Below are 72,089 nucleotides of genomic sequence, written 5' to 3' on the forward strand. Positions count from 1 at the left end.
ACATAGTTGTCCCTTATACTTAGGTGTTTGGGGATGGGGATTAGGATTTGGTTTTGGGTGAGTAGTTGGTTCTCGAAGCTCCTTGGTATTTTAATCAATGGTGCAAATACTAATTGAAATGTTAAATTCAATTCAATGTATACTCAGAAGTAATCCCATATGGATTCGCTTGACTTCTCGAGGCTTTAGGCTGAATTCTGAGGTGAAACTCAAGTTTGTTATATAATTATTTTTATATACTCCTAAAGACAACGACCTCGGTGCATTCCTAATAGGGGAGTGTAGTCTTTAGAGAGTGGCTTAGGATCCGGAAGGTCCCGATGAGTCTAAAGTCTTTGGCTAGAGCATATCCTATTCTTATGAATAGATGCCTACCCTGTTTGGGTAGATGCCTATCCTGGATTGAATAGATGAAATCTCCTGTCCCGTATGGATAGATGCCTAACCCGTATAATTAGATGCCCAGTCTTGTATTTATAGATGCCTAACCTGTATGATTAGATGCCTAACCTGTATGGTTAGATGTCTATCCCGGTTGGATCGATGCCTATCCCATTTGGATAGACGTACCTGAGTATGTGATTGAATCAAACACAATCAAGAATAAGTAAGAAAAAGTAATAAATATTTATTAAGTAAATAAATAAAATAAAAAAATAAAAGTTGAGATTTTTGGATTAAGTTAAGTGGGTTGTTACAATTTGCATGAGATCATCTCTATGATGAATAAAGCTAGATATATTTGATCATCATAATGAATATGATCATGTAGAGATCATGCTTTTCTCCGATTTCATAACACACTTGACAACTAAAAATAAAATACTATTTTGATTCTTATTCAATGTTGCACAATCTACAAATGTATTGATCTCTCAAGATAAAGTGCTCTTACTCTATACAATGTCAATGAGAGCATTACCTACAATTGGCCTAAAGAAAATTTCAAATCAAAAGCAAGCCTAATGTACTTGGGAGGAATAATGTGCCATCTTCTATATGATTATATTGTTTCAAGCAATGTTAATATTTTGTTGACAATAAGCAAGTTGACTTTATGTAGGTTTTAAAGATCACATTCTTAATGTCTTTATGGATATCTTTTTTCGACACAAGCAAGGCATTGGTAAAGAAGATATTAAGAGGAAGACTCATATGAATACCATTTCTTTGCAAGAACCCTACATATTAGGTATGTCAAACATTATTTTTTTTTTCATGGAGAAATCAATAACTCGATGACCACGCAAGACAAACCCACTATACTCTATAATTGATACACATTGCCCCTATGTGCACTATATATAAAATAATTTGAAATCCATGACCATTATCAATATTTTTCAACAACTCAACCATCTCAACTATCCTCCAAGACTAATACCAATCATCCTATATCCCATAATCATACAACTTCATAGATAATTGCTAAGCCTCAAATGTGTACTAAAATAACTTAAAATGTGCAAGCTTATTTTTATTTTTCAACGAGCATATAAAGAATCTAGAAGCCCATAAAGAGGTTCCCACTCCTTTTACCTCATACGTGCAAGTGGTTCGGAAACATTCTATATGCTTAAATAGAAAGGGAAACATAAAGGGTGGAATATTTTTGTAGCATCCGTTCAATTTTCAGAGATAATGTCACCAATTTATTATAATCTGGATTTTAAAAAATGTTGGTCAATCCGTTAATGGCGTTTTTGGTCTTTTAAAAGCAACTGTAAAAGGACAAAAAAACGCTTCGATTACGTACAGATGGTCTAGTTTGCTCCGTAGCAAGCCTACCATTTTCATAGAGGTATCCGTCCTTAAATAACAAATGCTTGGAATAGAGGAATAATGTGAAATGTTGACACCATTAACGAAGCATTCATGGCGGACCTCCTCATGCCTGTCAATTAGGCAGGTATAAATTCCGTTGAAAGAGACGTTGCACTGGTTAAACCAATCAAAAGCATCTATTCATATTCATATGACACTTTGAAAGTTGCTGAGGATTCGGGAGCGCACGCAACTCTCTCTTATTTCAATATATTTGAAATCCGGGCAAAAAAATCATAACTCTGCTTATTAAAGGCTGTCTGGAATGCAGGGCATTTTTGGGTCTATATTTTCCTGGAGTTTCTTGGTGGTTGCGTGTGCAGAGTGCTTGAATGCGTTTGATTATTTAATTAGCAGATCGACGTTGTGGAATTTATGTGATTTTTCGGTAAGACAAGGTTGAATTGGGCATAGAAAACCCTTTTGCATTTGCGTTTGCAGGTGAATTTGATGAAGTTCTTTGGAATTTTTGAGTTTACCTGGTAGCGTAATTTGAAATCTTGGATTCCTATCCTCTGTTATCCACTGGAAACCTTTTTTTTGACAGGTGGGAACTGAATGTTAACTGCCACTTTTCTGCGAGTTTTGACGATTTATTTTTTCGGAGGAAGCCCGCATTTTCTGAACAGAGTGTTTTTCTTTGATATCTTAAGGCATTTTAAAGGTTTTTTTTGGGGAGTTTGAATATATTTTACTGCTAGTCTTCTATTGCTGCATTAGGGTTTTTGTTAAAACACTCTTCACGGTTTTTTCTCTCTTGAGAGAAAACATCCGGTCTAAATCCTTTTTACTTGTAAAATGCCAAATACTGCGAGATTGAAAAGAGGAGCAGTTCAAGGCAAAGGTGGTAATTCTGGGAACTGCCAGTCGTCTTTGTTTCTTTTGAACTGCAATGAGATTGTACGAGAAGAGCTGTGTGAATTTTCATGTTCATATCGCCCGGGTGGACTATTTGTAGACACCCAATGTTTTAGCACTTTGAAATTACAGCCCTCATCAAGTTCTGATAAAAGAGCAGTTTCGCATGCTCCACTCGCATCGATTTCACTGTTCCTTTCCCAGATAGGTTCTCAAGGTGGATCCTCATTATGTAAAGATGACAATCCTTCAATCCAGATTAATGATCAGCAGAGTCTGGCCAAGGGATTGTTCTCATGGGGCAAGTGTGGCCAAATGTTCTGTTTGGGAAGAAGGGCTACTTTATCTTCTAACACTAGTAATAAGAATTTCCTGGGATCTTCACAGACAAAAAGAGGTAGAAGTTCTAATGCAGATGGTCAATTTCTTTCAATGAGCTTGTCAATGAAAGATAAGAGTGACATCTTGCAATCAACTACTTCTTTTCTGGGTGAGAAGAGCCTTGATGAATCAGTCAGTGCTGACAAGGACAAGGAATTCAATGAAACGACAGCCATTGCAGCTAAGGAAATTGTAGATTGGCAAAAGCAACCTGTTATCCAGGATAAAGAAGTTAAATCTAGAGGAGAGGGTGCTTTCAATACCTCTAAGCATTTATGGGCTGGTGCTGTTGCGGCAATGGTTTCCAGGTACTTTTTGTATGGTTTCCATTTTGATGAATGAGTACTTGTATCAGTAATCGCAAGCATATGGTTATTTTTGTATGTCATTGTTATTATTTGCTTTGGTATGCATTACAATATCATTTGCTTGTGTGATGCATGCTACATTTCAGGATTTCAAGTCTTGCTGAGCTTTGGGGAAATTTTTTCTGTGAGTTTGAGTCTGATCTTAAAGTGGTCCTACTGAGTCCATACCAGGTCCAAGCCTTAAAAATATGCTTTTTATGAAATGAAGATTACAATATTCAGATGCATGCATCATCAATATTAGCCTGGATGAAACATAGGTCCAAATAGACAAAACAGAACCCCTTAAACACAAAAGGAAACGTCTATATTAGAGATGCATTTCGAAGAAAAAGCATACTAAATAATAGCAAACTATGTGTTCAAACTCAAAGTGTGTGATGCAGATTTGCAGCCAGCAGTTAGGAAGTTCAAAGGGAATAGTCAAGAATGGTTCTCGTGCACGATTCTTCCATAGTGAGTAGAATTGATCAAGGTGGATGTATATCAAAATTTAGTAGGGTTTCCATTTCTTTCCTGTTATTGGGATGCACTATGGTGTGCTTGTTTTAGAAGTAATTCAAATTCCTTTACGAGGATAAATAATTGGAATAGAAATTTCATATATGTTATGTAAATATGATATATGCTTTAAAACATATTTGTAAAACTCAGAGTCAGCAAAAATTTAGAAAACCCAAATTTTGATTTGGACTCAACAAAAAATTGCTATATTGTAAGTACTTAAATTCATAAAATAAACTTAAATAAAATGCAAATGTTGAATTCAGAAAACTCATAGTTCAAAAAAGCAGGATAATGCGTGCACCGTATCATATATGATATGATGATTGATTGGTTGTTGTCATCATAGGAAATTACAAATCTATTTAGATATTTTACAAATTTCTGCTCTGGCTAAAGCTCCTCAGTGGCTGTGGCCTTGAACTTGAATTGAAGATTTCTTCTTACAAACAGTATCATTCTCAAGCATATTGTGAACCTTATTCAATGAAGCCTCTCCTGATACTTTCATTTATGCTTCTGCTTGTACTTGCACTTCTTCTTTCACTACTCTTTCTTCTCAAAATCATTGATCTCCTCCGTAGAGCCCATGTAGAAACCATTGGCTCCACATCTCCATCAATCCACTTTGAATATGGATTGATGCCATCCAAGTCGATTTCATCATGAGCTTCCTTTTTCTCCACCTTCTGGATGCAAATAAAAATGTTGTATTTCTAGTGCTAAAGATTTTAATGTCAATGAAAGTAAACAAGAATGCTAACTTCCTATTCAAAACCAAAGAAAAACCTCTAGATAAAATTCAACAAAAGAGAATTCAACAAAACATAACATCAAATAAACAACTCAATGTTACCTGAAACCTCCATTGTTGAATGATTTTCTCCAAGATAAGGTGGTATATGGATGCTCCTTTGATCGAAGTTACCTGTTTTGACAGCATGTATTTAGCATAATGATAATGGGTGAAGAATGGATGAGAATGCTTAAATTTATAGATTTTTGGAAGGATAAATGGATGGTCAAGATCTAAAGATGAGAACAATGGTGGAGGATTCTTGAGAGGGTTTCCCTAGGATCAATGAGGGAATCGAGGGATGAGATGGAAGTAGTTAGAATGTGAATTGTTGGGATTGACTTATTACATTTAGTAAGTTGTTTTGACCACGAGAGGAAAAAGGAACTGTTGTGACGTTGTCACACATCGCCCGATTACAAATGGGGACCCCCATTTTTTGCTCAGATTAGGTGCCTTAGTTAGGTGTTTGGTTTGGTTTTAGCTTGGCAATAGTTCCTAGTTGTTAACCCTTGCTTGTGAGAAGAGGTTGGTTTTGTTGGTCCAGGATTGGGGAGAGTTGCAAAATGTTGTCATGTCGTAAAGTTGCCAGGAAAGATGTCAAGGTAAGATAACTTCCTAGTTTCCTCCAGGGGGCCATTTTTTCACCCTTTGGAGAAAGTTTTCTTCTAGGGGTCGTTTTACCACCCTTTGGAGAGTTGATGAAGCCTAGTATTGAGCGATGGAGTTTTGTTTGACAATACAAAATTGGAAATTTCCTTCTACCAATCGAATTTCCACTCTTGGATATTGAGTGCTAAGTGAATGAGAGAAGTTGGAAATCTCCCTTCTAAGGATCCATTTTCCAGTCTAGAGGGAATTTTACAAGGCAAAATTTGGTGGAAATCATAATCTTTTGTAATGTCCCCACTTTGAAATATAATTTAATAATGAATAATGATAATAAAATTAAAATACAAAAGAATAAAAATAAAATATAAAAGAATATAATTAAATATAATTAAAATCTGGTTAAAGTTAATGAATGGTCAAAAGGCATGAAATGATAAGTTGTGAGTCCCCCAAATATGAGGTATAATAGGGAGAGGAGAACTCATTTGAAGGGGGGATAATTTGGGAATAAAAAATGCAGATCTGATTGTTAAAGGTTGTGTCCCTTTCAAAGGGCAGAAATAATGAAGAGTTGCACTTTTTTAAAAGGGTGCTAATGGTGAAAGGCTGTGTCTCTTGCCAAAGGTCATGCATGATGAAGAGGTGTGACCTCTCCCTCACATGGAGAGATATAAAGGAAAGGAATCAAAAGCATCCAATAACATCACCGTCGATCAGATCAGATTAGAATTGTTATCAAGTTACAGAAGTTACAGGCAGTAACATCCTTGTTCTTGGTGGTATTCATGGGGAAGTGCTTAATATATGAAGCCTGATAATGTTCTTATGCAGAATTTAATAGTAATATTAATATAGACTGCAATATGTATGACAGTCATACTTAATTTCATGTACATTCATAGTACATATTTAGAGTCCCAAGCTCTTAACCAGTTCTAATTCCTTTTTCTTGAGGAGTGGTGTGATGCTGGTAGGGAGAGGTGGAGTAAAACCATCTCATGATAGATGAGCCCCAAGGGTGAAAGAACTCATGATCCTGAAATTTGGGCTGCGGGCCCCAAAGGTGAATGGACTGAGGTTCCGGTAATTTGGGCTGCATTAGGGAGATGGTATCATCGCGCCCTAGACAAGCAAGTCCCCCATCCAAGATTAGAAATTAGAAGGGGATTAAGATTAGGCCTGAATAAGGACAATGCCTAACTGTACTATGAGCAACACGAGTCATTAATTCGTAATTACTGTAATATGATAGGTAGTAATGTATGTTTCCCTTTGGGAATTGACAGCCTATAAATAGGGGACATTACAATTGGTATTAGAGCTTTGATCCCGCCATCCTATAGGGTAAAGATGAATCAATAAATCTAACTACATGTGTATTTGTGTGTATGCTTCGTGTTTTCATGTGTATGCTCTGTGTTTGAACTGATGTATTTCTGACATGTCTATCATGTTAGCACAAGTGGAGATAACCAAGATAATGAAAGAAACATCACTTTGTATAGATTCCTAAATTATCTTAGAGTGTATAGAAGAAGCTAATTACGTCACATGAAAGATTACAAATTCCCTAAGGTTGATTTGGGGAATCCTAAAAATTAGTAGATGACTCAGTTTGAGAAAATTAAAATTGACATTGCTTGAGGACAAGCAATCTTAGGTGGTGCAGATTGTAATGTCCCCACTTTGAAATATAATTTAATAATAAATAATAATAATAAAATTAAAATATAAAAGATGAAAAATAAAATTTAAATTAAAATATAAAAGAATATAATAAAATATAATTAAAATTTGATTAAAGTTAATGAATGGTCAAAAGGCATGAAATGATAAGTTGGAGTCCCCCAAATATGAGGTATAAAAGGGAGAGGAGAACTCATTTGAAGGGGGGATAATTTGGGAATAAAAAATGCAGATCTGATTTAAATAAGAAGTGCTGATCTGATTGTGAAAGGTTGTGTCCCTTTCAAAGGGCAGAAATAATGAAGAGTTACACTCTTTCAAAGGGTGCTAATGGTGAAAGGGTGTGTCTCTTGCCAAAGGTCATACACAATGAAGAGGTGTGAACTCTCCCTCACATGGAGATATAAAGGAAAGGAATCAAAAGCATCCAATAACATCACCATCGATCAGATCAGATCAGAACTATTATTAAGTTACAAGCAGTAACATCCTTGTTCTTGGTGGTATGCACGGGGATGTGCTTAATATGTATACTTAATATATGAAACCTGATAATGTTCTTATGCATAATTTAATAGTAATATTAATATAGACTGCAATATGTGTGACAGTCATACTTAATTTCATGTACATTTATAGTACATATTTACAGTCCCAAGCTCTTAACTAGTTCTAATTCCTTTTTCTTGAGGAGTGGTGTGATGTTGTTAGGGAGAGGTGGAGTAAAATCATCTCATGATAGATGAGCCCCAAGGGTGAAAGAACTCTTGATCTTGAAATTTGGGCTGCGAGCCCCAAGGGTGAATGGACTGAGGTTCCGGTAATTTGGGCTGCATTAGGGAGATGGTATCATCGCGCCCTAGACATGCAAGTCTCCCATCTAGGATTAAAAATTAGAAGGGGATTAAGATTAGGCCTGAATAAGGACAATGCCTAATTGTACTATGAGCAACCCTAGTCATTAATTCGTAATTACTGTAATATGGTAGGTAGTAATGTATGTTTCTCTTTGGGAATTGACAGTCTATAAATAGGGGACATTACATATAACACGCTCCAGAGTAATTACTCAACATGCACAACAGTTCTGGTCAGGCAATCCTGAGTGTACATTGTACACACACTGCTCACCTCCTTCTCCAAGACCATAGCCCACCAAGCCTCATTCTTCTTCCTTGAGTGATCTTCATGCCCCCTTCCAAACCTCACATGAATGATTTGTATAACCTTTTAAGGGGTGGTTTCTGAAATGATAATTGGGTATATATTAAACAAAGGAGAGGGATACTCCCTATATAGAATATTACAAGAGGATCTTTCCATAATGGAAACGGTCGAGAATTGAAACACGAAAGACAAAAAGGAAACTTCCTAAAACTAACTAAAGATGAAAGACAAACGAAAGTTTCTAAATACTAACTAAATGATTAAGATGACCATTATAGCAATATTACAATATTACTTTAATACCCTTCTTAAATGGTCTTTCTAAACTACCATACAAAAGACTTGACATAATTTGCAGGTTATTTGGTGACAAATGCATAGAAGACTACTCCCTTCTCCTCAGAATGCTCTGGGACATGAGCCATTTGTTGAGACCCTCCTTGGTTCTTCAAAGATTTTGGATATGATCAAGTTTACCATAATCCTTTGAACCTTCCAAGTAACAAAGTCATCCCTCCCTTTATCTAGAGACACTGAGATCAACTTCTCAAAACCCACGATTTTTGTATGAAAAAATTGCGCAAGAAACCCATCATGATTTTTTTTAATGGAATAAATCAGAAAACCCATCCATGAGTTTTGAGGAGAAAATCGTACAAGACCCCCTAATCTGTTCAAAAACTTTACTCGCAGCCATCATGAGTACATAAATAAAACTCCTTGATTTTTGTGTAAAAAATCAAGCAAAACCCTTCCATGATTTTTTTTGGAAAAAAAATCAGAAAACCCATGAACATTTTAATTAAAAAATTTGTCAAAACAAACCTAAGCTTTGATACCATGAAATGATAATTCGTTATATATTAAACAAAGGAGAGGAAAACTCCTTGTATAGAATAGTACAATATTACTTTAATAGTTTCCAAACCATCACACCCTTTTGAAAAGGTTTTCTTTAAATTATTATTTAAATAAATAATTATTCCTCCACTTTTATAAGAGTTTTAATAAATATTCTTTACTATGTTTCTTTACTATGTTTATTTTTATCTCCCTTTAATTCTAAAGGGTTATTTCATAACCTTATCTTCTCTTGGAATACATGATATTTTTCACTTTTGAAACAAGATGCAAATCCATCACTAGTCAACCTTGACTTAGTAGAAATATCCATGTTTTCTTCCCGAAGAAGGCCAAACTGTATGAAAGTGGTTCAACCCAGCTTATAGGATTATCGTGTTTTCTCCTTATTTTTAATTACGGTATCATGATCAATCATATGCTTAATGTAATCATCTTGTCTTGTGAATCCTCATGATTGGTTGGATCCCTATAATTTGTTTGACTGTCTATGTGTCCAAGGGAGGCAAGTGTTTCATCTTTGCATTTTCATGGATGGGATAAAGGTGGAGCATTGGATCATCTTGAGTTTTTGGGTCAATAGAAGGATCTTGATCAAAGATTGGATTCAGAATGCCATGATCATAGATGGGATCTTGATCAAAGATTAGATTTTCATGGGTTTCATATTCATCTATTGGATCATCAAATATTGGATTAATATCATGATCAGTTATGGGGACTTTCTTAGTAACTTGATCTTAATTATTATTGGAGTTTGTTGTGACATGCTTTAGAGCAAGCTCTTGACTCTTCAGAGTGCAGCCACGAGTGAGAGCAATATATGACATTCTAGAATTACAATGAAAGAATCAAAGGCACACACACACACACACACACACACACACTAGATTTGATATATATGGCTCAATTATGATGATCATACTTGAATGAAAATACTCTTTAGAGTGCAGCCAAGAGTGAGAGCAATATATGACATTCTAGAATTGCAGTGAAAGAATCAAAGACACACACACACACATGCACAGAGACACACACTGGATTTGATATATGTGGCTCAATTATGATAATCATACTTGAATGAAAATACTCTTTAGAGTGCAGCCAAGAGTGAGAGCAATATATTGTTAGATTTGTGTGAATGTTGTCATTGATGTCAAACCCGGTGGTTCGATTGGACCGGATGTAGCATATTGTGCAGAGTAGTGATAATGCAAATAATGTATGCAGTAAGCAGAGCAGTGACATTGAGCAGCTAAAGTATGTATGATCCATTGGAGTTATTTTTGGAAGATCCTCTTCTTTGGAATCTTGTGTTTTGCTTATCATGATTTGTATCGAGTTACGATATTAGTTGTGTCTGTTGTATTGAAAGTCATATTGCATTATAATTTATGGTTCTATGTTTCAAAATTTGTGACATCCATATCTTGAGGTTGGGAGTTGTGCTTATGGTGTTGACTTGGTGGTCAGCACCTCCTTCGGGATTCGTGACATGTGCTTAACTGCCTCTCGTAGATCCTTGTCTCTGGCCGTTGTGGTGGTCGTTGATAGCTCGAGCTTTTGGCGTAACGAAAACGATGATTCCAACAAGTGGTATCAAAGCGTTGGGTTATGGGTTTGAATCTCGGGAAGTCTTGTTGTGACGTTTTCACACATCGCCCCATTGCAAGTGGGGACCCTACTTTTTAGGCCCTCGTGGTCTTTTGGTTTTTTGTTGTTGGGTCTTTTCACGGAAGTCTCATCAATCTTTTTGCTTTGCGAGTGTTCGGGGGTCAAATTGATTAAGTCTGCTTTTCGTTTGAGTGATTTGGTGAAGTCTAGGGCCTGTTTCATCAATTTTAGGGTTTCTGCCTTTAGTCCTAGATTTTAGGGGTTTTTGTTAGGGTTTTGGAAAAACTGAACATGCAACTGGAATTAGGACCCTTCAAGGAACCTCTCAGTAAAATTTGAGCCAAAACGGAGCAACTTTCTATTTTTAGAAAGTTCCTATTTTTTAGGGATTTTACTGTCCCAGAATGTCTTAATTTGGCCAAATAACAAACTTACTATTTTTAGTATTTTCTATTTTTAGTAAGTTTCTATTTATAGAAAGTCATTCTGTGTCTAGTTCTAGGGATGTAACGCTGACACTCTAAAGGTTTCTATTTTTGGAAGTCCATTTTTGGCAGGACCATTCAGGCAAAGTGATGAAGGCCAAGCCTTCACGACTACTTCTAATTCCGGAAAGTCAAAAAGCAGACAAGATCAATAAAAAATGGCTAAGTGTTGGCATCAAGTTCCAGAAGTGGAAAACGTGGAAAATCATCCAAGTCCAGGAAGACACTTCAAAATCACAAATATTACTTCAGTTCGAAGGAGATCAAAATGTCCTAAGCCCGAAAGATTAAAAAATGAATTTCCATGTCGAGGAGAAATCCACACATGAATTTGGAATAAGGTGCCAAATCCAACTGAGTTCGGAATTCATAAAATTATGAAGAATCCTCCATCATGTGGTTTTAGTGCCCAGGTGTGCAATTGGGCACTAAATCTAAGTGCTCTTGGAAAGTTTGAAAAATAAGTGAATTCATGCTAAGGTGGAAATTCTGCCCTACTTCTCAGGAGAGCACTAAACTGGAGAAGGCGTGGAAAGCAGGACAAATGATGAATTCCAAGTCAAAGTCCGCCCAAACACTGTCGAGGGCACCAAATAGCAAGAGTCAAGGAAGGATGGAAAAGTTCAAAATTCCTCTTTCATGAAGAATTTGCGCCCTACACCTAGGGATAGCGCTAAAATCAATAGTCCATGGAGAGTGTTGAAACTTGAAAATCCAAAATTCCCTCCTTAGGTCAAAATGCTGCCCTAGGAAGATGGAGGGCGCCCAAATGAAATGTGCAAGGAAAGATGGAAGACTTATGAATTCCTTGGCCTTTGTCAAATTCCGCCCTAGCACCTAGGAGGGCACCAAATAAGGGAGATGAAGGAGAATTGCAAAAAGATGAATTCCATGACCAAGAAAAAAAATGTGCCTAGGGAAGATGAAAAGCACCAGGGAAGAGGAGTCATGAAGAAGCCAAACAATGATGAATTCCTCCATGAAGGAATAGCACCCAAAGGTGATAAAGGGTGCCAAAATGGTATGCTCAAGGAAAAGAGGCAAGGAATGAAATTCCTTTACATATGGAAAATGGTGCCCAAAGGTGACGAGGGGTGCCAAATTAGCCCAGGCATGGAAAATCCAAGGTTCAAAATTCCATCACCAAGTGAGATTTGTGCCTAAGGAAGGTACTAGGATGCCAAAACTTGATGGTCATGGAAAGCTTCAAAATCACAAAATTCCTTACCAATGCAGAATCATTGCTTAAGTCCAAACGCAGGTGCCCAAGTCAAGGTATCAAGGAAGAGCATGGAAAGGATGAATTTCCTCTATCAAAGTCAAAATTCCAGACCGAGTCAGGAAGTTGAGAATTGTCTAAGGCATGAAAATCCAAGGGTCAAGAAGGAATGGAAAAGCGGAAATCCCCTCAGGAAAAATTTTGAAATTTCCATTTTTTAGGCACCAAATCTTATCAGAATCCGATTTTTTTTACAAATTTGGAATCATAAGAGAATTCTCTCTCTCCTGGACTTGAGTCCTAAATTTTAGGAAAGTTCCTAAAAAATAGGAGATGTTGAAAAATCGTTGAAAATCTTTTCTAGAGCAAGGCAAGCTCAAAAACTAAAAGAAAATACTTCAGAGTTGGAGATTCTTCCTCTTAAGTTTTCTCTCTCTAGGGTTTTTCTCGCCAAGTGGCAGCCAAGTCAACGGATGCTAAATTAATGAAGCATCTCTTTGCATGCAGCTGTCACATTTATGGCATTATGGCAGATTCCTTCTACATGCAGCCATCACATTTAGGGAATGATGGTGCATTTATGGCATCATGGGCGATTTTTGCATGAGGGTACATTCATTGCATAGTGGGCACTTTTTGAATGTAATGGTTAATTAATGCTTTATGGGTGCCATTTTTGGGCTTTTAGAATAATTGTATATGGGCTTTGTGGGCATTAATGGTTGATTCCCACCTTGTTGCATCTTGAGTGGGGAATCTTTAGGGTTTGCATGTAGTCAATGCCAGGAGCCTATATAAAGGGGTGACCCCCCTCATTTGTAAAGGAGAGATTATTGTCTGAGATTGTTGCTAAGGATTGTTGAAGTAGCCAACTTAATACATTGTTCGATTTTGATGGTGTATTCTTGTTCTATTTTAGCAATCTGCATGGTCTTGCTCTCTTCAGTTAGAATAGATTTTGCTTTATGTTGATAGATGGATTGGATTTGATAGGATTGCTTGTTGCAAGATTCGTGCTCATACTTTTGGTTTGCAGCTGATTGTTGCATACTATGCAAAGTTAGCTCGAGCCTCCGTTATTTGTGTATGTTTCACTTTGATTATCAGTAGAGATTGTTTGATTTGATGGTCTCTATTGATGATTTGAAAATCTTTAACACACCCTTTGAAGATTGCACCGCCTTCGTGTAGTTGTGCATTGCTGGCGAAGCGAAGCGTGGTTGGATTTTGCATAAGTAATCCCGTCTCCATGTTGATAGGATTAGATTAGCCCTAGCTTAGTCCTCTAAACCTTTCCTCATTTACTTTTCTGCATCTCTTAAATCCAAAAATCCAAAAAATAGGGGTTTCATTGCAAATCATTCACATAGAAATCCTTGAACTCGCATAAGTTCGTTATCCTCTTCAAGTGAATACGTAAGGCTCCTTGGGTTAACAACAAACCCATCAATCAACTGAGTCACATCCACGCATTGAAGGAACCTTGGAGTTAGTTGTTTGAACTTTTCGTGCAATCTTAGCATACAGACTAATTTTGTTCAAGAGAGAGTAAGGTGACCGTTGGTAACTTTATTCTCTGTTCGACGTAGTCATAAAAAATACATCAACAGAATTGGCGCTAGAAGGAGGGCTGAATACGCAAACTCTAGATTCTATCACTTCAAATTTGTGGAGGTTATCTCAAGCTATTTTTTTACCCTCCTCTGCGCTAGCCAACAGAGTTGGCGCTAGAAGGAGGGCATGAACATCAAATCGTTCATTTTCACAAGTGAAGAAATTCAAGCTTTCAGGTGCAGAATCAGAGATATGTTAGATCTCTTATATGTCAGAAAGTCCAAAAAAAGTGAAAAATTCAAAAATAAAAAAAAATAAAAAAAATATTTCTCAATGGATGGGCGACCGTTTCATATTTCTTGTTGCCAGGACAGTCTCCTTGTGGACATCACTCAGATTCAAGAAGATTTGAATGCATAATTGTACCCGAGAAACTTGTCTCAATTTGCCTTAGCAGCGAGGTGCAGGATTCATGAAACCACCAAGCATGATGAGATGAATTGCTTGACATTCTTGTCAAGGATAGAATTGGTTCTACAAGGGAGGATATTCTTTTGGGATGTTCCAAAGCCGGAATTGTACATAAGGCTCGATGATGATTGTAATGGAAATGATCCTTTCTTGAGATTCAAGTTGAGAATTCAAAATCAAATAGGATTGGGTAATGAACAACTTGAAGGTGTTTTGCTTCCCCGTTGGTGTCGGATTCACCATACACCCCACTCGGAATTCACTTGTTCAGTGTGTAGAGAGGCTATCAACCAGGTCAGATATCAGTCCAAATTATTAGTGCCTATAAAGGAATGCATTATAGATAAAATCTGGAGTGTCCATCTTGAACAAAGGAAGTCAAAAGAACAAAGCATTGCAGCACCGTCTGGCCCTAATGGACATGAATTGCAAGTGGATGGTGCAATTGAACCCAATAATCCAAGCATTCAAGTGGGGGACAACATTTCTTGTATCACACCAGAGGAAGAAGCCATTGGAGTGAAGAACAAGGAAGCAATGGAATACATCCAAGCAAGGGGAATCACCCAAGGTGACTGTCAACATGAGGAAGCGGATGAATATGTTGAATTCCAAAGTATTGAAGATCATCAAGAACCAGAGATGGGGGATTTAGCTCAAAGTAGAGATGATGTGAGGGATTTCTAGAGTTCATTCATCCAAGGAGGAAAACATGAAGAGGGAAGTGTTTCCAGTGCACTTCAGGGAGGAATGATCCTTGATGAAGAAGTCCTTTTGTGCATGTTCAAGATGGAAGAAATGATAAGCAGCTTGAGGCAGGAAGGAATATGTGATAGTCAGTGGGCCACAAAGATGGAAGTAGAGTATGAAATGCAGTTCGGGTCGGTGCTTGAACCTCTACTCAAAATCCAAGAAGAACTGCTAAGAGAAATTGAGATGCTAGAGATGTTGATCGACGAACAAGTTGTCATGATAGAAGTAAAGAATGAAGATTCATTTGGGTTGGGGCTCAACTTGTTATCGAATATTCAAAAGGGGTTAGCTGGAGAAATGTCCTCTATTTCCAAGTTCCCATTCAAATCCAGCTCACACCACAGTTTGCTCGCCATTAAATGTAATCCTAATTTGCATATTTCAGATGCAAGTGGGATGATACATCACCAACTTCGATCTCCTGATGAATTAGTGGATGACATGCAAGAATTCCCGCCCGTGCTCAAAAACCACTAGGTTGTCTCTTTCCTTGCTCTTGAATTTGAAAGTTATGAATTTGATTATGGAAATTTGGGAAGAAGAACTTGTTTATGGATTGATCATGGTCTCGATGAGTTGCCGCAGTTGTTAATCTTTCGAGAAGTTTTGCTTGAGTTTGAGATTTGCATTACAAAAGATTACTTTTATGATTTAAAGATAACTTTGCAAGGCTTCGAACCATGACTAATGCCATGTTGCTCCTGCACATCCTGAGAAATCATGGTTGGAGTTGTATATATTAAGGTCTTGTAAGTATTGTCCGTTCAAAATTTTTGTTAGACTAGGTTTCCCTTTTGTGGTTTTGGTTTGTTTTGTTGTGGGTTTTCCCTTTCCCTTTCGGTTTTGTTTTGTTTTGCTTTGCTTTGCTTTGGGTTTTGGTTTTCTGTCTTTGGTGTTGGTTTCCCTTGAGCTTGCCTGCTCAAATGGTTTTGCTTAGGTTTAGGTTTTTAGACTTGCCTAAATTGTTCAGAGTTCTCGTTTGCGAGTAGGGTGGTGATGTTTTCCCTTTGCACAAGCCTGGTTATATTCCACCAATGCTATATCTTGACACCGGAAATCTTGAGATTGTCATGCTTTACACGCCTAATCAATTGCTCTAGGTCATTTAGATTTCTTGGGAGAAGTTATGGCTGGTGAAAATCTTGCATCTTGCTTCAACGCCACTGAAATTTCCAAACCCTTAGTAAGCTTCATTGTTTACAAGCCAAAGGAATTGATAGAAATAAAATGAAATATCAAAAGAAAGAAAAGAAAAATGAAGAATGAAAAGAGTTATCAAAAAAATTGGCTTTGGGAGTATGCGGATAACTCCTCTGGGGCTATGGATGCTCGACTTGCAGTGGAGCAATATTCGTGGGAATTTCAGAGACAACCTCGTTGGAGCTATGGACGCTTGACTGGCAGTGAGGCAATGTCCCAGATGCTTTTGAAGTATAGATAACGTTAGCTTGCCATGACTGATCTTAGGAGTTTTGGATGGTCTTCAGAGATTGAATTAATGCATACGCACACACTTAAGCAAACGTGCTTTAATCTGGGTTCTAGCCCTAAGTGTTTTTCAACACTTCACTCGTGGATTGTATTCTGTCTTTAAAATGTTCACGAACATTTATTAAGGGTGGGGGGCTAGATGTTGTGACATTTTCACACATCGCCCCATTGCAAATGGGGACCCCCTACTTTTTAGGCCCTCTCGGTCTTTTGGTTTTTTGTTGTTGGGTCTTTTCGCGGTAGTCTCATCAGTCTTTTTGCTTTGCGAGTGTTCGGGGGTCAAATTGATTAAGTCTGCTTTTCGTTTGAGTGATTTGGTGAAGTCTAGGGCCCGTTTCATCAATTTTAGGGTTTTCCGCCTTTAGTCCTAGATTTTAGGGGTTTCTGTTAGGGTTTGGTAAAACTGAACATACAAGTGGAATCGGGATCCTTCAAGGAACCTCCCAGTAAAATTTGAGCCAAAACAGAGCAACTTTCTATTTTTAGAAAGTTCCTATTTTTAAGGGATTTACTGTTTCAGAATGTCTTCATTTGGCCAAAAAACAAACTTACTAAAAACAGTAAGTTTGTATTTATAGAAAGTCATTTGGCGTTCTGTTCTAGGGGTCTAACACTGATGCTCTAAAGGTTTCTATTTTTGGAAGTCCATTTTTGGAGTCATGAAGAAGCCAAACAATTATGAATTCCTCCTTCATGAAGGAATGGCACCCAAAGGTGATAAAGGGTGCCAAAATGGTATGCTCAAGGAAAAGAGACAAGGAATGAAATTCCTTCACATATGGAAAATGGCGCCCAAAGGTGATGAGGGGTGCCAAATTGGCCCAGGCATGGAAAATCCAAGAAGGTTCAAAATTCCATCACCAAGTGAAATTTGTGCCTAAGGAAGGTACTAGGACGCCAAAACTTGATGGTCATGGAAAGCTTCAAAATCACAAAATTCCTTACCAATGCAGAATCATTGCCCAAGTTCAAAGGCAGGTGCCCAAGTCAAGGTATCAAGGAAGAGCATGGAAAGGATGAATTTCCTCTATCAAAGTCAAAATTCTAGGCCGAGTCAGGAAGTTGAGAATTGTCTAAGGCATGAAAATCCAAGGGTCAAGGAGGAATGGAAAAGCGGAAATCCCCTCAGGAAAAATTTTGAAATTTCCATTTTTAGGCACCAAATCTTATCAGAATCCGAATTTTTTTACAAATTTGAAATCATGAGAGAATTTTCTCTTTCCTGGATCCGAGTCCTAAATTTTAGGAAAGTTCCTAAAAAAAGAGATGTTGAAATCATTGAAAATCTTTGCCAGAGGAAGGCAAGTTCAAAATCTTCAAGAAAATACTTTCAGAGTTAGAGATTCTCCCTCTTGAAGTTTTCTCTCTCCAGGGTTTTTCTCGCCAAGTGGCAGTCGAGTCAATGGACACTAAATCAATGAAGCATCTCTTTACATGCAACCGTCACATTTATGGCATTATGGCAGATTCGTTCTACATGCAACTGTCACATTCAGTAGATGATGGTGCATTTATGGCATCATGGGCGATTTTTGCATGAGTGTACATTCATTGCATAGTGGGCACTTTTTGAATGTAATGGTTAATTAATGCTTTATGGGTGCCATATTTGGGCTTTTAGAATAATTGTATATGGGCTTAGTGGGCATTAATGGCCGATTCCCACCTTGTTGCATCTTGAGTGGGGAATCTTTAGGGTTTGGATGTAGTCAATGCCAGGAGCCTATATAAAGGGGTGACCCCCTCATTTGTAAAGGAGGAGAGATTATTGTCTGAGATTGTTGCTAAGGATTATTGAAGTAGCCAACTTAATACATTGTTCGATTTTGATGGTGTATTCTTGCTCTCTTCAGTTAGAATAGATTTTGCTTTATGTTGTTAGATGGACTGGATTTGATAGGATTGCTTGTTGCAAGATTCGTGCTCTTACTTTTGGTGTGCAGCTGATTGTTGCATACTGTGCAAAGTTAGCCTGAGCCTCTGTTATTCGTGTATGTTTAACTTTGATTATTAGTAGAGATTGTTCGATTTGATGGTTTCTATTGATGATTTGAAAATCTTTAACACACCCTTTGAAGATTGCACCGCCTTCGTGTAGTTGTGCATTGCTAGCGAAGCGAATTGTGGTTGGATTTGCATAAGTAATCTCGTCTCCATGTTGATAGGATTAGATTAGCCTTAGCTTAGTCCTCTAAACCTTTCCTCATTTACTTTTCTGCATCTTTGAAATCCAAAAATCCAAAAAATAGCGCTTTCATTGCAAATCATTCACATAGAAATCCTTGAACTCGCATAAGTTCGTTATCCTCTTCAAGTGAATACGTAAGGCCCCTTGGGTTAACAACAAACCCATCAATCAACTGAGTCACGTCCACACATTAAAGGAACCTTGGAGTTCGCCGTCTGAACTTTTCGTGCAATCTTAGCATACAGACTAATTTTGTTCAAGAGAGATTAAGGTGACCATTGGTAACTTTATTCTGTGTTCGACCTAGTCATAAAAAACACGTCAACAGGTCTCCTTCTTTCCGTCGGTGCGGAACCCTCAGTCGGTGCTGAGGGGGATATTGTTGACTTGGTGGCCAACACCTTCTTCGGGATTCGTGACTTGTGCTTAACCGCCTTCTCTAGATCCTTGTCTCTAGCTGCTGTGGCATTCGTTGATAGCTCGAGATTTTGGCCTAATGGTAGCGATGATTCCAACACATGGATCTGTATTTAGGGGTTTGATAGACCCTTGTTTTGTTCCGATAATTAAGGCGTATGTTTCGGTAAATGAAGCATGTGAAGGAAGTGTGTAGAAGATCAATGAAGGCCAACTTGGTTACCCTATTTTTGCTTGAGGCATATTCTGGTAACGTGTTGATCTAAGCAATGCATTATTGTGTAAATTATTTGTGCTTGGCCGACATATCATTTCAGTGTATGTGCTTATCGGTATATATATATTTATGTCGGATAACAGAGTATGTAGCGTGCGAGTGACAGAGTTATGGATAGGAGAGCAGTATTCAGTTTGAGCAGTTGAATATGATGTATTAGCGAAGGTGTAGAAGAGTCCGAGTGCAGTAATCCTTTACCGGATCTGCTGCAAGCAGTTGGATTAGCAGAGTGCAGTTACGGTGTTGCAATAATCCCTTACCGGATCTGCTGGAGGTAGTTGAGGATAGTCTGGGAAGATCCTTTACCAGATTTGCTGTGAGTTTCCTTGAGTTGATATTTGATCTTATCTTGGAACCGACTTCATGCATTTGGAGATGCAATTTTTCCTTAATTCATTTATTTCTATTGCAGCGAGCATTCCGCTAGTTAGCCGCTTTGTAATCTGGTAGTGAGCCACCCTTTTTGTAAACACCGTATAACTAGTTATGTTATCCCTCTCTGTGGTTTTTCCCATTTGGGTTTTCCACGTATAAAAATCCAGTGGTTATGTTGTTTTCTTATTATTCATTTGCTGATTCATGTTGATGAGATTAATTGCCAAGGTTAATTTAACAGTAAAAGTTTTAGAAGTGTGGGAATGCTGATCCCCCCCCCCCCCTTTGAGTATTCCGTTCTATTCAACCATTCAACATATATGGCATTCTAGAATTACAATGAAAGAATCAAAGACACACAAACACAGGCACACACATGCACCCACATGCACACATAGACGTGTACACACATGTGCACACACAAATCAATTTGTTTGATCTATGAGAGCTACAAACTGGTTATTTTGTGCACTTTTTTTTGCTGGATATGTAGAAGGTTGCGAACCCTGTATAGTATAAATATATAAACTATGGAGTATTTAGTTCATACTTGGACGTGTTTGTTACATACATTAAATCAAGGTTTCAAAGCTCGCAGCTCAATAAAACTTGGTAGACCCGATTTTGACTTGGACTTGACAACTAGGCAAAAACTTGGCAAATTTAAAAAGTAGTTAAATTCATTTAAAACATAAATATCATGCAAAATATGGTTACAAAAAATAGGAAATGCATTTATGGAAAGTTAAGGAAGTGTTTTTATTAGATTTTAATGAAAAGGACTACAATAGTGCATCAATGTGCAAAAACTGCAAATACAACAGCAGATTTTATGATGTGAATCACATGATTGAGAATCATCATCAAAAATTACAATTGCATTCAACTTTCAACATTTCACATTTTCTCTTTCCTGAATACTATACATCTTATTGATTGTTGTGGTCCTACTATGTGTCAATAGTGGCGTCAACTCTACCCTCAAAATAGGAGGTAGTGGACTCGTCCTCAAGATTGCTGTCATTCTTAGCCATGATCTCTACCAATTGAATGCCTCATATTCCTACTTCTGCTGTTCTCTCCTCTACTTGTTTCTGAAGTTTGCAATCTCATCTTTTGTAAACGCGAGGCTTTCATTGAGGGTAGTCTAGTCTCTAAATGGACCCATGTTGTCCAAGTCAATTGCTTCATGACTAGCTGAGCCCTCCACCTTTTTTGAGAGAAGGCAAAGTTTGGGTTGCATGAATATGAGGTGCTTTGCGGCAACCCGTTGTGCTTATTTGTGTGAATGGAATCAAACAAACTCCAATTGTGCTCGTATCTAGCAGTGCTGTATGTTGAGACAATATAAAGGGCTACCCTTCAAAGATTTAGGATTTTTGCGCCCAGAATTTTCCACCAAACAACTGCAATAGAAAACATTCACAAGTTAGTAACTGATCAATGATTGCACACATCAAAGATTTGAAGGAAATTGAAGTGAAGGTTAGGATCTTTTGTAACTTGGTGCTTGGGTGGTTCTCCCTTGGATAGGTATTGGCAATGTGAAGTACATCCCCTCAGTATGCGTGTATCTTTGCAAATCTTCCATAGTTAGGTTGTTGATCTCAATCTCTAGTGACATTTTCCAAATGCTAAGAGGCCTTCCATAACCTCTCCGCAAATATCCTTGAAGTTCTTCTAGAAGAAAAAATAGGGATTTAGATAGTACGCTGTGGCATGAATGGGTTGGAACTTTCTGGAATCTCTCTTGTAATACTTTGGTATGGTCTCCTTAGCCTTGTTGATAACCTCATATCTGTAGTCCATTATGGTTTGCTTTCCATCTGCCAAGCACAAAACCCTAACTAAAGGCTTTGACACTTACGAACAAATTAAAGTTGAACTTAAAAATATTCTTACCAGAAAATTGAATATATTTAGTAATAACTATTTAGAAAATGTGAACTTCAAATCGTAGAATTTCAAATTCTTGACAATTCTCATTAGTAGTCTTGGGGAAGACATCATCAAAAGTTGTCTTTACAACTTTATCTCCTCCCTTCCAATAATAAAAATCCATCCATGGTTTGTTCACAAACATTCACTAGCAAACTATGAATGCTTTGCAAGGTGATGAAAATAGCTGCATACATTGTGGAATGAGGAATCCTCTCACACAAGTCCATTTCCCTTCACTATCTCATCAAGTAGAGTGCCCAAGGGGATTGTAGGTATATTTGGTGATGTTCCTTGCGTCTTTCATCACAGAATTCACCCAATCAAGTTTGCCTATGCCCTCCAAGAGAAGGTCAAGACAATGGCAAATGTAAGGGGTTCAAAAAAGTGATGGGTGTGTCTCAAGGAGTCTCTTTTGTAGCCATATATGCTACTGCATTATCTGTCATTGAACTACATTCTCTATGCAAACTTCTAGAATAACCTTCAACATAGACTTAAGTTGTGTGCGTTCGTGACAGTTTGAGGTGTTGATGGACATCAAGAACACCATCTAACCGCTTGAAGCAACTAGAAAGTTGATGAGTATGTGATTCCTTTAATTTGTTTGCCCATTTTATAGCATGTACATACATACTGGCCCTAAATATTGTTTGGAGAAATGACTTACTCAAGGCATGTTGACTAAGCACTTTGTGTCCTTCCCTTGCAATGGTCAAGGCTATGACAAAATTGTCCCAATGAGCTTCTTGCCATTTCTAATTCCTCATGCTTGTTCTTGTTCCAACCTATACCTTCAGGTGAAGGCTAATGTAATGTCCCCTCTTCTTTAGTTGCCATTCAGTTGCTCAAATTCCCCTATCATCCATCTCCACAAGTGAAGTTCGGTGTTTGGAGATGAATTCACTAGCCAAAGGGGACCTAGACTTAGTCATCTTATGACTTTGGTGGAAATAATAAAGTAACTTTATAATATAAAGTTACATAAGTTACTTTTTCTAAAAATAGAAAAAGTTAATTTAAAAGATGTTTAATAAAGACTTTATTAAGTTACCTTGCACACATCCCTAGGTGGTAAAGTAACTTTACTATGGCCCCTTCTTAATGACTAATTATCCCCTCATTGCTGATCGAACTTCTTTAAGGAGAAAAGATTCCTTTGGAATTTTTAAATGATGCCAAATAGTACGATGAGGGTTTGAGGGGTAAAAAGGAGGCTTGGAGTTGGAAAGAGGCATCATTTTGTTTTGGAAATTATTCATTTGGTCTCTACAGCATTCTGCCATAGCAGGTACAACTTGTGGAAGCTTGATTGAGGACGAAACCCTTCAATCTTGGACTGGTTGGACGTTACCCCAGCCTTCTACATCACTCCGACACTCATATTTATGCACTTATCAAGCCATTGGGGGCCTGAATTCATTTGTTTCAAACATCAGATTTAAGGGAAAGTGGAATTGATCAAATCTGGGCGGTTTTGGAGAGAGTTCTTTGCAGATCATTAGTAATTAATGCCAGCCGTACCATTTTGCAGCCAGCCGTACCCTAGCTTGGAGGTGTGGTTGCCAAATAAATAAACTAGGGGTATTTAGGAGTTGGAATTGGGATTAATTTTATTGTCAGCAATAAGGAAAAATAGATCCATGGTCTATTTAGAGGAATTCCAGCACATGTGGTCTACATAAGAAATTCATTGAGGAAAAGGGACATAATTTGGGAATCTTGCCTGGCAAGAATTTGGAATTCCAACTGGGTCTGAATAATTCTTCAGTATTAGTTTTTGGTAATTATGCTAGAGTTAAATAAAGTCATTTGCAACCCTTAGCAGCAGTTGGAGGTGCTTAGAGCAGCCATTGCTTTAATTCGGGCTCAAATTCTACCTTCAAACCCTAGCATTGGACTCCTGGTAGGCCTTGAACGGCTTATTTCTATCAAGAATCCTCTTTATTAATTATTTGTACATGCTGCAATTAATAATCAGAAGTCTGGAAACTATTATCAGTTCTATATAGAGAAATGAAAATCGCTAGAAAATTGCCAGACTCGGCGAGTCCGAGTCCGAGACATGCTCACCGAGTCTCTGGGACTCGGGCTCGGACTCGTCCGAGTTTGGCGAGCAAACTCGCTAGACTCGCCGAGTTGGCGAGTTTGGCAAAAACTCACCAAACTCGGCGAGTCCAGTGCCTGAAACTCGGCTACTGGTTGGGTTACGTAAAATGACAAAAAAAAAACATTTTAAAAAGTTTTTTAAAAATGAATGGTCTCGTTTTTGTTCACTACAACCTCCGCCTGAGAATGAAAAAAATTAGAGTTACATGTCAGCCAATAGAAAAATAACACCCAACGCCTTTATTAAATAATAAGTTTTTTTGACCCCACCTTGGGGGCGCTGCCCCCAAATCCCCGTTGAAAAATATGGGGGGAAACTGCGTCGATAGAAGTAGGAAAAATTTAACCTCCAAGTCTGACACTGATTGGATTGACCAGGTAGATATAGAGCCTAAGACTGTAGCCATGGCAGAGGAGGAGCGAAGAGCACGAGCACAAATAGGAGATTCAGAGGCAGATAGTGACGCGGATGTTCTTGATGTTGGTGAGCATGGCATGGTGTCACGGGGAGCGGCTATAGCTGTCGAATCATCCAGTACCTACCTTAGACGCCTTCGTAGGGGGTCGGGGCCGGAGGGTGCAGCCGTGCTGGCTCCTCTGAGCCATAGGTTTGTAGTTGTATTTACCTTTGGTATTTGTATGAAACATTTGATGATGATCATATGATGACATGGATTTTTTATTCCATGAGTTTTGTAATATTGTATACATTTGACAATATTTATATATCTATGTTTGTTATTTCCTTCAGCTACAATTTGCGTTTATGCTTATGTGATTGATGTATACTTGTGTATGTAATCAAATGAGCCGAGTTTGATGATGTTATTGTGTATTCAATAAAGGGTGCCTGAAACAAGTTTTAAATCTTTAAAAATCTCTAAATTTCTTTAGTTTTTCACTTTCCCGAGTTCAGCCGAGTCTGAAGCCGAGTCTGACTTCGAGTCCGATTCGGCCTTGCCGAGTCCGAGCCGAGTCTGAGTCCCGTTTCTTTGGTTCTATATTTATTGTATTGCATTTATTATTTTTCATATATTGTCAAAAATCCAAAAAACTACAAAAAATTGAAAATACAACAAACCTCCAAAAACACTTTTCGCTGGTCAAAGAATTTGAATTTGTAAACAATCAGCAGTTTGGATAAGAATTCTAGTCAGGGATCTTTCAGCTAAGAACCTAACCTAGTGTATTTCATGACCAAAAAAAGCTCAAGATATAGATGAAGCTTGATGAAGTAGATGAGTCATGAATTCGTGGAGCATGATAGGATACTGCAATCTTCTCCTTTATCTTCTTTTAATTCTCACACCATATTGGGATTCATTATTCATGCAGTGGCTTCTTGTGTCTCGACTTCTCTAATCTTTTTTCCTCGATCAAAGCTAGGGCCACATTTATGTCTGTTTTAACCTCTAGTTGACTGTTAAGGTACAATTGGATATTGCAGCCAAGGATTTGTGGAAGGTTGTATTTGAGGTGATTGATGCCTCCACTTATCAACTCACAACAGTTGCAAATAATTGATCTTAAGGTTGGTATTGGTACTTGATGCTTTCAAGTGACATCTCTTCCACCACAATTTCCATTTCTTGATGCCATGTGGATGCAATTGTAAACCTTTGCATTGAAAGAAAAGAAAAGAAAATTAATTGTTGCAAATTTTAGTATTGAAAAAATATTTTTTTTGTAGAACTTTGGCTTTGAAAACAAACAAATAAATTTTTATATGCAGAATGCCAAAAGCCCTACATCAGCTTGAATATATGTGCAACAAATGTGAAAATGGAATAACTACATTAATTAAGAAATGCATAAGAAATTTAATTTTAATATTTATAATACTAAAAAAAACATATGCGAAGGTTGGAATTTTTAAATTTGCAGAAATTTCTCTTCTTCAATCCATTCAATATGAGCTAAAAGGAGATCAAATGCATCTGTGAACTAGAGAGTAGCAATTGCGCTTCATAGATCTTAGACATGCATTTTTTCAGCAATTACAGCCCGGTTTTCAGTGTCTTCCTGATTACCTGACGAGTACTTGCTACGGGCTTGGTCTGTTTAGTAGGTGAGTTTGTGTGTGATTTACTCAGTGGGTCAAACTGCTCATGGGTACTCACAAGTAAAGCATGTGGCGAGTTCTGAAACCCTTAATTAGTTATCTACTTTTGAAGTATACTCTTCATTGCCATAAAAAGATAGGAGTTTGGTTTAATGTGTTTTTATTGTATTTGAAAAAAAATCCATATGCTTGATCCCCATTCTGTGTAGGGTCACAGTAGATTTATAATTTTGTTTCAAGCTTACATGTTCTGTTTTAATAGTGTTTAAATTAATCACATGCACACACTTGGCCGGTTGTGTATTTGGAGAACATGTTTTCAACTTTTATCTGAATAAAGCAGTTATTTTTCTCTTTCAATGTGATTTACAGGACCTTTGTTGCTCCATTGGAGAGATTGAAGCTTGAGTATATAGTGCGTGGTGAACAAAGGAATATTTTTGAACTTATTCAGTTCATAACTGCAACTCAAGGAGTGAAAGGCTTTTGGAAGGGTAATCTTGTAAACCTGCTTCGCACTGCACCATTCAAGGCAGTTAACTTTTATGCATATGATACATACCGGAAAAAGCTACTTAAAATGACAGGCAATGAAGATACAACAAACTTTGAGAGGTTTGTTGCAGGTGCTGCAGCAGGCATTACTGCTACCATCCTTTGCTTACCTATGGACACCGTAAGTAGTATCTGAATATTGATATCTCTATCTATTAGGAGGTATCAATTTAGCAATAATTATTTATTGGGAAGACTCTTCTACCAGTATTTGCACGTGTGAGAGAACATGCAAAATTATGATCATCTAAATGTTTATCTGAATGTTTTATTTTTCAAGAATGTTTCTTATCAGCATTCGTTATAATTGTCTCTAAACTTACCTTATTTTAATAAATCTAATCAATAAATAGCTGTTTTATTCAGGGTCCCCTATTAAGTATAAAATCAAACAGGCATATGACAAAATATCCATATTTAAAAATGGGCATTAAAAAACAAACTGTTGTTCAAACTTCAAGTGCTTGAGATTAAGTTTTCAGGAAACTGTTGCAGGTCTGTAATCAACAAATAGATTAACAACATCGGCTATAACTAAAAATGATCCCCATATGTCTGTAGGCTAAAGCAAAAAACAGAAAGACTTCTAGCCAGCATCCTGGCTAATCACTATAGATACAGGGCAGGGTGGAGTGGTGGAGTTCCCACCACACAGATCAAATTAAGGCCTTTAAGCGCACATCGACCTTCATTCCTCATGCCTTTTTTCATAATTTTATCACTATGTTTTATTTGACACTAAATCCTCATTATATCTGACCAAACCTTTATTCTTTAGAAAATTAGCAGTGAAGCTGGGGAATATGTGCAGTCTAAATAGGGCTATGCAGTGGAAGACATGAATATCATTGGTCTTGAATCCTTTTATTTATTTTATTCTATGTTTTTAGAAACTTCTTACAACAGTCAACGGAAACAAAAACAGTACCAGCTAAGAGAGCACTCATCTGAGTATTAGTGAACAAAAAAGTAACAACTGTTTTGACCATAGTTACAGGACTCACCCAAAACTCTTTAGACTTAAGCGAATCTCAAGGCAAGCAGGGCTGAGCGAGTACCAGAGATCCAGACTCAGCAAAGACTTGGCCTTTTGTAGCTCCTTTTGCAACTAGTCACTTGCGACTGTAGAAAACCCTAAAAACTTGATTGAAAAATGCCATTCCTTCTACTTGTGACTGTAAACAACACCCTTTATGTAGTTGTGCCTAATGCGTCCAAACACAACTGTAACAAATGCCAAATGAGTTAAAAAATCATAATATTATAAAACAAGTATGGAGGCAGTCAAAAATAGCCAAACGAATTCAAACCAAGTTCAAGTCTTGTAAGCATGGTTTTAATTTAGTAGTCAATTTGCCTCCAACATCTAGTAAATATCCCTTATTTCTTCTGAGGTCAACCATTTGCACATGTCATCACGTTGTCTGTGTTGAACATTTTGTCATTGATGTCAAAGGTTAGTTGATAGAATTGAATTGAAAAAGCAGTTGAGCTGCCTAGTTGATTTGCTTGAGCTGGTTGCCTGCCTGGCTGAGGTGCTTGGTTGTCTGGTTGAGCTACCTGCTTGTCAGCATCACCTACTTACTTGTCAGTGTCAGAAGCTTACCTGTCCATTCTTTGTGCCAAGTCAGTTTATGGGCCACGTCAGCATTGGAATTTTCAAAGGGTCAACTTCTTTATTCAGAGGCTGAGTTAATTTTAAATATGTCAGCTATATTGAATGAGATTTCCCAACGTAGTGGAGTCGGCTAAATCAATTATGTTTTCACTCTAATTTTGATATGAAGACTTGTTGGCGTCAGTATTCTTTAATGGCAAACAAATTTATTTATTTTAATGCTTAGCGGTGGTGGCTTCCTTAAAAAAAAAGGATTCTTTGTAACGTTTTTCATTTTTTTGGCAAGCCGTTTCTTCTCTATTTTGAGGTCAATTCTTTGTCAGACGATTCTACTTCCGTTTTCAAAAAACGTGGAGTCTTCCATGCACTTGTGGTGAAGCTTATTTTGGTCAATGTTTTCAAATTGGTGTAAAAAATACAGCATGGTGCCTGAAATTAAATGATTACTCCCGTTAATGTCAAAGTGCAACATTCATTTGATGGATGTGTTTCCTGTCAAAAAGAGTGAAACTTCTTCCTTGTTATGGAATGCTCCTATCTTGATAAAAAGTTATTGTGGGAGTAAATCTGAAAGGGATGGAAGATATTCTCTATAACCGAGTAAATCTGAAAGGGATGGAAGGTATTCTCTGTAACCGAGTTCATGGAGGATTTAAGGATTAATCTAAGTCAGGGAAATATCAATGATGGCGGTATGAAGAAGACTCAAAATTGTGTGAAAGAAATATTCTGTATTGCTGTAGGTGTGAAGAGTCTCTCGTGACAGCATGGAAACTTGTGGCTACAACAGAGGCATGGGATAGCACTCGAATACTGTATCATCTTTGGACGATGTTTTTTAAAAAAAAAAAATCTTTAGCAGGTAGTACTGTGCTGAGCATGGAGGCACATATTCTATTTTTCAGAACTTCATGTCTGCCTGAAGTTTATGTATAATAGCTGCCGAAAAGAGTGTTTTGATTTGAAGTATTTTTGGAGTGAAAACTTAGTATAAGGGTATGTGATATGGTGTGGATTCAAAAAATTCAGAAGTTAGCAGTGCTGTGTGTGGAGTCATTTTGGAGTCTGAAAATCAGATTATTACCCTCCTGTGCAGATGGCATGAGATGACTTTTGTTATCTCCCTGCAAAGGGTCGGGCCAATCCAGTAAGTCCGTGGTTTGGCGGAGAGCGCCCCGATGATACTTTCCCTCATTGGGCAGTCGATAAAGTTATGAAAGTTTCAGAATATTGGCATCTGGAGAAATGTATTTTCTAAACTTCTTTCAATTTAATAGAAATGTTTAAAGTTACATTGTATCTTCTATTCATGCCTATAGCATAGATCTTCGTTTAATTCAATCTTTCATTTAAGATCTAGTTTCATTTCAGTTATTTGATGTTCAAAAAAAAAAAAAGGGTGGTTTTTCCCTCCTTTTCTGTTGAAAAGATTTAAAAGTTGTTATTTCAAATTTGCATAGGTTGTTGTATGTTACACATTGTAAACTACGATGACGAGGGTGACAACTCAAAAGGATAGTGATGGGGTCGCCATAGTTGGAGTGACAATGGCAAGGTCAAATTTGCCAACACCATTGGCAATGGTGGTGACAACCCAAAAGGATAGTGATGGGGTCGCCATAGTTGGAGTGACAATGGCAAGGTCAAATTTGCCAACACCATTGGCAATGGTAGTGACACACTCGGTAGTGGCAACGCCAACACCATCGACATTGGAAGTAGCAGTGTCAAGCTTGTCAACACCATTGGCAACAACATCATCAATAGGATCAAGTCTGTTAATAGTAACACCATCAACAATAGCAGTAGCAGGACAACTAATTCCACCACTACTTGTACCTTCTGTGCCAAGGGAGGGCACTGGCCAGCCTAAGATTGATTTGTGGTTGCACTTGTTAGGGATTGCACTCGAGGTTCCACGTGTGGAGTTGCTCTTAGTGACTACTCAAGGTGCAAAGGCAATTGCAACAAGTGGTAGTGTAGGTGGCGAGGGTGCATCGTGGACACTTACAACGGTACTTACGCCATCAGTGGTGCCTACTCAGCGAGAACAAGTCACAAATTCAGCTGTGCAAGGGTCATCATCCGGCGAGGAAGAGGAAATAGTGCTGCACTTGGGCCGACCAAACCCTCAAGATCTAGTAGGCATAGTGCAATGTTGCTTCTGCCAATTGGAAGGCATGGCCACCTTTCTTGGCCAAGTGGGGGAGATTGCATGGGATTTGGACATCGACGATGATCCCCTGGTAGCATAGCTAGTAGAGCACCTTCTGGCCTTTATGAAGGGTGAATGTGAGGAAGAGTTTTTTAGATGCTTCACTACGAGAGGTTGGCCGAAGGTGGATACAGAAGAGATGAGAGATGCCTAGACCCTGTAGTGACCTACCGTCGTTGGAGGTTGCCATGGACAAGTACTTAAGCGATTTATGGAATACAGGTTGCTTTCGAGGATTTGTTCCTTAACCTTAGGTAGTTGACAACCACACACTCCCAGGTTGTTGCCCAATTAGTGCAGGCCCTCCACTAGATGGAACATGCTTAGCAAGCTCTTATAGAACAAGCACAGAAAACTCGAGACCAGTTGGCATAGGGACACTCGAGTCACTTCTTTGGAGAAGAGGGTGGGTGAGCATGAGCAGAAATTGGATGATAGAGATCAACAGGTGGCAAAGCTGACCGCACGGTTGGTAGGAAGGGATGAGCAGATCATGCAATTGAACACACAATTGGGGGAGAAGGGTAGCGAGCTTGAAGCAATGCATGCAAAACTGATGGAGGCAACATACATGGTGAAGGCATCTTGTGAGCGGGAAGTGATGGCAACTCAATGCCTCCAGCTCTTGCATCAACAACACTTGTAGCCATCCACCTCGACATTATCTCTACTACTAGGGACGTCCTCTCACCCTCCCGCTTCTCAGTGACTTGCATTTTCTAGCACCATTTTGTTTTCATCGTCTGGAAGATGACTTCTTTTGTGGGGGGTTGATATGTCGGCAAAACTACAGTAATATTAGATAATGTTTTATTAGTACAATGTTTTGTTAGTATAATTGGTAGTGTAATTGGTTTGTTCCCAAGTGATTGCTGGTAGTTGCCAATGCTTGGCAGTCTTAACCAAGTACCAGGCACTACATATACTCTGATTGTTGTATTGGAAAATATTCATGATTGTACACATTACACTTGATAATAAAGAAAATATCTTTCTACCATATGATGTTGTGTTGAGTACTATTATTTGGTATGTTTCTGTATTCAGTTTACTCTACGTAATCAAGTAAGTTCCCTTCGGGAGTAAACAAGAATGTAAGCTGATTAATACCATATATTTAAGGAACTCTCCCTAAAGCTCCTCCCAGTATGCTACATTTTTGGTATGCAGTTGCTGAATTTCTTGGCATCACTAGGAGAAAATAATGATTCCAGTAATTGATGTGCATTGTTTTTTTATAACATTCCATTTTCATACATGTCTATTGGAAATTATCCTATATTATTTCTTTTTAGCATTCAATATAAGCTAGGAAAACTCGAGACATGTCCCTAGCATCTTTTGGCGCATTCCTATTTTTAGAACATTCCAAGTATGGGGGATGCCTAGGCGATTTCCTTGGGTCGTCCTCAATATTTGAAAATATAGAGGGGATGTCCAAGAAACTCAGGGATGTCCCATGAAACAAAAGGGGATGGCCAATTGTGCTTGGGATAAGAAAAGATGTTTGTGATGCCCCCTAACTGTCATAGGGACAATTGACTTCCCCCATAAAATAGTAAGTCCTAAATTTTTTTTTCTTCAACAAGGCTTGACTTCAGCATGGGTAGGGGGGCTAAACTCAACCCCTTGACTTCGCATGCCAATGACCCCAATACCCCAACTTACCCTAAATGAGGAGGAAATAAAATGAAACTTTCTGTGTTTTTGTATTTTCATATTGTAGTTGAAAGTGGAACTTGCAGCCTTTGTGCCTTTTTGTAACATTCATACTGTTTTTCAAAATCACAAACATATTGACAACGAATTATGAAAACCATGGAACCTTTTAACCCACAGTTTCATTCTATGTTGGGCAGGTTCTCTACTGGAACCCATGTAACTCCAATTTTCAAGCGCTTGATGAACAATCATTATTCCTGCGCATTTTATTTTTACCTTGATTCTAAGTGATTGATTCTGAGCTGTTGCTGGGCCCACATACTGACATATTTTCCTTTAAAAGGTTGTGAAAATTACTTAGATAACATTTCCTCTTTAATTGTTATTGTTGTATTCTAACAAGCTGCAGTCGCTATGTTGTTGGTGGTTACCAATTTAAGGATTCAAGTGCAAGAGTCATGAAAAATGCTGACTATTACAGATTGATGTGTAATAATAGAATCTTGAACTGTTACAACTTCTAGTGCAGCTGTTATAAGTTGGTTGAATATAGCACACCTAGACGACAAGGATACACCCTCAAAACCATAAAGAGGCATGATACTTGGGTGATTTATTCTTGGAGATGTTTGATTCCAAAATGGACCTAGTGGCTGTTTTTGTGTAATGCAAAGGTCATTTATGTGTGAAGGCTACCAAGAGATATAAAAAAAGAAATATACAGGCAACATGCCAGAGGATATAAAAAAGGGTTGTGGATTGATTCCTGCCAGACTGTGTAGATCATCCAGATAGAGATTTGGAAGGATGCTGAATTTATTCTATTTTTTTGTTGCCAGGCCAAGACAGAAAAGAGGAAGTCCTCATGATAGAGGATAATGCATGAGAAAATTATGGTGATAATGGAAGTTTGAGAAATACAAGTTGCAAAAGTTTGAAGTTTTGCCATGGAGGTAGTAGCTGATTTGAGAGTTGAAATGTTGGTTTATGAAGGCCCTATATTTGATCGTGGAGTTAATGAAGAAGATTGAGGTGCCGTTTGGTTAGAGTGATTCTTCATATGAAGATTTTATTGCAGCAAAGGATAATAAAGGAGATAAATCTGTGGTGGTGACAAAAGATCAAAAAATGCAAGTTCTTTGCAGCAAAAGAATCTTTAGAAGTAGTAGATTTGAAAGCAAAAGTCATGGCTTGTGTGTGATGTCCCCAAACAAGACTCCGTCAAGTATTGTTGATATTGAGAAAGCTCCTTGTATTATCTTTATAAATGATACAAAGGACAAATGATTAAGATCAAGCATTAATAAAAACTCAGCGATTAAGAATAGTGATCAAAATGTCTGAAGGCAGCAACTCATTCATGATTAAATGAATCATTTATCAATGATAAAGAGCATGATTAACAATTCTCCCATGCAGTGATTTATAAGACTTCAATAATAGCAATTCCTTATTAGAATGACGATGCTTGGAAGACAAACAATAATTATTATAAATCGTTGACTTAGTAAGAAGATGAGATTTAGTAACTTCATTAATAGAAATACATAAGGATTCAAAGAAGATTAATTGGATTCATCGGTTATTGGAAGTTCATTATAGTGATGATCTATTTCAAGACAAAGGGTAGAGATTATCTCAAGACCGACTCCATCATCTATCTCTGTGTTTGATATGTTCGATAAGAGCAGCAACAATGATCAATATGGCCGAATCCCACACAGCCAGTGATTATAATAAGCAATAATTTAGGCTGCAATATGTAGTAGAAACATACGTTAAATCAACAAAGTATTCATTAAAAGCAATGCTTACACTTACACTCTATCAAGGCAGACGACCAGCAGAGCATTCGTTCGAAAGGGAGAGAAATTGGTGTTATCAAGGAATTTATGATAACAACGACTAGTATGAACAAACCAAAATATGCAATTAATATGGAGTAAAATACAATCATTATTTTAAGATGTGCAGCGTTTAATATAAGTGTTGCAATATTAATGATAAGGAGGAACGATTAAATAATTTGTGAAGGGAACAATAAATATTAATTAAGGATGGCAATGCAGGGGCCACGATCATAAGAACACAGTTATTAACATATTATAAAGATGCACTTTGTATTTGTTTATAAACAAACAACAAAGGGGTGTGATTAAGGAAGGAAGTCATGTCCATTTGGAAGGGCATCATTCTTCAAAGAGATACATCCCTTCATGGAAACAAGAGGATATAAAAAGAGATTCAAATCATTGTTCTGAGGGGGAGGAGTTTATATCATTATTACTCTAATCTGAAGGGTTTAGTTGAGCAGCAAAATTTTACATGGAAGCATATATTTCAAATATGTAAATCAGGGATTCGGCAAAACTTCAGACTCTTCTAAAAAATGAGCTATGGTAATATAATTGTGTTTCCTTATATTATTATTGCAATCACTATCTGATGCGAACTATTGAAGATCTATACTAGGTCAACGAATCATTAAAATCAATATTAAAGAGATAGCACAATCATGTGACGAAGGAGTATTCTGTATAAATTATGAAGTAATGCGATTAAGGGAATAGACCTTAGCATAATGATCACTAGAACGATGAGCCGACAAGTCTTATAAAACAGCGAATTCATAAGTGGCAGCATTTTTAACAAATTGAAACTCAGCGACTAGATTGCAAAAGGACATGTCTCATTCAAAGAGAGATGTCTATTTGCATAAGGATGTGACTCTTCCATAAATATGAAGATATAAAATGAAAAGTAGGGGAGATAAGAAAAAGGACATTTTGAAGACTTTAATTACTTATTTATTTCCAGATTTGGATCTCTCTAGTCGAACAGAAGTCTACAAGATAGAAGCACATATCTCAAGTGTATAAATCAAAAAAAGTTATCGAGATAAGTTCTCTTCCAAAATTATTCTTAGAATTTTAAGTCAATATTATAATAAAATGTATTCAATTCTGATAAAATTATGTTTATTAATATATGACAACTTTCACTTTAAATTAAAATTGTTGTCTCAGGGCTACATGATGGCAAATCCCAAACATGGATGTTACATTGTGAATGCCTTTTAGTTGATAGAAAAGTGTATGAAGGTGAAGAGAATCACCCATATGAAGAGGATACTAAAAAGATTAAAGAAATGTTTAGTTCTTGTAATTCTTTGCATATAGAGTTTGTTGCAGCAAAGAAGGGTAAAGGAAACAAGGCTAAAAATAGATAGATTCTCTTAATTTCCTTATATGGTAATGTTGTGATGTATTCACACATCGCCCCATTGCAAATGGGGACCCCTACTTTTTTCGCTTTGTGGGGTTTTGCTTTCTAGGTTTTAGAGTTTTGTCTGTTAGCCTTTTCTTTTCGAGTGTCGCCAGGGGGATCACCTGGATAGCAGGCTTTGCTTGAGCTAGGTTGAGTCTTTGGGACCCCTGAATTAGGGTTTCTTTGAAAGTCTTCCTTAGGGCTTGGTTTTGATCTTGTTGCTAATTGTGTCTTGCTTGGTGAGTGAGTATCATTCTTGAAGGTCCGAGCTAGGTCAAGTTGGTGAGTGATGAAGTCTGGAATGTCATCCTGATCTTCAAATGCCCTGAAATTTGGCTAAGTCTGGAATGTCCTGATCCTGAAATTTGACTGTCTGGAAAATTGAAGAATCCTCCAAAACTAGATTTTGCAATATAACTCCTAGAGGTCCGAAATCACTCTCAAACATCCATATCACTTATACTTAAATGTTATATTCCATAAAATGATCCCGACGGAGAGACCAAAATGTCAAATTTCGCTTCTGACCCTTCCAAAGGGTCCAGAGCGAAATTCTCCATAAGACATTCTACTTTGACCAAAACCTAGAACTAACGCATTCCTAGGCTTGAATGAAGGTAAAAACGCTTGTTTGAATGAGGAAATGTGAAAATGAAGTCAGGATTTGAGCCCAAGGATGATTTTCGCTCCTGACCCTTCCAAAGGGTCGAGAGCGAAATTTATTTTTCTCCACTTTGCTCTTTGACATGACCAAGTTTATTGACTTATGGGGCGTGATGGAAAGGTTTTGATGCACATTTGTCTTTGAGAGGAGATTTGAGGTGACAAAATTATGGAAATTAGCCTAAAGTAGGAATTTCGCTCCTGACCCTTCCAAAGGGTCCAGAGTGAAATTCTTGAAAACCTCATTTTCTCCCTTGTTAAGACCAACGTTCTAGTTTTGAGGTGATGGGATGTGAAAATGTGAAGGAGTTTGGCCAAGATTAGGAATTTCGCTCCTGACCCTTCCAAAGGGTCCAGAGTGAAATTCTTGAAAACACTCATTTTTCCTTTAGCCAGAGTCAGGACCAAGGTGGAAATGAAAGGAGAGGGATCTATGTTTGCCTCCCAAAGAGGATGAGAGTTGGAAAAGTCAAGGATAGGTCCTGTCCCTGGCTAGGTTTTTGAGCGAATTCTCCTTTTTGGGCCTTGTGAAGATCAAACCAATGTTGCCAAGTTGAGAAGTGGATTCAATATGAGGGAGTCCAGATGAAGTGAAGTGAAGAAAGTAAAATTTAGTGCGAATAGGCAAGCAAAAAGTGAATTTCGCTCCTGACCCTTCCAGAGGGTCCAGGGCGAAATTCTTATAGGGCCTGTCCCTGGGGAGAATCTTGAGCAAGCTTCATTTTAATATCTTTTGTTGATGATTTAAGGTGTAAAATACTATGTTCAAATGAATTTATTATATGACCTTAATCATCTTTTGGTTTGTCTTGCAGATGAAAGAAGACCAGTCCAACATCATCAAGGACGACCTTCTCCAGTCCAACATCATCAGGGACGACCTCTTCCAGTCCAGCATTTCAAGGAAAGGTACACCATCCATCTTGCACATCAAAGACAAAAGAGGTTAAAGCAAGGGTTCGTTGAGGAAGCAGATAGTTTCAAAAGAGTTAATTAAAATTATCTTCTCAGCATCATCAAATTGAACATCTACCAAGTTACAAGTGTCAGACAAGGTGGCATTCCAGTCATCACTCCTCCAGTCGGATTGGTCCACCTCAGCGTGTCCAGATTCAATGTACCTGACTCATCAAAGATGCCACTAACTTCGATGTACCTACCTCGGTTATCCATTGGTCGAATATTTCAGAGAAGACATGTGTCCAAATAATGCAATTATTTCATTGGCTAGAATTGAGTTTGTTGTAACAAACCCTAATTAGGGTTTTCATTGTTAAATCTTGGCCATTGATCTCAAATTGATCTGAGCCATTGAATTGTATTGAGAGCACTATATAGGCCCTGGCTTCTCATTTGTAAAGGCTTATAGCTAGAAGGTTAATAGTTAGTTCATAGAGGTTAAAATAGCTAATGATTAATAGCAAATAGAATAGCAGTTAGAGTAGAATAGGAAGCGAAGGCAAAGATTGTTGCCAAGATGTTGTTGTAAAAGACTTGTAAACTTCATTGAAGAAATGGTGAAATCTATGGGTCGATTCAACAATTTGCATGTTCTTTATACTTCTCAGATTTGATTTCATGTTATTAGATGAGTGGAAGAAATGTGTTTGATTGATGGTGAAATTTGTATATCCATACTACTAGCAGTTTGTTGATTGCAGACTTGCCTTGTGTAGTCAACTGGAATCATTCAGCTTGAGCTTAACTTCAATTGTCGCTTCTTCATTGACATGCATCACCCTGATGGTGTCTATGCCTGTAGTGATGATCTGAACATCATAAAGCTTTCCTCCGAAGATCGCACTAACCTTGTGGAGATGGTCCTGGGATGTCAAAACAAGACTTAGTTAGAATTTCATCAAAGGTCATTCATTGCTCTTACATTCTTAGTGTCAGAATTGTATTGAGAGCACTATATAGGCCCTGGCTCCTCATTTGTAAAGGCTTATAGCTAGAAGGTTAATAGTTAGTTCATAGAGGTTAAAATAGCTAATGATTAATAGCAAATAGAATAGCAGTTAGAGTAGAATAGGAAGAGAAGGCAAAGATTGTTGCCAAGATGTTGTTGTAAAAGACTTGTAAACTTCATTGAAGAAATGGTGAAATCTATGGGTCGATTCAACAATTTGCATGTTCTTTATACTTCTCAGATTTGATTTCATGTTATTAAATGAGTGGAAGAAATGTGTTTGATTGATGGTGAAATTTGTATATCCATACTACTAGCAGTTGTTGATTGCAGACTTGCCTTGTGTGGTCAACTGGAATCATTCAGCTTGAGCTTAACTTCAATTGTCGCTTCTTCATTGACATGCATCAGCCTGATGGTGTCTATGCCTGTAGTGATGATCTAAACATCATAAAGTTTTCCTCCGAAGATCGCACTAACCTTGTGGAGATGGTCCTGGGATGTCAAAACAAGACTTAGTTAGAATTTCATCAAAGGTCATTCATTGCTCTTACATTCTTAGTGTCAGAATTAGATCCTTTCCTCGCCCTCATCCTTTTTTTTTCTTTTTTTTCAAAATCTAGGCTAGTGAAATCCTGTGTTCTAGTAATATTCAAAGCAAATCAGACGTTCAGTCATCAAGTGTAAGTCCCCTTGTGATTCCAGCAAAATCATATCATACCACAAAGAGCTTATCCACACGTAGAGATCCTACATAACAGAACCTTGTGTTGTGACCATTTCACACATCGCCCCATTAAAATGGGGACCCCCTCTTTTTGCTCGGTTTTGCCTGTTCTTCTCTCTGCTTTTAGGGTTTTGGGTAAGTGAGCGAGTCGTCTGGACTAGGGTTAAGCCTTAGGGTTTCCATTTTGATGTTTTTAAGCCAGAGTCCAGTCCGTTTTGAATGATTATTGAGCATCCTCGCGTAGGTTGCAATTTTGAAATAGGGTGAATCTGTCAGGGTGTCAGATGAGTCTGTCTAGGTCCAGTCGGAATTTTGAAAGCAAGTCCAAATTTTGCCTAAGTGTTAATGATGGAATTATGAGATTTTGTTCGGGTGAATTTTGACCAAATTTTGGAGATTCTGATAATTGATCCCTGACCTTGGGGATAACCTAATTTTGCCTTGTGAAGTGACTGAGAACCTAAATTCTTGATATTTTGGCCTATAAAGGTAAAATCACTCCTGTCCCTCTGTCAGGGACCAGGGCGAATTGGGTATTTTTATGCATCTTGGTTATTAACTTGTTTCATTTGTCTTGTGCAGGGTCGCCAGGAGATGCAGTTGAACATAGATTGAAGATTTTGAGGATTTTTGAACTCAAAAATGGCAAGTTTTTTAAAGTTTAAGGTCAAATCGCTCCTGTCCCTCAGCCAGGGACCAGGGCGAAATGGCCTACTTAGACCATTTTTTGGTCTTAGTTGATCAAATTAAGGCATCAAGGACACAATAAGGGATGAAATCAACCTGATGAAGCACCAAGACTTAGTCGTTTGCAATGAAAAATTGAACATTTGGCCTTAAGGACAAAAATCGCTCCTGTCCCTCACTGAAGGACCGGAGCTTGTTTCTCAAAGTTACACTGTCCTTGCAGGACCAAGACGATTTTTGGATTGGAAGAGATCAAGGAGGGCATCTTTTGTCCATTGAATATAATTTGAAGTAATTTGCAAATAAGGAAATGTGCTAAAATGACAAAATTGCTCCTGTCCCTCACTGAAGGACCAGAGCTTGAAATCCCAGATCGCCTTATCCTTGCAAGATTTGAATGATTTCGTGATTTGAGAAGAACAAGGAAGGTACGTTTTATCAGTTGAATATAACTTGAAAGGGCCACTATGGAGAAAATCGACCCAAGAAGGCAAGTTCGCTCTTGTCCCTCTGTCAGGGACCAAGGCGAATTTCAAAGATAGCTCCTGTCCCTCTCCCAGGGACCAGAGCGATTTTCTTAAAGGACAAGTTTTTGGGCGAAGGTGAAGTAAGTTTTAAGTTTGAGGCAAATAAAAGAAGGCGTAGTCGTTCCATTGAAGATAATTTTGAAGGTTGCAAGACGCAAAGTGAAACATATTTTGTCCTAGGTGCTCCTGTCCCTCTCCAAGGGACCAGAGCGATTTCCTCATGAGGCAAATTTCCCACAAAGTTAGAACAAGTTTCATGTTGGAGATGAGTGAAGGGGAGCATAATGAATCCATTGAAGATAGTTTTAAACGTTGGCGAAGAATGATTGAGCCTATAATTGCCAAATCGCTCTTGTCCCTTACCAAGGGACCAGGGTGAAATATAGATTTTCAAGTCTTTTTCATCGAATTTAGATGAATCCAGGTCAAGGCACAAGGTGGCGAAGATGTTGGAGGTGCTTTGAAGGAAAGCAAAGTTACAGAGACCACGAAAAGTGATGAGAAATGACTAAGGCACTCCTGTCCCTCTCCAAGGGACTAGAGCGAAATATGCAAGTGTGTCCAATTTTGAGGTGTCACTTCCGTTTCAAACGTTCAAGAAGGAGTAAGAGACACTATTTTACACTTTGAAGACAATTGGAAGTGGATATGATCAAGGATTAGCACAAGGAACAAAAGTTCGCTCCTGTCCTTCAGTCAAGGACCAAAGCGATTTCAATGAAAACCATCATTCCCTCCTGAAGCTACGCCAAAGCAAGGTTGAACGAAGTCAAAGGGTCTTTTGAAGGGTGATGGACAAGGAACCAAACTTTAAAAAATTGACTAACTTGAGCAAAGACGCAAAATCGCTCCTGTCCTTCAGTCAAGGACCAGGGCGATTTCTATTAAACTAGCCATTTCCTTCAAAAACTACGTCAAGGCAAGGACATGCAAGATCGAAAATGTCTTTAGGAAGATAATAAACAAGGAGCCAACGTCGAAAGTCAACAATTTTGAGCTCAAATACAAAGTTCGCTCCTGTCCTTCAGTCAAGGACCAGGGCGATAATGGTTCTAAGGGGCATTCATTCACAAAATTGAATAGATCAAGCTCAAAGTTCCCAATTAAAATGCCAGTTTGGACGTGAAGGAAGTGATTTTGAACGTAAGAAGCGAAAAATACAAGACCAAAATGCTAAGGCGCTCCTGTCCCTCTCCCAGGGACCAGAGCGATATTGTTAATGTTCCAAAATCCTCCCATGATTAGGCGCCAATATTTTCGAAATGCATTAAATGCTAAAAATCGATAAAACTTGAAATATTTAATTGAATTAGCATTTAAAAATAGCGCATGAGGCATTTAATGATTAATTTAGCCTTTTTTAAAATCGAAATTATTAAATACAAAGGCATTAAAATTAATTAATTATTAAATTAAATAAAAAGAGAGCGCTTGGGTTCTATTTTAATGTTTGTTTCCAAAAGTCGGCCTCCTTTTATTTAAATTTTGTTATTATTTGCCTTATTTCCAAGTCGGCCTATAGGGATTGCAAACAGGTGAGCGCCTATATAATGAAGGTATGTGAGCATGTTTAAACCATCATTCAATCATTGTTCATATGCGATTTGAAGTGCGAATAAGGAAGTGCGAGATCTCATCAAGAGGAGTGCGAACTTTGTTTATGGTGGAGCGAATTTGCCCTCAAGGTGGTGAAGTTAATAAAGGAGACGCATTTGCTAGAGGAAGCTCACGTTGAAGACTTCAATCTTCATTTTGCCTAGGCGAATTTCCTAATTTTGCATCCTTTTGTTAGAGTTAGCTCTCAAAGTGAGGTATGGCGAAGTTCCCTTGTTCAAATTTTGAATTTTAATCGTCCTAGTCTCAGTCTTGAATTTTGAATTTTGAAATTTTGAATTTCCAGTAGCTCAATCGTATTTAGGAAATGATAACTCAAAGACTTATCATGAAGTTTCCTAAATTCAATCTTTAATCTAATCTATATTTCTATATTGCAAAATCTATTACTTATTATGAAATGTTGTGTAGGTGTTACGATGGCGACCCCGAAGGCGGGAGCATCCACCAGTCGTCCAGCTCTCATGAAGGAAGATCAAAAGAATGAAGAATTGGAGACCAAGATCGTGTCGAAGTGGAGCAACATTGGAGATACCAACTTGGGAAACTTCAGTGTGAAGAAGTTTCGAGAGGTCCCTTACATTGGCAAGCCATCACCTGTTGCCAGGAGGATAATTGAAAGTGGCATCATTAAGGCAGCCGGCTTCCCTCCAGCAATCCAGTGCCATGAGTTGATGATCGAGTGTGCTCGCCATTATGATCCACAGTCAAGATCAATCGTGTCTAAGGAGGGAAACACTTTGGCTTACCTTTCAGAGGAGGCTATAAGTGAAGCTTTCCATCTTCCAGAGCACAGAGATATGATTTACAAAAAGCATAGAAGGAGCCAGGTCCATGTACGAAGATGATCCAGACACTTGCCTAAGCATCATCAATAAGAATTGGTTACTCAAGAGTCGGCCTCGCCTGAGCAAGATTCCAAACACACCACATAGGATCGATTTCCAGGAGGAATACAGAGATTTGATAACACTACTCAACCGAGTCACAGGGGCTCCTCAAGCCTTCTATTTTGAGAAGTGGATGTTCTACTTCATCCAAGTGATAGTTCAGGGAAAAGGAACAATCCATTGGGCTAGAATGATTAGCCATTGCTTGGACGTACAGTTAAGGAGATTGAAGGCTACCAAGTCCTTCCACATGAGTTCATACATCATATATGCCTTGATCAGGAGCTTTGAATATGTAGGATTACCTCACAGAGGAGTGATTGGAAGAGGACCCGGGGAGGTCAGAGTTTGTGATTCCTATGTTCACTTGCATCATCCGCTAGGAAGTAACTACAAGTTAGTCAATGATACCTTCACGATGAACATCACTAGGACATTGCAAGGCGGGATTCACAATCGACTATCTCAAGATGCACAAGAGCTTGTAAAGAGGTACGGTGCTTGGTTTATCCAATTTTTGAAATTTACATATATTAGAGTTCATGGATGTCCTTCACCTCCATACATGTTGCCGAGATATCCGACAGACAGAATAGTGTTACTTGAAGTAACTAGACAGTTGGCAGCTTATGCGAAGGCATTCAGACACAGACATGGAAATGGAGTTCCTGTGCCTATCATATTAGGGAATCCAGTTGAGGTATGTCCTAATGCTCTAGCCATGGATGATGCAGAGAAGGAGTTAGCTTTATATTCATTTTCATTCTTTGCCTTGAGAGAGAGCTTTGATCCTTATGGGTATATAGAGGAGACAGTCGGTAGAAAATACAAGCATGAGTTTTAGATAGAAGACTTTGTGATGAATCTCTCAGATGATCTTGAAGTGAAAAGAAAGATGCATTCTAGATTGCCTTTAGACTTCATCAGGAAATGCAAAATTTACAGAGTGGCCGACCAAGCTCAGGACAGTGGCAGACATCTCCAATCATCTTATGATCGAGAAAGCAAAGCAGTAAGGTTAGATTGGAATGAACCCGAGATTGTAGATCTAGATGCTTTGATGGCTCTAGTTTTGTCTTGTACTCGCAGATGGGTTGATGTGCAGCATCAGAAGTTGAGAGAGCAAGGCATATCTATGACCTTTACTTTGGAAGAAAGACCAACAGAAGGAGCAGCAAGTGTAAGTGAAGGTAATCCTAATCCCAGAAGCACAAGCGAAGGTAACCTTCGAAGCGTAAGCGAGGGCAATCCTCATCCTAGAGGCTCAAAGAGAAAAGAGCGACCTGAGAAAAGAGAGTCCTCCAAGAAGAAGCAAGAGGCCAACCGAGATCGTTCATTCGGCACATCTTCTCGACAAGAGAAGAGGACACTTGAAATGGAGGAGTCTATGGAATCAATGGTACAAAACGATAAACAGGAAGAAGGACAAGTACCTCAACGATCATCAAGTCAATCTCTCCAAGTTAATGAGCTACATGAAGACAAGAACGATAAACGAAGTGATATCTCCTCTCAGAGAAGAAGAAACATTGCCTAAGGAGATACAGGTTAAAGAAACAAGATCTGCCATCCCAGATTGGTTAAGGGAGAGACTAACAAGGGTGATTGTGATCGAGGACGAAGATAATGTGATTGATTTAGAGAGCCTTGTTGGAAATTCTCAGGAAGTGACAGAAAAGAGGAAGGCCACTAAGATGTCCAAGATGATCAGAGACGAGACAGGATCCAGGAAATTGCAGATAGCTACACCGGCCGTGGACAAGTATGAAGGTGAGATCCTTGCAGAGGAATATGATGTAGAGACATTTGAGCTTGGTCCACTCACAGCCAAACAGACACTGGATGAGGCCACCGATTCGTTTGAAGCACTAAAAGACAAGCTTAGGGAAGAAATGGAGAAAAATAGAAAGCTTGAGAGAGAGGTCGGTGCATGGAGAGGTTACTTTAGCCATCTCAATCAGCCTTTGGGACGTCAGGATCCAGTTGTATCACCCGTGCAGGCACTTCCCCTTGAATCAGTTGGTGAGGCGGAAAGAGTCAGGAGTTTGGTCCAGCTTATGAGCTCTTGGATTGACAAATCTCATACGGTTGCTATTGAATTTGCAACGAGGATGATGCAGACCATTCACCGAGCTATCCAGGTTCTTGAGATCATCCACAACTTAATGATAACAGTAGCCGCCTTTGCTCATACTAAAGATGTTGTCATTCTTGTCCTGCAAGTAATCAGACAAACATCAAGGAAGGTCCTAGTACAAGAAAAGATAATGGATGGAGGACCTCATAGTTTACTTCAGTGGTCAACCTTACTCCAGATGAAGGAAGTTCTCTTAGCTAGAATTCCCACCCTGCTATATCTCCCACCCATCCCGATTAATTGGAATGAGACGGAGTGATCTGGAATACTCAGCTGCCTCTGCAGCTCTGTGTTATTACCGTCGGAAAAATGTTTATGGGCGGGCAGTACTGTCTGCTCTTAACTAACTGCATAAAGAGCGTAACTAACTCTTTGTGAGTCCTCGGTTGAGCAGAGAGGATTGCGCTTTCTGCTGGTGATAATCCCGAGCAGGGAGGAGCTACTATGGCTAGCTTCCATAAAAAGTCTCCGGTACATCAGTACTAGATGCAATCATGTTGAGGAGGTTATCCACCCGATCCAGGATAGAGTGTTTGAGGTACTACGTACTATTCTTGGCAGGAGGATTGAAGTTGAGACAGATGTGGATTTACAAGAATTGGAAGAAAGGGTCAAGGTCATCTTTTGCAAGGATGCGAATGTTATCACAGATGAGCAACGGGACCAGATGTTTGCTATCGTGCTCCTGATTGAGAAGACCAAAGAACTTGAACCTGAATGGGACGCTTCTCTTCTCAAGGCTTTCGATCAGGTCATCCATTTGGAGGAACGAATGAGGAATCTTCTCGAGATTCCAATTGCTGAGATCGAGGGAATCGTGTCCAGATTCATTGCATATGCTAAAAAGGAGCATTGGAAAGGGAATAAGATTCTAGAAGAAAGATTGTTATAGATGACATGGCACCTTAATTGTCATTGGTCTATGTCTCCTAGGTTTTTGTGCCAAATTTAATATTTGGCTATGCATTTAATATTGTTCAATAAAAAGGGGACTATTTGTAATAAACCCTAATTAGGGTTTAGGTGTCATAATCTTGGCCATTGATCTTCTTTTGATCTGGACCGTTCATTGTAATTGAGGATGCTATATATACCCTCATTTCTTTTCATTTTGTAATTAGATATTAAGGAGAAATTAGAGAATTAGAGAGAGATTAGAGATTAGCAATTAGATAAGAGCAAGTTACTTTGTAGCAAGATTGAGCTTTGAAGAAGGAATTTCAAGCAATTGTTGTTTATGATGACTTTGAGATCAATAAAATATTGAAGTTATGGTGTTTTATTGCAATTCTTGTGGTTATCTTCATGGTTGTTTACTTTCTTGAATCGTTCTCAGTCAAGGTAGTATTTTAGTTTGAAGGACAAAGTGTTGGACTTGATCTTTGGTAAGATTCACTTTCCAAACGACTAGCTTCTTGCTGATTGTAGGAACGCCTTGCGTGGTCAACTGGAGAAACTTGAATCACTTAAACCTTCAATTGTCATTGAACTTTAGACATGTGCCTTTGTGGTAGTGTCTATGATCCTTGATGAATTGAAAGATCATTTGTTACCTTAGAAGATTGCATCAATTTCAGTTGAGTTGTTATTTTATGGCAATATTGAAGTTGGTAGAATCTTACCAAGTCTTGTCCGCATTAAGTCATTCTTAGGATTAGATTAGAGTTTATCTCTTGCAAGCCCTACTCTTTTGAATTTTTTTGAGAATTTGTTAGTATAGGAAATTCTATTTCGGAACGTAAGGCCCCTTGATGAAACAACAATCACAACGACCACTGGTGCTTATCCACACGTAGAGACCCTACATAAAAGAACATTGGAGTCACCCTGATTGATCCTTTCTTTGCGATATCTTCAGCAATCAGAGACTTTATTCAAGAGAGGATAAGGTACCCTTGGGTATTTTATTCTGTGTATGATTGTGTACAAAATACACGTCAACACCTTGGAGTTACTTTGATTGATCCTTCGGCGAGATCTTCAGCAGTTGGGAACTTTGTTCAAGACAGGATAAGGTACCTTTAGGTATTTTATTCTGTGTTTGGTCGTGTACAAAAGACACATCAACAGGTAACAATTTGTTATAAGAGTGCTGCAAAGATTTGTCTTTCGAAGGACATGAAGATATTAATTAAAGTGGAAAAAGAAAGGAAATGCCTTGATGAGGCTCTAGATGAAATCATGAAGAAATGCTTATGGATCTTTCAATTTTCATAAAATTATTTGTGTTGATTTGATTACAGGTGAAGTAGTAGCGAGTAAAGAGCATGGAATTGCATTTGGAATATGTCTTTTAGAAGGCATGAAATTGTTGGTGAATGAGGATGTTAGAGAAGAGAATGTGGTTGCAACAGTGGTAGTAGATGTAGTAGTAAATACAAAACAACCAGATAAAGAATTGGTGCTGGAAATTCGTGATTTCCATAATGTTTTTAATGTTGTTTATGTGTAGTTCAAGTATTTATTATAGAAAGAGAGGTAGATGAAGAGATGGTGATAAAAATTTCTGATTTTCATAATGTTAATTCTAATAGAGTGGTCTTTGTAGCACTAGATGAGGTGATTATATTTGATTAAAATGGTTGTGATGATTTATGCATACGTGAAGAATGTAAGATGGAATTTTGGTGGAGGTGGATGGATGGGGGTGGGTTGAATCCCATGAAAGATGATTTTAGTGTAGGAGAGGATTACCCTTGATGGAGGAGGACCGATGGTGGAGAAGAAACATTAGGAGTGGGCTAGTCTATGATGGAGAAAAGCCCACAAGAGGTTTGAAGGATGATGAACAAGTTTGGCAGAAGGAGATGGGAGTTGTCCAGTGCTAGAAGGGGCAAAGAAAGAGATCTTTTGAGGTACCTAATACAATAATGGAGCTTGTTGTGTATTGTGTGCTTTTTGGAAGGATGATTTTTCCACTCAGCTCTAATTTTTGAACTATGCTCACAAACTTATTACCTGGTAGGTTTGATGCAGGAGCTTCTAGACTCGCAGGCAATTTTGCATCCCCAAAGACATGGCAGTTCAATTTTGTTTTACACTCTAAATTTTTGGTGTGTGTTTTAAGGTTTTCTCCTTGTTGGCCTGACATTATGGGATTTTCGCTTAAGTTCTTTTGTCTGTCTCACTTTTTGGTTTCAAGTGTATATTTCAGACTAGGAGACATGTATCCACGTGGCATTTTTTTTTTCCTAAAATGGCTTTATTTGTTGGGATCCATGTGCCAGGTCAAATTCACATCCTCTTTTGAAGCATTTGTCTCTTGTTTGGATATTGTTGATTGGTGGGGTCCACAAAAGTTGGGTTGGACATAGAAATAAATTATTTGTTCCTCCTACCTAGTGTTGCATTCCTTCTTTGATCAGTTGTCGTTGATTTTTGTTGGGGCCCACATATTATTTCCTCTTGGTAGGTAAGGTTCCTTATGCTGGACAAATCTCTATTGGGAGCCACCTACCTGAGTGACACATGAAGAATATCGAAATTTTCTGGTGCTGGCTGTTCTTTTCAGTTTGCTGCTTGAGACCATGCACCTTGTCTTATTTTAGCTGGTTGTTGAACAATTGGCCCCACCTTAGCCTCCAACATAGTAGAGGGAACCTTCTAACCTGTTGTTTTATCCAATGTTGGGCAGATTTTATATTGCGACCTACACAACCACCAAATTTTCGGCACTTCTTGAAGAATCATTATTCCTACACATCTTGTTTTAACCTTGATCCTAGGTGATCAGGTTTGAGCTATTACAGTCCCACATACTGATGTCCTTTCGCTTATAGGTCATAGAAATTACTTAGGTGAGAGTTACCTCTTTAATCATTCTTGCCACATTCTGACAGTCTGTCGTCACTAAATAGCTGGTGGTTACCAATTTAAGGATTCAAGAGCAACAACATGAAAACTATCGATTGTTCCATGTAGTTGTGGAATAAAGGAATCCTAGAATGTTATGATTTCTAGCACAACTGTTCTAAGTTGGTTGAATATAGCAACCCCAGGATGGTAGATTTATTGTCACAACCTTAAAGAGGCATGATACTTGGGCATTTTATCCTTGCAGGTTTTTGATTCCAAAAGGAGCTGATGGCTATTTTCATTAAGACCAAAGTTTATGCATTTATGAAAACTATAGTGTTGAGATCTTCTCTATGCCAACGAGTATTGCCCCATATGCAGATTTTGAAGTTGCCAAAGCTTACAAGGCAGCATTTAGTAGACTATTCCTTAATCTTAATTTGTAGGATGTGGTCATGACTAAGTTTTTCGATTTTGTACACTCCAATGGTCAAAGTGTTGGAGCTCTTCTTGACAAGTTCAAGAAGGATGCTCAGAATTGGTGGTACTTCCAAGGCCAACAATCTTGTGATCAAGGTTTTATTACAAGTAGGTTTCTAATTTTTTAATCTAGATTCTGAAATAAAATTTTAAAAAGAAAAAGCATTTTCAAGTTTGAAGTGTCAGTTTTAATTTTAAATTTTGTAACTCTCTAGCATTGTCTCCTATTGAATAGTTTGCTAGTTTGTCTGCATTTCATAATCAGAATGTAGCTTCATGCTTATGCTAGAGCAGAGTTCACTTTAATATGGATTGAAATGTTGTATTGAAGTGCTATGCATGCATTAACAAGTTCAGTTTTAAGTATCTAGGGGACAGTTATTTTAACCTGTTTACATTTGTGGTTAATCAAATATCTCTAGGCATTAGGTACCAAGGCACAAAGGTCAAGGGGCATGGACTTGCCTTGAGTTGTTTGACTTCACTTTGTATGCTTACAGTGAAGATAAATAATACTTATAAACCAATATAAGAGAAGCAATCTAACAGAAGCTTGAATGCAATGGCACACTCTAAGTCACAAGGTTCGAATTCGAATTCGAATTCGACAGCCATGAAATTCGGATGAAATTCGACAAGGGAAAAATTCGAAAAAAAATTTGGATAAAATTCGCCTTCTATAATTTTGTTTATTTTTAAATATATGTATACTTCTAATAAATTATCAGAATAGCAACCCTTGTTGGAGAAAATCCAAGGGCAACCCAGCAGTTGTAGACACCCATGACCCAATAGATACAAAGCATATACAAAGAATACCCACGACCAGCTGAGTTGTGTTTAGAGGCAGATAGCAGTGCTTTATAGAGGAAATTTGATTAAATTCGATTTTTTTTATAAAAGTTTGAAATTCGATTAAATTCGAACCTCATCCATGAAAATCGCCGTATCCTGTGACTTAGGGCACACTCACAGAATAACACAATTATCTACTCTACCATAGATAACCCATTTCAGGAAAAATCCCCGTGAAAATAGCACCCACTGTTAACTCAATCATTCATCACAGTATGACAAAATATTTCTCGCTTGTCTTTAACCCTAATAAATTTGTGATTTTTTATAGGCACATCACTATTAGAAACTACTAACCAGTATTTCAAAATGTTGGGTTAAAACCAAGGGCCAAAAAACCACTTTGAAAACATGCAGGGTATACAATACATCTAACATATAGTCCCCGTGTTATGTATAATGCATGTACTAAATTGTATTCCAAAGCTTTTATGTGTATGAATAATTTTACTATCACAATGGGGTCGCATGCTTATGCTATAGCACAAAGTTTTTATACTTTATCATGGACTGAAAAGTTTCATTATATTGCTCTGCGTGCTATTAACAAGTTTGGTTTTACTTTTGGAGGAGATTTTTTTTTATAATCTACCCTCTGCACCACTACGAAATGCCTCATGAAAGTGCTATGCATGCCATTAACAAGTTCAGTTTGACTCGTCAAGGAGAGTTTTCTTTATCTCTGTACCTTTGTGGGAGATCAAATATCCCCAGGCTTCCTTGATTGATGTGTTTGAGAGCATCAAAATAGTATGTTCTGTAAGCATAAGTCTTAGTTCTTTTAGGTTCTTTGGTATTCCAGTTGATTACCTACCATCAGGAAAGAGCCAAATGTAGTAATTAGCAGGGGACATTCACTTCAAGCTCCATTACGAAGTCCTAATGTATTGAGAGGTTAAATTTACTCACCTTTCGTTTTTGCTCATATTAGCATCAACATCACATGCATGCAAGGGAAAGGCTTCTTTAGCAATGGCCAAGAGATGTTGCTTAGCTTCATTTGCATGGTATATATGTAGTGTCCTGTTCTAGAAATTCTTCATTTTTTGCCTCAAATATATTACTTGAATAATGAATTACAAATATTAATTTAACTTTAAACTTATCATTTTGGTAATTATAAACTTAAGATTTTAAGCTTGAATGCAAAATTGATATTATTAAACTTTTATCTGCTGTAATTTGCAGCTGTCCTTTTTGTACAATTTTTTTGAATCATTTTTGCCAAAGTTAGGGGTTTTTTGTCTACTAACTTGTCAAAAGAAATTGAAGGTTTTTGTCCCCGAATTTCTTATATCTTGGAGGAATTGCATCCTCAAGACTACTGAATATTTAATTCATACTTCACAAAGGAGAAATAAAACATATCTTTTTGAATTGCCTTTCTTGCCCTTGATTTACCTTCTTATATATCCCTTTACTTCAATATGAATAGATATAAGTTATAACCCTTCATTTGCTGCCCTTTGTCCTTTTAATTAAATATAATATAATCTTTTATTATTTCTCTAAGAGGAATTGCAGTGGTAAGAACACAATACATGATTTAGTTGATATGCGCCATCTTTTAGATATTAATATGCTTTAACAAGGGGCCCACCTTTGCTTATTAATCATTGTAGTGTATGACCAGCGATCAACACCTTCCCACGGGAATATAAAGAATTATTTGGTAATTTAGGCAGGGGCATTACTATTTTATCCATGATAAAGCTTTTACATGCCATATTCAATCCTATAATTGTCTACTGCTTGAAATTTTGGAGACTCAGCCTTAGATTCAGTGAACCAACAAGCAGAGAGCTATGCTTCAATCATTCAATGTGTTATTCACCACTAGCAAAGAGTATCATTGATCAAAGCTTTAAATTCTAACTCTCTGTGTATCAAGATGACTGATTCCAATATCTGTTGTAAATTTGTACCCAATTTGACCAACACTTTCAAATTTACCAGTATAGATATATGCATTGGTATGTGACCATATTTTTTATATATATAGAGTTTTGTTATGTTCTTGTCTTCAGATTCGCACAAGATTGGTTGCTCCGGGTGGTGAAGCACTAGGAGGTGTTATTGGAGTGTGCCAACATATGATCCAGAGAGAGGGTTTCTTTTCTTTGTATAAGGGTTTGCTACCAGCTATTATAAGCATGGCACCTTCAGGTGCAGTCTTCTATGGTGTATATGATATATTAAAATCATCTTTTCTTCACTCACCAGAAGGCAAGGCAAGGCTTCAGTTCATACAAGCAGAAGGAAACGAAGAATCAAATGCTTTGGATCAACTAGAGTTGGGTCCAATGCGGACTCTATTGTACGGTGCCATTGCTGGTGCATGTGCAGAAGCTGCAACTTACCCATTTGAGGTTGTTCGTAGGCATCTTCAGATGCAAGTTCCTGCAACAAGAATGAATGCATTGGCAACTTGTGCAAAGATTGTTCACCAAGGTGGTGTCAGTGCTCTTTATGCAGGCCTTATTCCAAGCATGCTTCAGGTTGGTTTTTAAGTTTTAATTTTTCTTTTGTGGAACAATCACTTTTGAATGTTTGGGTTGATCTAAAATTTCTAGTTTTCGTACACAGTATACTTTGATAGTTGTTTTTATTAAACTAATTTCTTGGTCTCAAACAGAGGAGAAACAATGCTTCTCCATGTTTATCAGAAATATGAGGTTGGAGTAATTTGGCTAATGGATTTTAGACACTTATTTCTTCTCAAGCTTTGATCTTAAGTTCATAACCTGTGATAAATCTTTGGTAATTCAGTGTACACCAGCAGTGATCCAATGGACATTACTTACATAAACCTTGCTAATTCATTGGTTTTATATTTGGTTGTTGGGTTGTACTTGTCATTACCATCTCTCTGTGGTTGGCTTGAATGCTTAATGACCTTTTCTTGTGTTGCTTGATTTGTGTATTTTGCTTTCTTTTGAATGTTTTTGCATATTCTGACAATCATTAGTTCACCTGTGTGCTCTAGGCTCTTCTATTAATTCTCTGTTTAAATTTGCAGGTGTTACCTTCTGCTGCGCTTAGTTACTTTGTTTATGAGTGCATGAAAATTATTCTCCATGTAGAGTGATGGAGTTGTGGACTGCAGTGTGTACTTTACCTACCAGCTTGATCCTTAGCGATGATGATTTGGTTTACCTTAAGATGGATGGTATATTCTTTGATAAGCAATTGAGCAATTCTCCCTTGTAGATGGATGTTGCACATTGCATGTAAGGCTTCCTTGCACAAAATTGAGATTGCATGGATATTATTACCTGTTTATAATTTAGAAATTTGTACCATTACTTATCTGATTTTTTGGGCTATTGAAAGCTTAATGCACAATGCATACGCTGTGCACATGTTCCATGCTAAATTTGGTGACCAAGATTGATTGCCTCTAGAAATCATGTCACTATCTTGTATACACTTACATAACGTTTGGCAGAGCAAATTTCAATATATTAATTGCCATTATTTGAACTTTTATGAGAATTTGTCACATTATTTTATATTCTTTCCTACTTCACTTTTTGCTTATTGTATTAGAGTAAGGCTAGAGGTTTCTGTTACAAAATTGCCTGGATGTAATTTTTAACTGTACTTGTTTGCTTTATTATTATAGTAAGAAACTATGTTTTCTCTCATTATTGCTTAGTTCTGAACATTGGTCCTTTAACTTGTTGAGGCAGCACTAATGTGGCATAAAGTCCCACCATAGGGGTACATAAGTTGTAAGGAAAGAAAGTTCATGGTTGTAACATTGGCCTATACTATTCCTGCACTAGAGGCATGGCACAAGCTTCCATAGGGGTTCTATGTGAAGCTGCTGAAGATTAATTTTTGATCCCAACTCTTTCTTTTTGAAATCTGTGGGCCAATGGTATGATCAGAGGGTTGCCAATGGTTTAAAAGGAATGAAACGCAATGCACTTGAGCCATAGCTTACTTGATTATGTCTTGATCAATCTATGCTCCTGAATGGTGATGATTTATGATTGTTGCCAATGGTTTAAAAGGAATGAAACACAATGCACTTAAGCCATAGCTTACTTAATTATGTCTTGATCAATCTATGCTCCTGAATGGTAATGATTTATGATTGGTTATATTGTAGTTAAAATATTTTGCCATTCTCTGCTATAATCTGATGTGTATATAGAAGTAAAGGGCAGACTTCTGCTGAGACATTAACACTATATTTCATCATTCGTAAGTGACCAATGCAGTGTTAAATTTTTTTTTCCGATAATCTTTGTAGGTTGTGTTATGGACTTGAAACTTGTTTTCTACATCAAAACTCAGAATCACCGTACATGTATTTTAATAGAGTGCCATGACATCCCTGGGTTTCTAGTACTTACATAGCTAGAGAAGGTACATTCTATGGTGCTTGCTTTATTTTAAGTTCCATAATGCATGCAATGCATATTTGACCCGCTGTGCACCTGAATGTGTTTAGAGTCTAGACAATGGAGTTTATATATACCCTTATCACCAACAGATTTAAACTCTGATTTCAGGATTGGAAAACAGGGGTTTCACCATTTGGATCACTCAGGTTTGAGGCAATTGCCTAATAAAATAAGGCAATGCCACAATAAATATTTTGACTTGAAAGCAGTATACATACTAAGGTTTACAGATACCTCAACTACAAAGAGCATTTCAAATTGGTTAGTTTAAAACAGGTAATTACTTAATGGTAGACTGTAGAGATGTATGCCAGTGGTTAATAATATGTTGTGCATGATAGTAATTGCCATTATTAAATTTACATAATCTTTTACTTTTTCCTCGCTTAGGTCGATGACAAGGATTGATGCATGTTGCAATAGAGTGTGTTTGCTGGTGGTTAGGTGGATGTCAGAAACTTTTTTAGTCCTTTCTAAGAATCTGCGTAAGATAGCCATGCCTGTTAGTCTAAGGTGTAAGCAAATTTCTTTTTACTAGTCAAATTCTCACGGTGATTATCCTTGTTTGCACTGATGCTTTTAGGTATTGGTGATTTCAGGTTTGTAATTTTATCTTTTTAAAGAATGTATCTATTGGTGTTTTGTGAAAGTGCCAAATTTTTATTGGACATGATGTTATTTTGAAGTATGTTTGGCTTCTTGCCCAATTAGGTCTGTGTTAATGTGTTAAGATGACACTAAAATTAAAAACTAAATGTCAAAAAAGTAAATGTTAATATTATTGTATGTAACTATTTCCTGCCCATGGCAGGGTAATCAAAGGAGTTAAATTTGCCTAAATTTAGCAATATCACTGTACAAGCTGCAAATCAAACGTTACTATTGTTTTATTACTTCCTGCCTATGGCAGGCGAGCTACAGGAGTCACATTTGTATCTCACCAATAATTACTGTGTAATGTCCCCTTTTGGTATATACCTGTTTTTGACCAAAAGTAAAAATTCCAGCAAATGCAATTCATTTACAAATAGAATTCTATAATAAAATTACATAATTGTAATGTCAATTTAGAGAAAATCCTAATTTAGGTCTTATAAACAATATTAATCAACATCAAAGCATTGATATCAAGAATCTATGATTGTATACAAATAATCTTTATTAAAATCAAGTTATCCTAAAATCATTCATATCTATTTCATATCTTATTCCCATAGTCAATCATATTAGGAATCCGATGGAAAAGCTTGATAGGACACCAGGAGTCTGTCTTCCTCAACCAAGCTTAAGGGCACAGAATGAACCTCCAATCCATTCCGTCCCTTGGCCCACAAGTATGGCAGGGCCTCCAGTTCATCCATCTCAGGGTGGCGTACTTGATGATGGAAGAGTGTTACTGCTGCATCTCTCTATAAACATTTCACATTGATTCCAAACATGGTTGCTGATGGAAATTGGGTAAATAATTACTTATCCTATATTTCTATTCCTAAACTTATCTCACAATATTATATTGCTGATGATAATATTTATTTCTGCATTTGTATCTTAATTTATATTTTTATTCTTAAACTTACCTCACAATATTTTATTGCTGACCATAATATTTATTTCTGCCTTTGTATCTTAATTTTCTTTTTTGTTTTTCAGATTTCCCTTATTATTAGAGACTGCCGTTCTTAATTTTTAACTGAGTTCTATATCTGAATTCTTCTCCAATTCAAACTTGATTATTCCCCATAGATTTCTTGCATATTCATTTCTTACTACCATTTGTACCTTCGTATCTTATTGAGGAGACACATTTCTTTGAAAAGAGATATCCATTTAAAGGGTAATGTCTCTTGATCACTGCCTTTTGAGAGTAAATAATTGCTATCCTTTACTCAGCAATAGCTGCCTTAACTAACATATAGCTATCAGCTTAATTGCTGTCTTTGTGAGTCACTTATTACACATACGACTAAAGCGACCAAACCTTTATTTGTATGCCTTTGTCTTGGGTATTAATAGGGAAGTTTGCCAAGAATGGGTTTATTAGTATGTTAACAAAACACAAATAATTTCTCCTTGTGCAGCAATATAATAGAATGCTAAAACATGGGCGATCGTATTGATTTAAATATGAATTTGACTTGGTAAATGAGAAGTAAGTCGGCCACCTTCTGATAGAATAATTTAGTTATATGACAAAGGGCTGCAATCTTGTCGTTTACTAAGGCCTGTTATCCTTAGTTTGGCGGGGGTACGACATACCATACCTTGCAACTAATTAAACATTGTTATTATTTTATCCTTGTCTTCCTTATAGTGTTGAAGGGGGTGAGCATGTCCATATTTTTAGCAAACAATGGCAAGAACATGTATTTTCATTGCTATTGGTTGAGAGGTTTGTTAGCTTATTCTCCTCTCAATGTAAATCTAGTCAGGCATATTGTCAGTTACTAAATGATTGAAAGATTTTGGTTTCTTCAATGTATTCCCCTTAACCAAATTTCCAAAATAGATTATCTGCATTTGGCTAAATATTTGTTAAAAACAGTGTCATACCCACGGCATGCGTTTTTCACAAAATTTCCCTTCTTGTTGCTGAGAGCACACTTCTACCTCAAATTTTGCCCAGATTGCTCTGGTATGCCCTACGTTTCTGTGTTTGAGATGTACTTACAATGCTTCCTTACCGCTATTATTTTCTTCCTCAAAACTTTCATCAGCAAGGTTATAACATGCTTTTGAATTTCCATAACTTTCAATCCTCTACAGCTTGTTTTAACTACAATGCTTCCTTACCGCTATTATTTTCTTCCTCAAAACTTTCATCGGCAGTTTATAACATGCTATTGAATTTCCATAACTTTGAATCCTCTACAGCTCGTTTTAACTTCCAAGCTATGTCCTGGTTCCAAATTATCTCAACAAGACTCCAAAGACCTATGCCTGGCTTGGCCCACAAGGATGAACCTCAATACCAACATTACTATTGCAGGAGACTGCTTCCAGCAGAAAACATACGATACGATATGAACAGAGGAAGCAAATACCCATGTTTGATCCTTTGAGAGGTTTTTCAAATCTTTTTCAACAGCACAAACCACTAGTGTTGTGGAAAAGTATATTGATGTCAGGGAATTTCATTTACCGGTGGCTACAACTGAAATGATACTTATATAGTGTTATTATGCCAATTGCCATTATGGTTATTAATCCAATTTACAACTTAATTATTAGGAGCTGAGACAGTTGAATCTCTCCCTTTACAAGCACTTTTACTCTACTATTACTGACAACCTCGAAGCCATCAAGACCGTTGTCCTCATTAGTCAACATGACCCTAATGCATGTTTCTGCACCACCCATCGGAGACTTAAATGTGTCCGAACTTGACAGGGACCTCAATGAGCTTGCTGTGATTATGTTTGGCCTTGAAAGTCCTGAATATGAGCCAGCACTTCCACACAAATGTTATATTCCAGTTCCTATCAGGATATTTAAGACAGACTAGCATTTTTTGCCCCGTTCAAATTTTTTGAACATGCTTGTTGCTTCTATCTTTTTTCTTTGCGAGTGTATGCAGATTTCTAATTTCACTAATAAATTGCATAATTTTGCTAGTTTATTAGCCTTTTAACCTGGACGAAAACCCTCTTTCTTCATTATTTGAACTAAAGAAGCATTAATCGTTTGGGGAATTAATCGGCAAACTAAAAGTATAAGATTTTTTGAAAAAATTGGGAATAAATCCTGAAAAAATCGGATTTATAAAAAACAATTTCTTTTTGAAGAAAAACAATAAAAAACTATCTTGTTATATATTTAAGGGCATTTCCTTAGCATAGAGATATTGTAAGCAAATAAAGTAGAGACTTCAACACATGAATTTTAGAAAATAGATTTTTCGTTGTTTATATTCATATCATTGATTACATTGCATAAACATACCACATTATAAATAATAACTAGATGGTGACAGTTGTCAAAATGTCAATTACAATATAATTTGTGACTTTGTACAAAGTCAACCTATAAACTAAGTACAAAGTTCCAAAACATCATATGTAGCCAATGACATGCTAGAGGGCAAGAGCCTTGATGATGAAGCTCCTAGGTGAGAGCTTGTCCTAGTTCGTTCAATCTAGTTAAGGTCCAAGTTGGTTTCCCCCATGATACCAAAATCATCAAGCTCAAGCAAGTCATCATCATCATCAACAACAATCCACTCAGACTCAGGATCAATCTCTTCAAGGTCAATTGGCATTCATGTTTTTGCCCTGTAGAAGAACATGGAAAATTTTCTACTATTGCTGCTTCATGCCAAATCTAGTGTACAAAGTGTTATCGATTTGATCTATGGCAGACACTAATCAGCTAGCAAGTGCAAGACTATAAAGTTCATATATATTTATTTTATTAATTAGAGAAAATTATAATCAAGAAGATAAATTCATATAAACAAGTAACCTCTATTTGAATATCTTTTATATTTTATGCATATTTACTAGTTGAAGATATAAAAAAAGAATTTGGTGATAAAGACTTATTCTTTAACTATAAAACATTTTGGGTTTACAATTAATCATAGCATATAAAAAGACTACGCTTATTAGAGGTTGCAACTCTTTCCTATTATTAAATTACAAGTAAGTTTTAATTAATAAAAATAAAATAATTATTAAAATAAAATAATTATTAAAATAAAATAATTATTAAAATATAAAAAATCATTATTAAATATGTGGATATTAGAAATAAATGTTTGACACTCCACCTTACCTTACCTAGCGTTCTCAAACATGTTATTAGAGGTTGCAACTCTTTACTACTAGCAGTTGCACGTTTTTTTGCATGCAACAAATTGCTGATAGGCTGAGAAAATAAGATAATAACAATGGATAAAATTGTTTTTTCTACATGTAATAGATAAATTTTGTACAATTTGGTAAAATATATAACATTTATTTAGGAAAATTTGTTTGATGACTACAATAAAAAAATACGATTTTGAAAGTTTGTTTTATCTAATAAGATGGATCAAAAATAAAATAATTGTATATGGTCAAGAATATTTCTAACAATTGTTCTGATTAGCATTTTGTCTCTAAGAGCAACTTCAGTTGGTCATAGTTTGTTTTTTGGTACATCCAAAGAAGCATTGAGCCTCCTTAAGTGTTGAATGCTACATTTTGTGCCTTGAAGAAAGAAAGACAATTTAAAATGAATGGAGGACCGCATAAATATAGAGAACTAAAATTAAAAGTACAAAGTAACTAAACATAATAAACACACAACAGAACAATTTCACATAATATCAAGCAATACAACAAGAGATGATCACCTACACTTTATTAGATGGCACATGTTTGCATTTTTGTACATGCTCCCATGCTCCAATATCTATAGAGTGTTCATTAAAAGTTAAAAGAGTGTCATACATTGTTGTTATCTAGTTTCAATTGATTTTAGACAATGAAAGATCATCAATGTAGAAGACAAATAAATATTATATTGGGAGGTAGTCATTGCAGGTAAAGGCTTATAGTCTTGAGAGCTATTCAAAGATTGGTCTTGCTAGTAATCTGTCATTTAATAACGCACCAGTCCTCTCACCTTTAAAAAGGGAAACTGTTGTTGGAGTGATTGCACTAGCTGTTGGACCAGGGATGCCATTTTGGGGAAGATTTTCTTCAATTCTAAGGTCAGGTTGCTATCAATAATAGCTATTTTTTTTATGTTTTGTTAGGGGCAAGCTTGCTACAAAAGAAAATACGAAAGGATTTTCTTTTTTTAGTTTTAAAGAGCATCAAACATTTAGTTGAACATATATTTTGTTGATTAAGTCAATAAGTTTGCAGTAGAAGGTGTCTTCATATGTTACATTCAAAGCATCAATTGTATCATACAGAGAAGAACAACTTGGAAAGCTAAAGGTTTGGAAAAGAAAAAGAAGCAGTTTTGAAAAATTTGCAATCAAAAGGCATCCTATACATACACATAGAAACTTGAAAGCATATACATATTGTAATAACCCACCATATTTAACCCAACAAAATTTGACCATTTTTTTTTTTGTTAAATTTAATCATTTTTGTTTGATTCAATCGCATACTCTGGGCATCCATCCATTTGGATTAGGCATTCATCCATCCGGGATGAGCATCTAACCATACAGGTTAGGAACTTGTCCATACGGGACATAAGATTTCATCTATCCAATACGGGATAGGCATCTACCCATACGAGGTAGGCATCTATCCAAATCGGGATAGGCATCTACCCATACGAGGTAGGCATCTATCTAATCGGGATAGGAGGTACTCTGGCCAGAGACTTAGACTCATCGGGACCATTTGGGTCTTGAGCCACTCGCTAAGTACTACACTCTTCTAACATAAGTGCACTGAGGTCGCTGTCCTTAGGAGTAATTGAATAACATAATACAAGCTTGAATTCTGCCTTGGAATTTGGCTTAAAGCCTCGAGAAGTCAAGCGAATCCATACGGGATTCCTTCTGAGTATGCATTGAATTACCTTTTTCCAATTTTAATTATCTTATCTTTCAAAATAGGATTCTTACTCAATCTTTCTTTTACCAAGCCTAGGCCCCACCCACGAACGCCTGAGTAGGAGGGACAACTCCGCCCCAAGACTGCCTACATACCCGCTTCGGCACGGGATCAAGGCGTAAAGTATGTAGTTCTATTTTCTACTCTATGGTTTGATGTAAACTGATTAGTGGGTACGCAACCCTTTCTAGGGTCAATGTCCCAAACAGTTTCTCTGCAGTTGCTACCCACGATGGTAGCACTTAAACAAAGGCTCAAGATGGCCTATTGTTTGTGGCCTAACAACTACATCCTAACACCTATCATGAGCGTCACCCTTGACCAAATTGTCAATCACCAATATCTCTTCAAGATTAAAATCAATTTCATAAAAGCATTTTACTTAACCAACCCTAAAGGGGTTTACGATGGTTTATCTCAACGGATGTAAAATCATTTAAAAATTATCTTATTAGATTATTGGTCCAAGAGGGATTACCCGCCCCTTGGATTTTAACTTCTAAGTGTCCCTTATTACTCCCCAACGATTTATAGGGACGATGCCACAGACGTCGTTGATGTAGCTTTATTAGGCGTTAAGTGTAGTAGTTCAACACGACGACATTACCTGTAAGCGTGACCCAAAGGCACTGTATATACCGAACGCTACTAGGTTTTGGTTTCCATCTTCCTTTATTTAGTTTTCTAACTAAGAGCTATGAAAACATCATACTTGAAAACAATTACTAATTGAACGCGTATAATTTAATAATTGAAATAACTACTTGATGAATTACATGGAATAAAAAAAAACCATTACTAAAATTATTTATTATTCAAACTTGAAATATAACTTGCATAATAATGACAAATAGGAAATTTGCATAATAATAATTAAATGTATAACTTGCATGAAGATGAAGAAAATGTAACTTTGTCATTAATAAATGCAATTAAGTAATTCGCATGAAGCAAGGATAGAGTAAGTTATATGCAAGGTTGAGGAAAGCGTTGGTTTCTATCATGAGAATAATCAATTATAGGGTCACTAGACTTGAAAATAGTAATTAGCTTAGACATTTGGTTCAAATCATATTAATATGAATTAATTGCCAAAAAGCTAACTAAGTGCCCCAATGGATCTTAAATGGATTGAACAACTTTAATTATATAATATACAAATATAAAGTTTACTTCAGATAAATTAATTATGAATATACTACACATTAATCTCCGATATTTATAAATTTTTCTAAGTTAAATTTAATAACTTAAAAATTTATTCTAAGAAAAGAATGTAACAATTCTTAAATGGAAATATATATATATATATATATATATATATATATATATATATATATATATATATATATATATATATATATATATATATATATATATATATATATATATATATATATATATATATATATATATATTTGGTTACATTCCAAGACTAATAAATTGCATAAAAGAAGAGTATATAAACAAATATGTGTATAAGAAAAATACTAATGTAAGAGTGAAAATAATAATTTAATCATAGCGACGAAAATACAACAGAGAATAGTTTGAAATGAACAGAGAAATAATTTGCTCCAGCGATGCACAGATAACAAGTTTATGTTGAGAAATACAAAACTTTTCAAGAAGATTTAATATTCACACAGAGGGAATTATATTCTATTTTTCAACTAATATTCACAAAGAGAGATTTATTTCCAGCATTCATAGGGAAAGAATTTATTTCCAACATTCACAGGGAAAGAATTTATTTCTAGCATTCACAGGGAAAGAATTTATTTCCAGCATTCACAGGGAAATAATTTATTTCTAGCATTCATAGGGATGAATAACACAAAGGTTTATTCACAGGGAAATATATTCTTCAAATTTCAACTATTATTCACAGAGAGAATATATATCCAGATATATATGTAAAAATAATAATAATTAAGTAATCAAATGAGAATAAAGATTTATTTACAGAGATGAATAGCACAGAGGATTATTCACAGGGAAATGTATTCTTCAAATTTCAACTAATATTCACAGAGAGATTTTCTTTCAGATTTTCGTTCGAAGAGCCAGAGAAATGAATTTGAGGGAATAAATATTAAGATTCGTATCATTTAATCACACAGGGAAGATTTTTAATCTCAGAAAAAGAGTTTTAAATAAGGGGAAATATGATTTTTGGATAAATCTAAAATCTTTGGAAAAGCAAAAAGCAAGATCATATGCATATTTTCTAAATAAAATAAATAATAGAGCTGCATTTTATTCCTAAATAAGAAGAAGAGATTTATTTATTCATTCACAGAGAGAGAGATTTATTTATTTTTATATTCAATATCATCTCTAGTTTTCAAGAGAAAACATAAAAGGAAAAATATGATTTTCTACCTTTTAAATAGATTAAATAAAATATGCAAGAGAAATTTGCATTTGTATTTTAAAAGAGAAAGAATTATATCACTGCATTTCTTTAAAGAAAACAAAATAGATTTTCTTCCTATCTAGCAATTAAAAAAAATGGTTCCTTCAGAAAACTATATTCAACTAAAGAATCTAGAAACTATATATATTTTTTTGATAAATACAAATTCCTCATATGACAAAAGGAGAGAACTTGGTTTACTGAAGCTTGATGTTGAATCCTCTAGCTATCCTTTGATCCTTCCTTGCAACTTGAGAGAGATCCTTCAAACAACCACTTAAAAATCCTGCAACAAAAATGAGACTACCAAAGAAGATCCTACTACTAAAACTTGGGAAATTTCCTTCAAAACATAATCAACTCCCTTCTTTGAAACTTGCATACAATTTTATAGGAAAAATCCCTCCATTCCACTATCTAGAGAATTTAATTAAAAAAGAGATTCTTCTCCAATATTGGACTCATGCAAATTGATTAAAAACTTAGTGGGGGAGTTGCATGCAAGGTGGTGGAGATTCCTCTAGAAGCTTCCAATTCCTCCTACAACATGTGCCATAATTGGGAGTGGAAAATAAATAAATAAAAATAATGCCTTTTGAATTATATTCTCCAAGTGTGTGTGTGTGTGTTCATTTTATTCTATTATATTTATTCAATCATTTAAATAGCTTAACCAAAAATATAATAGAATTGTATTTAAATCAAAAAGTGATAAAAGAGGGTTGTGACACATATGAGCCATCTCAATAGGCTAGCTATCTAGTGTATTAAGAAGATCAGCATGGTTGAAACAAACAAAAGAGAATTTTATGATTAAGATGGTTTTGCTAAGTTTATAAAAACCAGTAGTTAAATGAATTATAATAATGTTGATGTTTTTAGCGGATAATAAAAATATTTCTTTTTACAAGGAACTTAGAAAGTAGTAAAAGAAAAGTTTTTCCAATTCAATGGGCAGATTGGTATCAATGGGTTCTAGCTTCCTTTTGTGAGAGAGGAGTCTACAACATAGGATGAATTATAATAATGTAAATGTAAAAGAACAACGAAAAATGAAAGTTGAATTAGTATGGTGAAACAATACAACGAACATGTATCGTATATTGAATAAATCAATGGAAAGCTATAGGTACATACCATGTTCATTTTTTAGGTAAATTGGCAACCGTTTTGATTATCAGAAAACATGTGTGACTTTGTTTTCTTTAACGGTGTGTGTGTCTTTGTGAAGCTAACTTTAATTTGCTAGGAGTGACAACATTTCTAGTAAATATGATTTCAAATGATTGAAGAAACTATTGTAATAATAACTTAAAAAGAAGAAAGTGCATAGTAGTAGTAGAGAATACCTAGAAGAATATTCTACATCTATGGAAACAAATTATGAGATGATGGAGAGTCCTATTGTATATGTAACATTCGTGCGACACAAGCAAGTGAGGTGCACAAACTGCATAATTGAAAGGAACAATGTAAAATCTTAATGAAATTGAAAAAAGCAAATACACAGTCTCAATTTAATGACTTTATATGAAGAGGAATTGCAAATGAAACACCTAAGGAAACTTGTGATTTGTTTGGAACATCTCTATGTCAATGCAGGACAGTGAAAGCATGTTGATATAAAAGAACGATAACCTGACTTGAAACAAACAAACAAAAATGTGCAAGTATAATAAGCAAATGGAAGATTATAATTTAACCTCCATATGTAGAGATGATCAGTAAAAAAGGTTGCATTTCACCTATTTGCAGCTTCAGTTGATGCCATTCATTTCACCACCAATGGTATCACATTCTAAGTAACAAAACATAAATTAGCCAAGCTTATGAAGAAACAAACTATCACCGATCTCACATTGATATAATGAGCAATTGGAGAACCCATGTGTTGAGCTACTTTAGCAAGGCAAGCAACATTGTGTTGCTATCTTCAGGTGGTCAAGATGTCTTTTGTATTTCTAAGGAACTATCAATAAGAAGTATTTTCTTTTTAAAGATATTGCAGTTTAGCAGGCACATACTTCTAAAAAAGCAAAACGATACCCGTCACATTGAAAAAAACTACTAAAAATGGGCTCAACTTGAAAACTTGTGCACTTTACAAATACGTGTTACGAAATAAAATTAAAAATAATCTTTTGTCGTGCCAATCATAAATGATTACAACAGTGCAAATATACTACAAGGTAACAACAATGAGCTTGACAAGGTTCATGTCAATGGAGGTAAACATAGAGTTTTTGCTAGTGTTAAGTAACCAGAGAATAAGCTTATCAAGTTCATATTTCAACCTTATATTAGTAGCTTACTATTTGCTAGATCAAAAACTATATTACTTAATTGAATGTTTAGAATACATATGTTTGATCTAAGCATTTCCATGGATCAATTAGATTTTGATTTGCTTTCATTCTTAGCGATATATTTCTTAAAAAATGCAGTAATAGATTCATAAATAATTAAACCATGTAATTTGATACTTCAAACGTTAAATGTATCAGCACAACTAAATTTTGAAGATTACAAAATCTAGGGTTTTTTTAATAAGAATCCGAAAGTCAATGCTTGAGATTAGGGAGGAGGGACTTGAGCATCAATATTCAAACTTTGCAGGTTGTGAGTGGCATTGCCTGATGCAATGATCAAAACGTCATGTGATTTCAAGGGTGTGAAGGCCAATCTCATCTTGTAGTGGTACTCACCACTCTGTGTTGTCTGGACAGATAGCTAACAAAAAAGCATATCAACATTAGGGTGCATTAAAGAAAGGGGTAAAAGCCCAAATTAAGGTTGAACATTTGGAAAAAAGTAGTAGTCTGTAAATGTAAAGCTACATTATATGAGAGTAATGAATATGTGAGTCCATAAATTGCAAACAGCCAAAGGAAAATATCAGCTATAAATAAGAGGAAGAATTTAAGGATATTTGAAATAAACCACAATGGAAGTTTAATAAGAGCAATAAATGGATTGCAAATGTTCTTTGTAGTGAAAATGTTTACTGGTACCGGAGCATCGGGGCAGCAAGCGATGGAAGTTTTATAAAATAAAAAAAATGGATTGGTAGCAATCTGTGTGTTAACTATAGGGAAATGAACAATGTCAAAAAAGTGAGACACATGTAGAGAAAGTTAGAAAAACAATAAAGATGTACAGTCGAACCACCCAAACCAAAATACAAATAACAACAAGGACAACAAACAAATATCCTTGGCTGTAAAATAGAATTCAATGGCTTTGATAATTTGCAAAATATATTTATAGATGTTGGTACCACTGCAATAATCACATAAAGTAATTTACACCAGATCATAGCAGTGCTTATGATCATACCAGCTCCAAGAAAACCAATTTTATTCATGTAGGAGGACATGATAGTTTACAAGTCCCTATTTTTCTATATTGCAAAAATTAAATAAGAATTTAAAATTAAATCAAATAATGTAAATCATGGATAAGTATCTCCACATAAGAAGTTGTATACAATATTGACGAATTGGGCTCAAGAGTTTGTACAAAAGATCAACATTGACAACATTAATCACAAACTAAAACCTAATTTCAATACCCACAAAACCATCTATAAGAGTCTACAACAAAATAGATCTCAATGGCAGTTTACAGTTAATGAAAAGGAAAGGGAATGAAATTTATTATCTATAGAAATAGTTGATTGGCACTTACATATCTGAGAACTGTCTTATTTGAAAGTGATGGGTACCATCCAAGTTGAATTCTATTAGTTTGGAATGAAACAGGAACCTAAATTTTAATGTGCCTCCTGTTGAGTATCACTACATTCTGATCGTCCACCTCTTCTCTTGTGATGAGCAACAACTAGTTTACGATCCTACCTTCCATGACCTTGATGAGCATAGCTTTATTTGTTGAATTATTTGAGAAGAATTAAACTTTTTGGTAGCATTAAATTTATCCTATATAACTTCAAATTGTAGGTTGTTGCTTTTCCAATTCATCTTGATTTTTAAGTAAATGCTCAATAATTACTACCAAGCTATTAGCCTAGAGAGCTTATATTATTGCATTTGCATTTGTTTAGTTAAAGTTTTGAGCTGTTTGACATCCTCATTCATTTGAAGCTACAATGCAAAGTATGGAAGAAGTTTGGACATGGCCGCTTCAATCAAAATTTCCATTGATTCTTTCCATTTCTCTCAGCTTTGTTTTGGTTTCCAACAACCTTTAATGCCAACAAAAATAGGATATCCAAAGTTAGTAGTTTTGTTTTCTCAGAAGAAGAAACAAAATGAAAAACAAAGTCGCTTTCCAAGCCCTTTGAAAGTTATAGCTTTGGATGTTGTACAACCATTTGACTATGAATCCAAGATAAGTGATGAAATTGAGAAGTATAGTAAGTTAAAGATTGGTATAGTGGGGTTTAGCAATTTTGGTTAGTTTCTTGCAAGAACCATTGTCCAACAACGTCATACAATATTGGCTCATTCTCGAACAAATCAAGCGAGGTTGGATGCAAGATGGGGATTTCTTTTTACATGGATCAAGATGATTTTTGTGAAGAGCATCTTGAGGTTATATTGCTATGTACATCAATCATAGCAACAAAATATATGTTGAGATCATTTCCATTTCAAAGATTGAAAAGAAATACACTATTTGCAAATGTCCCTTGAGTCAAAGAGTTTCCACGCAATCTCTTTTTATAGGTGCTTCCCTTAGAATTTGATATATTGTGAATTGACAACATTCCAACCATTTTCACTATTTATCATAAAAGGAGATTTTACAAAATGTCTTTTCTTAACCTCACTTGCAATGTTTAGACTAAGATAAGGATATTTTAGTTGGAAAAGCTTGGACAATGTAGAAGTAAACGAAAAAATGCAGGATATTAGAGATGAAACATACATTTGTATATAGAGAATAGATGAAAGCATGGCCAATTTATTTTGAGTGTTCTCTCAAAATAAAGCATGTACAATAGCCAATATCAAGAGGAAATGGCCTACATAAAAAAGACCTGCAAAACAAACACAAAACATAATATCGATATTCTTATAAAGTAGAGGCCCATATCAATGCTACAAAACTGAAGCCCCCACACACATTTGAAAGATGCTATAATCCCATAACTTGCGACTACAATTGAATGGGACCCAATGAACAGTTTCAACCCATTGTGCAATGCTTGGACTAAGATCACCCTAGAGCCATCTTGTGTGAATGAAAGAAGACAACATTACCAGCATACTCTGTTTAGCATACTATTAGCATCTTGTGTCATGGAAAAACAAGAAGTAGATCTACTTGGACCCAATTAACCAAGGATTGCCACAAACCAGTGTCTCAAGGAAACAAGATTAACCCAATTTGCAATACCTTGACCAACATACCCCTTAAACCAGACTTCTAGGAACCAAAGGAAAAGACATTACCCACATCCCTCATTAACACTTGTTTTGAAACCAATGCTACAGAGAGAAGAAAAATAGATTTACCTGTTTGGAAGGGTAGACTAGGAAGGAGCAGGAGCAACTTCAACATCATCCCAAACATGCAAACACTTGGTGCTATTGGGCATCAAGGGACCCTTGAAACTCTCAATAACTAAATCAGGGTCATTCATTTGCATGTAGACTTGAAGCGAAGTGGCAACAATATCTACTAGAGAAGAATGAGAATGAGAGCGCAAAGTAGTTTTATCTCGACTGTGAAACTCACTTCTCCCCTGCCTCTTCCCCTTTCTCAAGGGTGATTTTCCCTCCATAGGCCGAATCTTGGCAATGTTTTCATTAAACAAGCCGTCATTTTCCTTATCACAAACACAACCGTCCCACCACAGAGATGCAGATTAAGATTCCCAGATGAAATGCTTCGACTTCTCTTCTATTTTAACTGCATCAAAGGATTCACATATAACGATTTATATTATGCTTTTTGCCAACTTGTAGCCAATTTCTTCAATCTCGGCAGGAAACTACAAGATAAAGTTGCCTCTATTTGAAATCACTTATATTCATACCCAATCCAACAAACTCGGAAATTCTACTTCTACAAATCCACCACCGCTAACATTAAAAGATTTGGATTTTTCCTTTTGTAGGAGGATAAATTTGAAACTGCTAAACGACGACCCGCCGTATAAATTTTTTATTGAAGCGTAGATCTTGTCTAATTCTCTAGTTAGGGTTTTTCCCATATTCCCTAAATCCAAGGGCCAAGATTTGTCAATATCTATGGCTGAGATTTGTTACAATTTTCATTAAATTTGCACCGACAAGTTTCCAAGATGGCGGGTCCGACAACATGAATTTTGCCACCGGTCACTGGAAAGAGAAAGTTGTCGGATTGTCTTTCACTTCGACGGCAAAAAGATCCCACTAAAAACCTATCGGCTTAATTATTAAATTACAAGTTTTAATTAGTAAAAATAAAATATTATTAAAATATTAAAAAAATCATTATTAAATATTTGGGTATTAGAAATATATGTTTGGCACTCCACCTTAACTTACCTAGCATTGTCAAACATGTTATTAAAGGTTGTAACTCTTTACTATTATTAAATTACAAGTTTTAATTAATAAAAATAAAATTAATTATTAAAATATAAAAACTCATTATTAAATATTTGAATATTAGAAACATATGTTTTGACACTCCACCTTACCCAAACATGTAATTCTATCTATGACAAGTCATGTGTTTTATCCTAATATAATAATGCTCGTAAAAGAAACAATTTATTTGAAGCATAGATACAAAAAAAAATCAATACTTTTGCCCACGAAAAATTCACTCTAAACACAACAATTTCGTAACAGCAATTAACACCCGGTGTAACAAAAAAACAAATAAAATGAAAACAAAAACGTGAGCTTATCGTACTTGGTATTCCCGTAAGCCTGCTACTCCCGCCTGGGTTGAGATTCTTCGCAATGGTGTCCCAGACTCTAAATAGCAGCAAACTCTAACCTCTAACCCCAATCAAAACAATAACATGGATGAACCAATGGGAGATGAGTTGAGAACATTCATGAGTTGACAACCGAAGCATTAATGGACCATAATGAAAGAATCCAAGTACTTTTGCAGGCCCTACAAAACATGAGTAATTCAATTAATAATCTTAAGACCAATTCCTCAAATGGGAGAGACATTAGTTCAAACCATTCAAAAAACAATACTGGATCCTCTACATCTAAGATACCAAAACCCTCTTTCCTCCCGATGAATGATATACCAAGGGAGGAAGAAGAAATTTATCCACCTGCTAATAGCACGGAGGAAATTTTTGTAGCATACAGAAATTTAGACCCCAAGGTGAGAAGAATCATATCATTTAGAGAATTCTGTGAAGCAAAGAAACATGAGGCACCTAGAAAAGAAAAGGGACATCCAAGTAAAGACTCGAGACAAGGTAAATAACTTAACTCTTCCAAACTTCGATGGATCTAACGAAATAACAGCCCATGCATGGTTACAAAAGTTGAACACTATTTTACTCTTAGCCCAATGACAAAAGAAGACGTTGTCCAATTTGCTATCCTACGCTTAGAAGGATTGGCCCATGAATGGCGGCACCAAAATGTAATCTCCTATGATGAATTCTCACAAAAACTGATCAAAAGATTTCACCGAAAACACCCCCAAAAAGATTTTAAAGGACTAACTTAGTTAAAACAGCTAGGGACAATGGATGATTACATAGCTGAATTCCAAAGAAATGCAGTTAGAGTTTTGGGAGTTGATAAAGATAGGCTGACCTATCTATTTGTTGAAGGATTGAAAGATTCACTCCAGGGATTGGTAAGTGCCTTTAATCCAATAATCCTAGACGATGCCATTGAAAAAGCTTTGAGACTAGAAACATCATCTATAAATATCAAAATCTCAAGTGAACATACATAAAACTTCCACAAGAAAGATAATCACTACAATGTCTTCATGTCCAAAGATGAACTTAGGAAAAATAATTTATGTTTCAAATGCCAAAAACCTTGGGAATGAGGGCACATTTATCATAAAGGTGAACTTGTCAGGAAAAAAATGTGGTATAAATGTAAGGAAACATGGGAACCAAGGCATAGATGTAAAGGCCGAGCCCAAATGATAGAAGCAACCCTCGAGGAAGAGAAAAAACAGAATCCCAACAAAAAGGCAAGGTATGAGGATGATGAGTATGTAACTTTAGCTACCATCACTCAAACATCCAAGCATCGTCCATTACTCATACAAAGTATCCTTAAAGGACAAAGAGTTATCACTCTCGTGGATAGTGGGGCATCCCACAACTTTATTGATGAAAGACTACTTGCAATAATGAAGTTGGAAACCAAGAACTCTAAGGGGTTTACAACAGCTACGACTACAAGTGATATGGTTCAATGGACAAAAATAATTCCCCAACTAGAAATGATCCTAGGGAAGCATCCCATTAAAGAAGACTTTTATGTAGTACCATAGATGTTGATGTAATATTAGGCACTCCTTGGATATACTCCTTAGGATGCTTCATGTTTGACCTCCCAAACTTGACAATTAGCTTTCAATAGGGAGGACATGAAGTTATCTTGAAAGGGTTACTTGATGGGTCCCCAAAGGTAGTCTCTTGCAAAAAATGGATTTTTTTTTAGGTGCGAGCAAGGAGAATGGGTGGCTCTAATACTAACTATAATGTCCCTAACTAGGAGGTTGCTAGTCTACCAATAATTAACATATATTATTAAACATTATTATGCCTTAAATTAAGCGTTTTGAGATTAGTGAACATTTAATTCTTCACAATACAATCAATGATTAAAAAATAAAAAGGATGTATTCTTATTACTTCCCTAACTCTAACGGAGTTTGGGGAATTACTGTGCTAGGGCACTTGAAAACCAATGAATTTGAGCCAAGTCAGCATTTAGAGCTTGATGTGCACAAGCACTTGTGTCAGCATTTACCTCCTTGTGTGTATAAGAGAGTCCGCATTTTGCATCTCTCATGTACAATCTTGCTAGGAGGTCGGTATTTGACATGTGTTGTATGCACAAACATGGTGGAAAACTTGATGTTGTTTGCACAAAATGCCTATGGCAAGTCAAAAATTTAAGGGTT

At 36.5% G+C, this 72,089-nt stretch overlaps 1 protein-coding gene across 4 annotated transcripts; it reads left to right on the top strand.

Moving 5' to 3' along the window:
* The first annotated feature begins 1,641 nt into the window (after positions 1-1,641).
* Positions 1,642-53,100, top strand: LOC131068501 (probable mitochondrial adenine nucleotide transporter BTL3). Of its 4 annotated transcripts, none has more exons than XM_058003688.2 (6): positions 1,642-1,909; positions 2,096-2,265; positions 2,372-3,371; positions 26,383-26,686; positions 51,639-52,109; positions 52,631-53,100. In XM_058003688.2, exons 3-6 carry the CDS (start codon positions 2,623-2,625, stop codon positions 52,697-52,699), a joined length of 1,593 nt encoding a protein of 530 aa, XP_057859671.1. In that variant the 5' UTR covers positions 1,642-1,909; positions 2,096-2,265; positions 2,372-2,622; the 3' UTR covers positions 52,700-53,100. The 4 variants fall into 4 exon arrangements, with proteins under 4 accessions (XP_057859671.1, XP_057859673.1, XP_057859670.1 ...); XM_058003690.2 differs by having other exon boundaries at positions 2,096-2,212; XM_058003687.2 differs by having other exon boundaries at positions 1,642-2,265.
* The last annotated feature ends 18,989 nt before the right edge of the window (positions 53,101-72,089 follow it).

This window comes from Cryptomeria japonica, chromosome 7, assembly GCF_030272615.1.
Source record: "Cryptomeria japonica chromosome 7, Sugi_1.0, whole genome shotgun sequence".
Taxonomy (NCBI): Eukaryota; Viridiplantae; Streptophyta; class Pinopsida; order Cupressales; family Cupressaceae; genus Cryptomeria; species Cryptomeria japonica.

Coding starts and splice junctions, on each gene's coding strand:
- LOC131068501 (XM_058003687.2), top strand. CDS start 2,623: ATGCCAAATACTGCGAGATTGAAAAGAGGAGCAGTTCAAGGCAAAGGT. Junction 26,687..51,638: donor TTTGCTTACCTATGGACACC/GTAAGTAGTATC, acceptor TCTTGTCTTCAG/ATTCGCACAAGATTGGTTGC. Junction 52,110..52,630: donor TTATTCCAAGCATGCTTCAG/GTTGGTTTTTAA, acceptor TTAAATTTGCAG/GTGTTACCTTCTGCTGCGCT.